Source organism: Barbus barbus (assembly GCF_936440315.1).
Source record: "Barbus barbus genome assembly, chromosome: 19".
In the NCBI taxonomy this organism is placed as follows: Eukaryota; Metazoa; Chordata; class Actinopteri; order Cypriniformes; family Cyprinidae; genus Barbus; species Barbus barbus.
Genome location: NC_136747.1, coordinates 27,044,208 through 27,100,109, shown reverse-complemented (window position 1 = coordinate 27,100,109; position 55,902 = coordinate 27,044,208). Strand labels below are relative to the sequence as shown.

General features: G+C 36.6%; 1 protein-coding gene across 1 annotated transcript; it reads right to left on the bottom strand.

The window, feature by feature from the left end:
• Positions 1 to 14,039: 14,039 nt before the first annotated feature.
• On the bottom strand, positions 14,040 to 23,904 carry LOC306885228 (leucine-rich repeat-containing protein 3B). Its single transcript, XM_079441629.1, has 2 exons — positions 23,704 to 23,904; positions 14,040 to 18,871 (listed from the first exon to the last, which is right to left on the bottom strand). Exon 2 carries the CDS (start codon positions 18,756 to 18,758, stop codon positions 17,973 to 17,975), a length of 786 nt encoding a protein of 261 aa, XP_079297755.1. The 5' UTR covers positions 18,759 to 18,871; positions 23,704 to 23,904; the 3' UTR covers positions 14,040 to 17,972.
• Between the last annotated feature and the right edge of the window lie 31,998 nt (positions 23,905 to 55,902).

Here is a 55,902-nt window from a genome sequence, read left to right as displayed (position 1 = left end):
AGGCTGAGTTCGTGACACAATGACTTTGCAGCCACCCAGAACACCTTAACAACCGCTTAACAACCACCCAAAATCCCTTAGTAACCACCTAACAAGCACTCAGTACACCTTAGCAACCACCCAGAACATCTCATCTACTATCTAACAACCACCCAAACACCATAGCAACCACCAAATCACCTTAGCAACACCTTAAGCTACTTAACAACTACCTCAGCAACCACCTAACAACCACTTAAAATACCTTAGCAACTACCCAAAACATGGTAGCATCTGCAATGTCAGGTAAACACGGCTCAAATAAAATGTATTTTTATTTTAATGTTATATTTTTTGTCTCCACACAAACACCTTAGCAACCTCAAAACCACCTTAGCAACTACCTTAGCAATTACCTAACAACCACCCAAAACACCTTAGTAACCACCTATCAACCACACAAACACATCTTAGTAACACCTCAGAAACTAAACACTTAAAATACCTCAATAACCACCTAACAAGTTAAAATACCTTAACAACCACCAAGAACCCCTTAGTAACCACCTAGCAACCAACTAGAATTTTTTTTCAACCACCCAAAACACCTTAGCAACCACCTTAAATGTCTCAGGTTTTGCCCAGGTAACCACAAGTCAAATAAAACGTTATTTTAAGTTTGTGTTATATACATTTATTTTATGTCTGGTCATTATTTTACATCATAGCATTGACTCTACAGTCTCAGACAGCATGATGATGCATGTAATGCATTTTGAGTCAGTTAGTCTAGCTGTAGTTATAGAGCTTTCTTCTCTTGTTCTTGTCAGAATCCAGGTATGCCACATTTTGCATACCCATGCAGAACGTGTGGAGATACAGGAGTTTTCACTGTTCACTCACACCTCGAGTTCTCAGAGCGAGAGACGCAGAGAAACAGGAGGAAATGAGGAGAGGATGGCAGAAAGCAGCACAAGCTGCCAAACGGCCTGTTTGCTTGCTATAAACAGACACATTCAGGCGTGCTGCTGAGTAAACATGAGCGCACCAAAGGCTTTTCCATCACAAAAACACTCGTGATGAGCGCTGAGAGGAATCACACACTGAAGAGATGAGAGGTCAAACACTATTCATCTGATTAACAACAACTGAGAAACTCAATCAAACAAAACCACAGACAGACAGTGCTGGGTAGATTACTTGCAGACTGTATGCTGTTCCATGATTACATGATGAACACTGTAGTCAGTATGTAATCAGGAAGAATCATTTTAGGTAATATTCTCTTTTGGATTACTTTTATATTACTTTTAACATCATTTGTTTACATATTAAATGGAATTATCTTTTCTTTTTTTTTTAAAGAGAAATAAAATATATGCAGAACATGCAAATGGGTTGTTAAATGATTAAAATGTTTTCTTTAAATCTCAGGGTTTGAAATTGAATATATAATTGGTGGTTAACTTGCGCAAGTATTCATCTCAGTCATTGTATAACTGACTAAGAAGTGCCTTTGTCCCAAATTCAGATGCATGGATTGCAAATTAATTTACATGGGATTTACTAAATAAAATATTAGATGAAAAACCAATTAAAATATGTTTATTTTGAAGTACTAAAAATTCTTAAACTATACCTGAAACTAAATAAATGAAATATAAATATTTAAAAAATAAAAATGTATAAATGAATAAAAATGGCAAAAACTCAACAAAATTATTAAAACCTAAACTAAAATAAAAAATGGATAAATTCAATTAAATTCAATTCAAGTTTATTTGTATAGTGCTTTTTACGATACAAATCGTTGCAATTTGCTCTCTGTATAAGCCACTATTTTTGTGTATTCTTAAAAAACAAACAAAAAACAAAACAGTAGAGAGTTGCATTGAAGAGATGCATTATTTTAATACCTTTATGACGGCTGGGTTTCATATGCTGCTGGTTTCATTTCTCCAGCTATTTGATGAGGAAATACAGAGGTTATTGAGTCATATTGTGCATTTGGGGAAAAGCACTTTTGCTCTAAACAGACAAAGCCTCTAGATTTAGGCATCAGCCCTTAAAATAGGTTCTCCTGTCTATGTGTGTGTGTGTGTGTGTGTGGTCTGAATGTGAAGTTACACACTTCAGCAACTCCATCAAAATGCTTCAAATGTTCCCTGAGATTGTACAGCCTGTCAAGCTCATCACGATCACTAATTGCATAGATCACTTCAAAATTTCAGACAGCATATTTTAGCATGCCGAGAGTTTGAAGTCCTGTGAGATTCGATGCCCGTGAGATTCGCAGATTCGTGCCGTGTTAAATCAAGAGTGTGTTGCTATGGACGACTCACACAACCTCTGTGTGGCATATTTAGCTGTTCCAGTGTTAAAAATACATTACAATAACACACTCGCAAACAGTCAAGTACAGGAGACTCACTCTCACAGCATTCACAATTCACATGTTATCTTACAAAACAATCTCAAGCATTACCACTTAAAATGTACTGGAACTGGGAAAGAAAAGCTAAATATTTTTCTAGAAAACAGATAAAGACAAAAATTACCAGTAGTTTTTCCTGAGTTTAACACAGTACATTTTTTTTGTTTTCAGACTAGTGGAGAGAAAACATGCAAAATACACTATAAATGTTTATTTTTATTGCACTCCATTTGCTTATATAGATTTCAATTACAATACATAACTTTAATCTTAAAATCTTTACTTATACACCAAATTTTAAAGTTTTATCCCTGTCTATATTCTGAAGGTTTTTGCAAAGGGGTTTGTTTATATATCATTTGCCTTATTTTATACAACATTTTATTACTTGTTTTTTTTTCTGATTTATGGAGTAATAAAAAAGTGAAATCCAAAATCCCCCTTGACTAGAATAAAGCCAGCAAAATTAAACTAAATTTTGAATCTGGCTTCATCCAATGTTCAGATTACTGTTCTGGATGCAAGTGTATATTTAATTAGACAATGCCTCATTTGTATTTAAACTTGCAATAAAAAAGTTTGCAATTCTTAATGTAATCAACCAGCTGGGGAAGTATGGCAATATTATCATTATTATTCAAATTAGTTATTAATTAACCCCTCCCCCCATTCGTACCTTAAGTCATTTAAGTACCAACTTTGTTTCTTCTATAATTCTTTAAAATAAATAAAAATTGTTGTCACAGTTGAGTACAGAAGCGTCAAATGAACAATAATTTGGTTTTGGGAGGATCTGATGAGAAATGTTTGAGCTTGTATCGAGATTTTGGCAAATCTGAGCACATCTTCTGAGATTTCTTATGAAACTCTGAAGACACGTGATTCAGGAGAAACATCTGAGAAGCTGAAGTCTTCAGGAAAAAATCTCTGTTTACTCAGTATTTAGTTTCTGGAGAAAGAGCTGTAATATGGGCGCTCTCGTGAATGATCTCTGACTCTTGTGAGAGCATTAAATCAGTCTGTTGTAATTGAGCGTTATCGAGGCTGCCGCTCGGAGGAAAACGTCCACTCGTTGGGCCTCGTTTTAACTGGGCAATTCCAGATGGAGGCGGAAGGTGGATGTAGGTGTGTAAAACTATTCCGATGTGTGAATTTAAACATCCTCCCACTGAAAGGTGAGGCGTACAGATCTTGCGTAACACAGCAGGAAGGACAAAACATGCCAGTTTCACTTTGTGTAAGTTTATCCACTGCTAGGAGATACTGTTAGCTAAAACCATATATCTTATCATATAAACATATATAAGCCTACATATTTTTTGAATTTTTAGGTTTTGATAATGAGAAACGTCATACAAAGACTTTAGTGAACAATAATGCAAATGAGTCTTTGAATCCGAGTTCTGAAATTAAACATGCAAACACTTCAATTAATAGCGATGAGCATGAATAATTGAATGAATAATTGAATCAGAGTATTGAATCAATAAATCAATTCACCACACTGAGACTTAAAGTAAACAATGTCAATAAATAATAAAATAATTGAAGGAATAACTGCATCAGAGTATTGAATCAATTAATCAATTCACCACACACAGACTTCAGTGAACAATAAAACAAAAATGATTGAATAAATAATTGAATCAGATTTTTGAATCAATTAATCAATTCACAACACAGTGACTTCAGTGAATAATAGTGCAAATGAGTATTTGAATCAGTGTTGTGAATCAATCAATTCACTACACTGAGACTTCAGTGAGCAATGATGTGAAAGAATAATTCAATAATTGAATCAGAGTTTTGAATCAATTAATCAGATGACAACACAGTGACTTCATTGAACAATGGTGCAAATGCATCTTTGAGTCAGAGCTTTGAATCTATGAATCGATTCACAAAACAGACTTCATTCAACAATAGTGTGAATGAGTCTTTGAATCAATGAATCAATTCACCACACAGAGGGTGCTTCTCAAATGGAAGGCTGGATCCTTCCTAGTTCAGTCCTTCAGAGTCTTGTAGGCTAGAGTCCTCATGGGCATATATGGGGGAAGTCGTGGCCTAATGGTTAGAGAGTTGGACTCGTGATCCAAAGGTTGCGGGTTCGAGTCTCCGGCCGGCAGGGATTGTAGGTGGGGGGAGTGAATGTCCAGCGCTCTCTCCACCCTCAATACCACGACTGAGGTCGTGGTATTGAGGGTGGAGAGAGCGCTCCACTTGAGCAAGGCACCGAACCCCCAACTGCTCCCCGGGCGCCGCAGCATAAATGGCTGCCCACTGCTCCGGGTGTATGTTCACGGTGTGTGTTCACTGCTGTGTGTGTGTGTGTGTGTGTGTGTGTGTGTGTGTGTTCACTGCTGTGTGTGTGTGTGTTCACTGCTGTGTGTGTGTGCACGTTGGATGGGTTAAATGCAGAGCACGAATTCCGAGTATGGGTCACCATGTATGAATATGAATGTCACTTCACATATAAACGCTACATATGTTTCTGCCCTCACCGTCATGGCACGAAAAAACACGAATAAAACTTGGTTTTGGAAAAATACTTTGTATTACATATATTTATATTATTGGCTTTCTATTAATGCAATACAATGAATCACAGCCGTCTATAATCTCCCTGTGGCTTAAGTTATCGTCAGTTTAGCGTTTAGTATGTAATTTACACCGAAACAAAAGATAACATCTATCCTTTCAAGTCTGGAAACATTATTTTTGTCTTAGATTTCATAAATTCAGACAAGCTCAGTACTGACTCGTTTTCCGGCAGTTTATTTTCATGAAATGGAATGGGTACAAAGGATTGTGGGTGATTGAAGGTCGCGGAGGATACATCCCATGCATCCTTCAAATTCAGATGAATGAAGAACCCGAAACGAAGGCTGTCTTCCAAGAGTCCTTCCGATTGAGATGGCCTTCAGCGATGTTTGATGACGTGGCAGCTGAGATATGCAGCCTTCGTAGGATGCAGCCTTCCGTTTGAGAAACACCCACAGACTTCCGTGAAAAATGATGTGACTGAGCCTTTGAATCACTGTTGTGAATATATGAATCAATGCACTACACAAAGACTTCAGTGAACAATGATGCAAAAGAATAATTCAATAATTGATTCAGAGTTTTGACTCAATCAATTTACAACAGCGACTTCAGTGAACAATGAATCTTTGAGACAGAGCTTTGAATCAATGAATCAATTCACAACACAGAGACTGAAGTCAAATCAAATCAAATCAAATCAAAATCAAATCAAATCACTTTTATTGTCACATCACCACAGCACGTGTGCCTTCGTGAGTGAAATTCTTGAGAGCGTGCTCCAGACACTGCAGAAACAATTTACATATAGACAATTTACATATAAACAATTTACATATAGACATTACCATACATACGTACAGACTTATACAGATGACAATGTGTAATATACACATACATATACTCAGTACACATAGTGTACTATTAGACAGACATACAGTTACCGATACACATTATACACAGTATGTAGTACACATTCTACGTTATATACACACAGTAATATGCGAAGATGCAGCAGATTATATATAAACCGGGTGTGCAATGTCATGGATGTGCATTGGATGGTATCCAGTGCTGGCAAAAAGATTGTTGTATTAGTGCAGTAGTGTACTGGTAGTCCAGTTTGAACTGTATTGGAATTAAAGTGCAGTGCGTGGTATATTGTAAAGTGGGAGTGTGCTGTAGGGTGTATTAGTTTTTACTGTTCATTAGCCTGATAGCCTGAGGAAAAAAGCTATCCCTCAGTCGGCTAGTGCGGGATCGGATGCTGCGGAGACGTCTTCCTGAGGGCAGCAGAGAGAGCAGTCTGTGGGACGGGTGGCTGGAGTCATTGATGATCCTCCGGGCTTTCTTTATACACCGCCTGGTGTAGATGTCCTGGAGGGAGGGAAGCTCACCTCCAACAATGTGACGGGCAGTTCGCACGACCCTTTGCAGAGCTTTGCGGTTGCCAGCAGTGCTGTTTCCAAACCAGGCGGTGATGCAGCCTGTCAGGATGCTCTCCACAGTGCAGGTGTAGAATGATCTGAGGATGCTGGGGCTCATTCCAAACTTCCTCAGCCGTCTCAGGAAGAAGAGGCGTTGGTGTGTCTTCTTCAGCACTGCATCTGTGTGAGCGGACCATGTGAGACCCTCAGTGATGTGAACACCGAGGAATTTGAAGCTGTTTACTCGCTCCACAGGTGTCATGTCGATGGTGATGGGTGTGTGTTCTCTGCTCTGTCTCCTGAAATCCACCACCAGCTCCTTGGTCTTGTCGATGTTGAGTGAGAGGTGGTTCTCTTGACACCACTTAGTCAGGGTTCTCACCTCCTCTCTGTAGGCCGTCTCATCGTTGTCAGTGATCAGGCCTATCACCGTTGTGTCGTCAGCAAACTTGACGATGACGTTGGAGCTGTGTGTTGCTGTACAGTCGTGTGTGTACAGGGAGTACAGGAGTGGGCTGAGGACGCAGCCCTGAGGAGCACCAGTGTTGAGGGTCAGCGGGGATGAAGTGTTGTTGCCCATTCTGACCACCTGACATCTGCCTGTCAGGAAGTCCAGGATCCAGCTGCACAGAGATCCGTTTAGTCCCAGAGTCTGGAGCTTCTCAACCAGTGTGGCAGGCACTATGGTATTGAATGCTGAGCTGTAGTCCACAAACAGCATTCTCACATAGGTGTTCTTATTTTCCAGGTGGGAGAGAGCAGTGTGCAGGGTGAAGGCAATAGCGTCGTCTGTGGAACGGTTTCTGCGATATGCGAATTGTAGGGGATCCAGTGAGTCAGGCAGCACAGAGCAGATGTAGTCTCTGATGAGTTTCTCAAAGCATTTGCTGAAGATGGGTGTCAGAGCAATGGGCCTCCAGTCATTCAAGCATGTGATTTTATTTTTCTTTGGTATGGGCACAATGGTGGATTTTTTGAAGCATGCGGGAACCACAGACAGAGAGAGGGAAAGGTTAAAAATGTCTGTGAAAACCCCGGCCAGTTGGAATGCGCATGCTCGGAGCACACGGCCTGGGATGCCATCGGGACCCACAGCCTTGCGGATGTTCACCCGTCGGAAGGATCGGGTTACATCTGCGACAGAAAAGGAAAGTGCGCTCGCCTCTTCTGCTACAGCCGCGGGAGCGCGCTCTGTGTGGGCGGTGTTGTGAGCCTCGAAACGAGCATAAAAGTGATTAAGTTCGTCCGGTACAGAGGCGGCAATGTTCACAGTAGCTGGTTTATTCCCTCTGAAATCTGTGATGTTATTGATACCCTGCCACATGCTTCTTGCGTTGTTGGTTTTGAATTGTTCTTCAACTTTGTTTTTATATTGTCGTTTGGCAGCTTTGATTGATTTCCTGAGATCATAACTGGCTTGTTTGTGATCGTCAGAGTTTCCGGATTTAAAGGCAGATGTCCGCGCTGACAAGGCTGCTCGAACATCGCTGTTAATCCACGGTTTTTGGTTGGGGTAGATGCGGATTGTTTTTGTCGGTACTACATCCTCTACACACTTCCTGATGAAACACGTTACAGTATCTGAGTACGCCTCTATGTCGTCATCAGACGCTGCCCGGAACATGTCCCAGTCCACGTGATCAAAACAGTCCTGTAGTATAGCGTCTGATTGGTCCGACCAGCATTGAATTGTCCTGAGGGCGGGTGCTTCTCGTTTCAGTTTCTGCCTATAAGCAGGCAGGAGCAGAACGGAAGAGTGGTCCGATTTGCCGAAAGGTGGGCGGGGGAGCGATTTGTAGGCGTCCCGGAATGGAGAGTAGCAGTGATCAAGTACACGATCACCACGCGTGTTGATGGTGATGTGTTGGAAGTATTTTGGAGCTATTGTTCTGAAGTTGGCTTTGTTGAAGTCCCCCGTAACAATAAACGCTGCATCTGGGTACGCGGTTTCCTGCTCACTTATATTCCCGTACAGTTCCTTGAGTGCCTGGTCTGTGTTGGCTTGAGGGGGAATGTAAACAGCTGTGATTATGATCGCTGTAAATTCCCTCGGTAGCCAGAATGGTCGACACAGAAGCATATGAAATTCCAGATCAGGGGAGCAGGAGGATTTAATAGAGTGTAGGTTCCGTTCATCACACCACGAGTTGTTGATAAATAAACAGACGCCCCCACCTCTGCTTTTCCCTGTGAGCTCTTTCGTTCTGTCCGAGCGGTGCACGGAGAACCCCGTAAGCTCGATGGCTGAGTCTGGAACCACTGCAGACATCCAGGTTTCTGTGAGGCAAATAATGCAGCAGTCCCTTGTTTCCCGTTGGTATGAGATGCGTGCCCGCAGTTCACAGAGTTTGTTGTCCAGTGACTGAACGTTAGCCAGCAAAATAGTTGGGAGAGGAGGTCGGAGGGGACGGCGTCTGAGTCTGACAAGGACGCCGGCTCTCTTCCCCCTTTTCCGGCGGCGTTTCCTCGGTCGCGATCGTGCGGCCCAGACAAAGGGCTCTGATGCGGTGTCTGTAAACAAGGCGCCGGCGTTCAGGAACTCAAAGTCCGGTTTGCGTTGCGCGACGAAGGAACCAATGTTCAAAAGCGTGTGTCTATCGTAGACAGTTATACTGACAACATCTAACACGTGAAACAACAAAATAACAAATAAAACATAAGAAAAACTGCAGAGTTTTCTTGGAGCTCGCAACACGGCTGCCATGCTCGGCGCCATCTTGGACCTACATCTTACATGTACAAGTGAACATTGATGTGAATTAATTTTTGAAACAATTCATTGAAATGGACAGTTCAAACTTAATAATGAAAATGAAAACATTGAACAAATAAAGATACGATTAAATCATCTCTCTCAAATTCATGTCTAATCATATGCTTTTGAGGAAATGTATCGGCCAAATAAAAATCATATTAATGTATATTCACAATGTTTCAAATCAGGCAAAATCATTGAGAATATATTGCGAATATTCAATATATCTTTCATCACTAAATGCTGAAAGGTTCTTGTAGACCATGTTAATTCTTTTCCTAAATTTAGCTCAGATTAAACTGCAGCCTGATGAAGAATGAGATCAGATATCTGTTCATAAAAGTCAGATTTTATCAGACTTTCTTTGTACATCATGATCCGTGTCTTCAGAAAGGTCATACAAAAGAGGAAGATTATGCTTTCATCAATGCAAAATCACACATTTCTCAAAGACCCTCCTTAACCATCACACTTTTGAGAAATAACAGTCTGTGCAACAGCTTTGATATATGTGCAAATGATAAAACACAATCATCTCCGAACAAACACTTCACACTTAAAGGAACGAACATCCTGTCACCATTTACCTCAAAAATGCATGAAAAATTAGTATTTTATGTCACACAGTGAACAAAAGCTGAGTTTTAAGTGACATGAAGGTGGAGTTTTCATCTCCAGGTTAATTATTCCTTTATGGAAGCTCTGAATTCCCATGCAGTGCAATTTGGAAATTGTAAAAAGACCACTAAAGTGTTTTTCACACTTTCTCACGGCCTCAGAGACTTAAATTGGAAAGAGTTTCCTCATTAGTGGAATATTCCGGATGCTCTGCATGAGAATGAGGCGTTTGGTTTACGCAAATGCTTCATTAGCATACACAGACTCTGACAGAAAACACAGACTTCATTTCACAAATGAAACAATCATTGCCAGAGCGAGACATTGTGCTTTCTGTGCCATTAGATTCATTGTTTAATAAGAGAGTAAATCCTCACCTCGCAGCGTGCTCGATATGAGCTTTTTAAATTGGATGCTATTGTTAATGTGTCACGAGACAGAAAAGCTCCAGCACTAATCCTTCCTTTTTATTCAAACTCCATTCATTTGCACCTCACATAAATGAAAAATCACAATCAAGATATTCTCAGAGAAAGAATATCGCAGATCCCAGGAATCTCACATTTGCCTCAAATAAACACAGAATCCGATCTGAGTGTGTTATAAGTCAGAGATGTCACATTTCTCATCAGAACTTGCTAGTAAATTTCACAAACAATACAAAGAAATGGCAAACAACATTGATTTAAAGGAGATGTTTTAAGTAGAAAAACTGAAATTGTATATTCTTGTAAAACATACTCCAGTAAAAAAATTTTTTCCCAGTGCACAAAGTCTCCTGATAGCAACCTGTGAGCAATAACATTATCATGTTCATCATGTGAGCACATTTCTTGTGCATCTTTTCATTACAAACACTGTGAGATGCATTATGGCCTATCCCAACCACATAGAAACTCAATTTCTCTAGAGTGCATGTATCGCATATGAACAACGGTTTTATTGCATGTAATCACAACAATCCGTGTCCCGAAACACATGATGGCGGTTACAGAAGGAATCAACAAAGCATGGTCTCAGCGATGGCTCAACTGTCTCTCGGCCTGTATTAATATTTATAGAACAGGCAAACGTACTTCCAGAATCCGCAGGGACTCCGTCTTTGGAGCGTTCAAAGACACGTCTGTGCTTCCAGACTCACATAAAAATAATGAAATGTGAACATGTCCGGGCTTGGGTGCAATACAAACGACATGCGACTCGCAGCACCGCCAAAGCAGATATTCACCTGACTCCAAGAGGATATTAAATATATCATAAAAAAATGCCCCGAACATACAGTATGGTACGCATAAGGATGGGTTATTTGAGGAAGCCATTACAAAAAGGAGGTTTGGATGAAAATGTATTCTCCCTCAGGCCATCCGAGATGTAGATGAGCTTGTTTCTTCATCAGATTTGGAGAAATGTAGCATTGCATCACTTGCTCAGCAATGGATGCTCTGCAGTGAATGGGTGCCTTCAGAATGAGAGTCCAAACAGCTGATAAAAACATCACAAGTAATCCACACCACTCCAGTCCATCAGTTAATATCTTGAGAAGTGAAAAGCTGTGTGTTTCTAAGAAACAAATCCATTATTAAGACATTTTTAACTTCAAACTGTTGCTTCCGGCTAAAATAAAATAGACTCCTCCATCCATAATAACAGTTGCTCTGGTGAAAAAGTTGTCTCATCTGAATCAGGAAAGAAACATGCAAAGATCAAGCACTGTTTAAAAGCCAAAACAGTTGTAAATATACATATGTGGGTGGATTCTGATGTGAGAGACTTTTTTTTTTTTACAGGAAGCGAATAATGGACTCATATTTTAGTAGGTTTAAAGTTAAAAACATCTTAATAGATTTGTTTCTTACAAACACGCAGCTTTTCACTTCTCAAGATGTTAATTGATGGACTGGACTGGAGTGGTGTGGATTATTGTGATGTTTTTATCAGCAGTTTGGACTCTCGTTCTGACGGCACCCATTCACATCCATTGGTGAGCAAGTGATGTAATGCTAAATTCCTCCAAATCTGATGATTAAACAAACTGAGGATGAGTAAATTCTCATCAAATTTAAATTAATTACAAAGAAACAGCAACATTGAATTAGAAAGACTGAAACCGTATTCTCTTGTAAAACACACTTACATAATCTTTCTTTTATTGGCTACTTTGAAAAAAATAACTATTTTTTACAGTGCATTTGGCTTGTACTTTCGTTTAGCAAAAGCTCTGATCAAAACAGTGAATGTCTCTAATAGCAAGGACACATTAAGACGCATTAACACTGGAATAATAATTGAGCTCAAAGCTTTGGGTACGAGGTTTGAATACTGGAATAAACTGCCTCAAAACTCCACACAAGACCTGGTAGATTTACCTGAGACTTTTTGTAAGGACTGTAATGCCTCAGGATTCGTCTGTCCCTGCAAGGACGTGTCAACCTGTCAATGCTTTCACAGCTAATTTAAAAAATTTCCCTGAATCGCTCAAGTTTTTGAGTGCTTTTATTTCTTAAATATTCGCCCTTGGGAGTTATGAATTTTGAGCTCATCTTAAATTAGATGCTGTTTGATTTAGCGTTTCATTTGAAGAAGGGAACACAAGTACTGAAACATCACAGCACCTCAAGACATTTTTCATCATTATTCTCATAATCCTCAAATATTTACAAGGTTGAAAATGCAATAACATTGAAGGTGATGAATATGCATCAATTGATTAAAAAATTTAAATATATCTATGGAAAACTGTGAAGATGTGACCTGTAATATGATCATGAATACTGGGTTTTCTCTCGCAATAAACCAAATGTGAGAACATTTCAAAACCGAGAACATGAAAACATTTTAATAGCAAGTATTATGTGCAAAACATTTGACAAAAACTATTGTGACACTGTGATTCGTACTTCCACACAACTTGCTTTTGATGCTTTGCTATCCAATACTAGTTTCAGACTTTGAGCATTTTAGTATCATTGAGGTATTATTACAGTTTTTATGCATGTTTTGAATAATTTTTTTTATAATTTTGCATTTTCATTTGAACTTCAGTTAAAATTTTTGCACTTTTGACGTATTTATTTTTTGTTTTATTAATTTTATTTTAGTTTATGTAATAGTTTGTCTGCATCGAGAGGAGCTAGATGAGGTGGCTCGGGCATCTGGCTAGGATGCCTCCTGGACGCCTCCCTGGGGAGGTGTTCCGGGCATGTCCCACCGGGAAGAGACCTCGGGGAAGACCCAGGACACGTTGGAGAGACTATGTCTCTCGGCTGGCCTGGGAACGCCTTGGGATCCCCCTGGAAGAGCTGGACGAAGTGGCCGGAGAGAGGGAAGTCTGGGTTGCCCCCGTGACCCGATTCCGGATAAGCGGGAGATAATGGATGGATGGATGCATAATAGTTTGTGAAATAAGGAAAGTTGAAGCTGAAGTTGCATATATATATATATATATATATATAATTTAAGTTAAAGTTTTTTTATTTTATTTCAAGTACTTAAAGTTCTTTATGGTTTTAGTGTTAGTTAACTATCTGTTATAAAGTTTTTTATAGCTTGCAAATTGATTACAAATCATTAAATCCACTTGAAATCTTTACAATTATCCCTTGAGCATAACACCCTCCGACAGATCCGAACGTGTTTGCCCCTCAGAAATGGGAATCATTTTAGAAGCTCACCATAAGGCTCAACTTGTCACAGCTTAAACCGCCTTAAAAATAGATCCAATTTGTGGTCCCATTTTAGACTCGGCGCGATGATAATAGGCGTCCACACTTCAGATGAAAAAGGACAACAGATGTCAGTGTCAGAGATTTGATGGTGCTTTTCACTGAACCCGTGACAAACCATGTTTCGTCTCCCTTCAAACGCTTTTGTTTTCATTTCAATCCTCTCAGATTTGGCCTCTTGTCAGAATTTGGCCCTTGTTTTATTCATGATCCTCTACTTTGCATCTTAGCGCCTGGGAATTGCCACTGGATGCAAATTTGACACCATGCATGCTTTTTTTCACCTAAACGAGAAATAAATATTAGCATGTGTTTTTTGTGGTTTTGATGATATTGTTGGCTCTGCATGTTGGTTAAATTTTAATGAATGTATAACTAATTATATGTTAATACTTCAGTGTGAAAAACACATGCATCTTACAGTCAATCTCTTAACATGCCTTAAAAAGAAGCATAATTTTGCTGTCTCAAGCTTCAGACATGCATTTAAAATACCCCCCATGAAGGCAGCTCGCTAGGTTTTGGAACAGAGACGAAAAAATAGTCTATGTATACCAGGAACAGTGTAAATTAATCTTTTATTTCATTTTCTCTACATCATGCGTTTACAATGAGATGTACCATTGGTCCTCCTCCAGCTTTGCGTCTTCAAGGTATGTCACTTTTTTAAGCAGAAGTCAGTTTGATGAATACCAAGCCAAATAAATTGTACACAAAATCAAGAAATTACTTAAAAAATAAAAAGTAACTAACAAAGGAAGAAACACATGCCGCAACTCTCCTCTACTTTTTTCCAATAAAAGCCCTTTCACATGATTCGCGTTTGGTTCCCCCGATGCATCAAAATCAATGCAGCGAAGCATTAAACTGCGTCCTGAGCAGGTGCAGTACGTTTTCAACAGCAAGTAGTTTTTCTGTCCTCAGTGAATGCAAAAATGCTGTGCAATGGGACACAATCACAAGCATTACAGATCATATTTGATGTTCATTTAATACAGAAAGCGAAAATGTCCAGAAATTTGCGTTTTGGTTTGGACAAAATCTCACATTTACACGTTAAAGATGGTTAACTTGGTTAGGACACAGCTGCGCCACATTGTGTGGTCAAACAATCTTGATTTTGACCTTTCTATACAACAACCAGCTATTTCCCAAAGATATGCATCCAATGTGAAAATCAAAACAAGATGGAAGATAAACTGATGTGCATATCTGGTTCTGGAACGTCAAATGCATATCATGACATTTAGAGAAAAAGTTAGATGCGTCTTTGTTTTGATTCGTGACACGAATCATGTGAAAAGGCCTTAAGAAAACAGGAAGAACAACATCTCGTAACAATGCCACTCTAAAAGACCTCCAGTAAGTTGCTAACTTCATTCGTTTTCCCATATCTTTGTGCAGTAAAGACATATCCCATTTGAGGCCGTGTAGACTCGAGTTAGGCGAGACCGAACAAAATGTTTCAAAGCAAAGTTATCGGTAGCTGGAAGAATGAGAGACTTATAAACGAGTATTTCAGGCACTTAGAAAATCTCTCCCCCGTGTCCTTGGCTACAGCGTGCTTCACTGTGGAGTCTGCATTGAGAAACAGCTTTTTTTCCCAGAACAATACAGCGTGTAGAACAACCGCAGTTAGACAAGGCAAAAGACTAGATAAGTACATTCAAACACGATTCTTTAAAGGGATTTCAGGTACCTTCCTATGCAAACGACAAGCTCTTTATCTACAGTGAAGTCGGGTTCTCCTAATGTTCTTCTAAAGTTCTCCTAACGTTTCTGATGAACCGATGCCACGATCAAACGTCATTATTATAACGGCACCAACCTTGGAATTTAATTACCGTTCAAAAAGATTTTTTTTTTTTTTTTAAAGCACTTCACTGGATACACAATGATGAAGTTAGAATAAAGAAACAATGCTCATTCCACACACAAAACAACTATAGTATTTCCAATTTGTGGATACGGTACTAATAAATATTCTGATGGCAATTTTATCCCCAATAATCAATGCTTTACATTTTACATTGGGTCCTCCGATCTTGAATATATGGTTGCCCACCATGTTTTTTTAGACACTACCATGATGGTACTGAAAACTACCACAGTATTTCCAATTTGTGCACATGGTACCATGGTACTGCCATGGTATTAAAACTGCTGTACCATAGTATTTACACCTTTTGGACATTTAAAGATACTAACATTCTCTGATAACATTCAATGCTTTTACATTTTACATTTGTCCCCCAATCTTGAATATATATGGTTGCATCCATAAAATTGCCATGTTTTTCTGGACACTAGTATGGTAAAACTACAATAGAATTTCCAATTTGTGGACATAATGTATTCTGATTGGCAGTATTTCGTCCAATGATCAGTTCTTTACATTTTACATTTGGTTCCCCAATCTTGAATAAAAATTATGTTTTTTGGACACTGCAGTATTTCCAATTTGTGCACATGGTACTAATTTATTATGATTAGCAGTTTCTTTTCCCCAGTGATCAATGCTTTACATTTAGTCCCCCAATCTTGAATATATATGGTTGCATCCATAGCACTACCATGTTTTTGGAAACTAGCATGGTATCAAAAACTACCAAAGTATTTCTAATTTGTGGACAGGGTACTAGTATTCTGGTATTTTTTCCCAATGATCAATGCTTTACATTTTGTCCACAATCTTGAATTATATATATGCATGCTAACATAGTATTAAAATTTATCATAGTATTTCCAATTTGTGGACATGGTACTAATATATTCAGATTGGCTATATTTTTCCCAATGATCAATGCTTTAAATTTAACCTTTGGTTCCCCAATCTTGAATATAAATGGTTGCATCCATTATAATAACATGTTTTTTGGACACAATCATGGACACTACTATAGTATTTCCAATTTATGGACATGGTACAAACATATTTTGAATGTCATTTCTTTCCCAATGACCAATGTTTTAAATTTTACATTTGATTCCCCAATTTTGAATAGAAGTACACGGCTGCATTCATAATAATACCATTTGTTTTGGACGCCACCACAGTACTAACAGCTTTTGGACATTGTAATCATGGAAATACCACAGTATCTTCGGATCAAGTGAATGCAACGATACATGAAAGCCATCTGAAACTTACTATATCATGGTACCACCACAATACGTTTTCATAAGGGCTCTGATTTCTTCCAGAACTTGTTCCCAGCATCCTGTTTTCCATTTCCTCTCTTCTCTTGCTGTCTTTCTATCCTCTAGCGCTCCCCAGGGCTTTGCTTTGCTGGACTCGGCAGTCAGCCGTAAGAATGAGGCCAGTAACAGAGTGACAGCTGTAATTTTCTGCTCGCGACCGGCCCGAATTACTGTACACACACAATAATATCACTGAGCACCAATGACCCTACTGCCACAGCGCAAGGGGAAGCTGAAGTTCCTTGTCCAGGATGTATATTTTATGTCCTGGATGTCTAATGTTAAGCGAGAGTTTTGTTTCAGGGATGCAGCCTTACGTTTACAAAAACACACTCTCCGTCTCGTAGATTACACATGACTAACACAGGGCTTGGGAGCCTCTTTTTACGCACGGTGAGTTACGACACCGACAATGAGCCTCACAAGTAACGTTACCGACAAAAGACTCGGATGGAGGTATCAACTACGTTCCTCGACTACGGTTCCGAGAATCACATGACAAGCACCACACCAGCACTGCTGTGCTCTACGACTCAACGATTCACGATTGAATGTGCACGAGTTTTAACGTGAAAACAAAACAAAAACTTAAATGCACAGGATCACAATAATAGTTTTAGAACGTTTGAAGAAATGTACCGTCGTTTCACTAATAAAGGGTACGGCACGCCTTTTAAAAGGTCGTAAAATGATTCGCGATTGTAGCGAATGTGCACATGCCTGGAGTATCATTTGTCTTACAAAACTTGGTAGCATCAAAACATCGTAGAGTTTTACAAATCATTGGAGTCTATCAACATTTGCACCTGAGATTTGATTTCTCAAAATACCTGTACTGGTCATTAGCGACGCTTAATGATTGACGATCTGTTCCGACTGACTAGTTAAAATAGAAAATTACTCGTGTCAATGTGCCTGAAGACAAGTTCTCGCTCTAAATGTGGGATTGGACCACGTTTAAAGGACAACTTTGCGATTGTTTTAATGCCACCTGGACGTCGCGTTTAAAAGACTCTCTCGCTCTCTCGTAAGGACAAAGGGTTGGAAGAGTATCACAAATTGTTCTAAATACATACTCAGAAACAGGAAAGCACATTGGAAAAAGAGAAGACGGGTGTAGTATGCTAGACAACATTTACGATTCGCTTCAGATTAATCAAAATCCTCATTTAAGGCCCGTTCATGCTAAGAACGATAACTATTACGATAACTTCCGCATTCTCTTATAGTTATCGTTATCATCCTTGATGTGAACGGCCTTTAGTCTCTGGCATTGTGCCATCTCCGTAACGTCACACGACCGTGCTGATGTCCTCCGGTTCATCCGGTTTCTTGGGCTTGCTGGGAAGTGATTTCAGGTACTCAAGGTGTCGTCTCGCGTCTTCCTGGTTCTGCCGTACATAGTACACAACGTAAGAGATAACCATCGCAAACCAGCCAAACATGGTCACCAACATAGCGTAGTCGGTGGTCCGCTTGGCCAGGTTGCACAAGTCCGCGTCCACGGCGAGGAACGGTTGGCCCTCCTGGTCCCTCAGCTCTGAACTACGGCACAGCACGCGCGTGGCGGCCTCATGGTTGTGCGCCATGCCGCCCAGCGCCTGCTGCAGGGCGCAGTCGCAATGCCAAGGGTTGTTGTCCACCATCACACGTGCCTTCAGCCGTGCGAACGCGTCCTTGTGCACGCTAGTGATCCGGTTGTGGGAAAGGTCCAGGATTTCCAGAGAGCCCTCCAAGCCGACAAACGCCCCCTCGCCGAGGGTTTCCACAGCATTATGGGAGAGATTGAGCCTCCGAAGCATCCTCAAGCCATGAAATATGCGATCGGGCACCAGGGATATGTGGTTTCGGTCCAGCTGCAGCAGCTGAGTGTCTGGCGGGACGTCGGGCGGGATCTCCTTCAAGCGTGACAGACTACAGGTGACGTTGAGGCCGTGCGGAGGGCTTTCGGAGCGCTGGCAGGTGCAACCCTTGGGACAGGTGCTGGCAGACGGAAAGCACAGGACCATGAGCACCAGGCTCTGCAGCAGCAGACACATGGGGATGGAGCGGGAAAGCCACAGGTCCAATGGCGTCATGCTGACAGACAGTCAACATACTCGACGCCCGGGCCGTTCACGGAAGCCCCATAGCGGGACCGCGTCGTCATCAAGAGCTGTGGATCTCGTCAACTCTCATCGTCTGTTTGAGCCTGCGGAGGGAGAAGACAGTGAATGCATACACTTAACAAGTCGGCGAGCTAATTTATGGGTGGGAATGACACCTCTCCTCCATCACCTCTCGAAGAGAATGTGCCACTGAACATAGGGAACATACAGACCTCAGAGAGGCTTGTCAGGAAAACTGACATCAGTGTAACAATAAGCGCTATGTGGCTTACTAAAGTCTAAGCAAAATCTACTATATTGTATAAAATCAGCATTATATCGGTCACCCTGTAAACATTGGGCATTGACAACCCATATTGTTCAATAACTAGTATTTACAGTAATTTTTTTTATTAAAACAGATTTCATGTACGATTTGACAAACGGCACATAAATGCAGACAGAATGAATACAGTGGGCCTATAACAGAACATACATAATTAGTTGTGCATTCAGTAATCATCACTAAAACCTTGTACTTTATAAAACTACATGCAAGCAAAAATCACAAATTCACACTGTTTTTAGATGCATTTAGTGTCAACTACAATACCCTTGTTGTTGTGTCTGATAGATATTCCTCTGATTGTACAAATAAATTACATCATTGGATAGTGTGTGTGTATATATATATATATATATATATATATATATATAGAGAGAGAGAGAGAGAGAGAGAGAGACATTTCCCTCCTTAGATAGCTTGAGTGTACTGTAGTTATCTAAGGGATAATTTACAGTCAATCAGGCATTATTGCACAATAAACCCCCTCAGATTAACACAAAACCCACCACTGATCACCCCGTCAGGGTTTATTCATTAAACAAAAATATTTTTATCACTCAATAGACCAATAAGCGAACAACTCCAATCCCAGACAGCTTGACTGCAGTTTAACTACTTTAAATTAAGCAACTAGTCAGGCAAACTAAACAGCATCATGAAGGCACTCATTGAGACATTACAGAAACATAATTAAGGTCACCTAACATAAACCGGTTGTATTTCAGGCGGGGAGGGAGAGCTATAATTAACATGACACCAATCACGGATTGATGTAAACAACTGAAAGGTGAGCGATGCACATTTCTGAGCCCGATACATTTAGTGCACGGAAATATCAGCAGACTGATTTAGCGGAGCAAAATATGCTGGTTTACAGAGGCACGCACATCTGGACCTTTTGTTTGCATCATGCATGGGAAGCAGTTTCTAATTTTAGAGCTGAAAGACAAATGCAGATGAATCAATAGTGATGTAAAAATAAGTATCCCAGCAGTCCAGACATGACATGCTCAGTGACTGTTCACTAGAGCTGAGTCAAGTGTGTGTGTGTGTTGCCCGAGGCTCTTGAGGGCCAGTGTGGACTGACTGAATGACTCTTAGGCCCCTGTCCGGCTGATGTAATGCGTGGATATGCCACATGGGATATATGATGGCAGATCTCATGCGTTATGGAGCAAACTATTACAACTGACAGGCCATCACAGAAAATTAGAGAGAAAAAACATATCACTCATAAACTGTCAACAACAAAATATTCTGTGAATTGAGATGAATTCTAGATGAATCCCAAATGCAATTAAATCCAGGAGGCAAATACAAATAGATGATATTATGACACGGCTCTCTGGAATGATTCTGATTGGTCAGCTGTGTCTTTCTGCTGTCAAATCAAATGCATTAGTGCTTGGCCACTTTTTCAGTTCTGGAAGGGTTTTTTCACTCATTTTTTTCCCCCACAGCGATCAAAAAAGGTCTTGGTTAAAGCATTATGAGCCATTAACCAAACCAACAGGCTCAGAGGTGAATCACATCCTTAAAAACTTTGATTTGAAGCAAAAAAATATCTGAAAATCAGACAAAAAGACAAGACTGTGTATTTAAAAACTTTAATGAGGAAAGAACTACAATCGCATTAACCCTATGGAAAATTAAGCATAGTTCATTATCGTAAGGGAAGCACTACAAAAACAATACTCCTTTAAAGAATTAAAGAAACAGTATATTGCAAAATATTCATGTGTATATAAATATGACTATTTTGAAAGCATAGCAAGACCAATTCAACAAAAGCACATACCATCAATTAACAACCTCTGAGCTCTGTGCATCTGTCTTTACAGGTTTAGGAGTTATCGTTAAAAAAATTAATTGCTCCATGCAGAAAATGAATGGAATTTTTACTTCCAGAACCCGACTATCGCACTATATTCCTGATTGATGACTGTTGCCCATGGCAACAAAGCATAAAAGACCACTCATCCAGGAAACTGATGTTTCAAATAAAGCTGTGCTCGTATTCGAAGTAGTATTCTAATATAATAATTTCCTCTCAAATCAATAACCCATGTCTATTTGTTATACATTTACCGGCCTCACGTCAGGGTCCTGATCACGCTGTCTGGGTTTATTCTGCCATTATGATTGTATATTATCCCTTACTTATGAACCATCTGGGCTCTCTATGATCATTTGTTGTTTAAACATAAAACTGCAGTTTCTTATGGAGAGAGATTTTTAGTTTGACATTGCTCCTCTGCATGGATGAATCTGATAGTCTGAGGTTTAGTCTGTGATCACTTTATAAGAAAGCTTGATCTTAAACCAAGCAGACCTTATTTTCTGTTTATTGATATGACAAAAATAAGTAAATAAATCTAGCAGCTGTATATTAAATGCCAGCTGTGGGATATCATGTAGGTGACAATGTTAAAGGGAATTCATAACGCGATTCACACTTTTTACTACTAAAACATGATTATACACAAATATTTCGTTTTAATCTATTAGTATTTTAATATAATCAGATTTTACATTTACTGACAAAAAATTATACAATTTAATAGAAATTAACAGTTACAGTAAAGGTGACTCGCATTTTAGTACTAAAATTAGATAAAAAATATATTGAAATGTGATTATTAAAATTATATATATTGTTAAATTACCAAAAAATATGTACGTAATTTATTATAAATATACAGTTATAGTAAAGGTAATCCATGTGGTTATTCAAATATTTTACTATTAAAACAATTATATTAAAATAACAAATATACTAAAATAGAATTTTATTAAACACTTTACATAATTTAATATAAATAAGGAAAATAATGTGCTGGTGATTCACACTTTTAAAATAGGTCTATATTATTAAAATATGATTAATCATATTTTAATGCATTTTTATTTTAACATATAGTAAAATTTTAATTGACATGCATTGTTAAACTACAAAAATGCATATTATTTTGTAATGTATTATAAATATAAATATAGTAGAGTATTATTAAATTATTAAATATAATTAAATGTAATTTAGAATTTTTTCACATTAAGTTACAGCTAACCAAATTACTGTAGAATTACTGTAGAAATAGTTCATTTTATTAAAGCAGAGGGGGTGTAAGCAGACTTAAATGATTGTTGAAGTCTGTCATTTTACCCAACAATGCCCCGTTGTTGTTGTTTTTAAAGAAACAAATGCATTGATAAATCATTCACCATAAGATCAATAACATGCATTTAGAAAATTTGTTGACTTTTGAGTTTGTGCCGACTTTAAACATTTAAAACATCTACACAAGATGCATTCTCAAGTATTAATATTGCATGTAATTTACTTCCGGGGAGCATCTATTTTGGATGTGTAGATATTTACTAGATACTGGTTAAGAATTACATAAATTACAGATGCTGTTGACATTATAAGAATGAGTGCATGAATGGAAGAGTGATAATGAGACAATGGATCAATGAGAGTTTTAATATTAAAACACATTGATCCAGATTAACAGGCAGAGCTTGGATCTAGGTTACAGCTCTAAGAAAGCCAAACAGATTGTAAAGCTTTTACCATCACTACCATTGCCATCATCATAACACATTAAAGTTCATAATGTGAAGATTATGTAGCCGGGGAAAGAAAATATAATAGGTTTCTTGTGCTCGCAATGATTCATTCATTCAATACAGCTTTGAATCAGTGCGAAAATAATGTTTGGCTGATATTTTATTCGACTTCCACATAAACAAGCAACGTCTGGTGGAGAAATCGTACCTATATTTCTTTTGATGCATTTTATGCATGCAACATATGCATTATACTTCTCATTGGATTTGAGAGAAGTATTAAATCAGGGAGATCTTGCAGCACAAAGAATCAAATTGCTCAGTTCAAACAGCAGATTTGAATCTGACTTTGAAGGCGTCTAGTGTCAAATATAATAACAATCCAATCAGATATGAGCAGCATCAGAGCTTTGATCCAATGCATTATCCCTGATTTAATCCTAGTGGCTCTGGCATGAAATCTGACCCCTCCGGTGTGATCAAAGGGAACATAGCCTTCTTCCAGTAATTTCACAAGCAGACAGCATCTCAAAGGCAGGTCGAAATCAAAAAGCTAAGTGCTGAAAATAACTTTTCTCGACTTGTAAAGCAGCGAAGAGCGATCTTGCAGATTACAGCTGAGGATCTCCACACCCTTGTGAACGTGAAGCATTGCATGCAATAAACATGATCATTAGTGCCATTATGAGAAGAATCAATAACTGCAAATAAGTTGCTCGTGCATGGCTGGCATAGATAAATCAGACATGCCAGCTGCACTGCAAATCCAAATGGCACAATAAAAGCCATCAATGACCTGTCAATTGCTATTCAAAAGGTGCACATCATTAGAAACGGTGCAATAATTCACTCACATGCAATCACCAGCTGGCGCGCGTGCAATAAGCTCATTTTATAGGCTACCATATAGTTCTCAGCATGCAAAATGCATATGTGACACAGACGAATTCATGTCAGTCTCTATCTATCATGTGTGTTTATTTGTGGCTGAGCAACAGGCGACATGCGTTTGTCTCTTACCTGCGACAGAAACACTCATCGATCGCCGCATCCGTGACTCTCACATCCTCGGGGATTCATTCAAACATATGATGTGACGCCCTCGCTCGTTATTTCACGTGAGCTCTCTCATATTTGGAGATTGTTGCCTGATGTTCGTGGCAAAAGCCACGGGAGTAACTGGGAGGGGTTCGATCGCGCCGTGGTAGTGGCGTCTGAATCGCGAGCGAATGGTCCTTTTGAACCGATTCCTCGGAGTGATTCAGTCGAGCCGATTCGCAGCGTTTATTCATCAGTCTTTGGGAGGAACAAAATAGTTTACGATGTTAAGAACTATTTATATTAGTATTATACATAACATAATTGCACCGATGCTTCTGAAACCGTAAGAGAATCCACATAATCACTGTTATCCATGTTTTGGATCATGCTAATGAAACACCTGTTTGCACGAGTTCAAGATCAATTTGTTGTTAATGTTTTATTCACTAAAATTAGCATACATATCATATTGCATATCTACGTAGAAAACGCCCCGCTAAGAAAAACAAACAAAAATAAAATAAAATTGACTTCTAGGAACTCTTTGTGATCAAAACAATCAGCTCACTGAAACGAGTCATCTGAACGAACCGATTCGCTAAATGAATTGTCCTTCCCAAGAGACCGGATTCTTTCGGTAGCGCGCGCGTAGTGTGTGCGCGTGTGTGCGTGTGTTTGTGTGACTCCAGCCCTTGTTTCTGTCATTTTCGGCTTTAAATAGTCGAAATTAGCCTTTCCACGAAAATATGAGACAGGAAATCCACCTGAAACACGTTTTGAGACTTGTCTAAGCGCTCAGGTACTCATAAAAAAGTAGGCTACTCTGGTAAAGTCATTGAATGTTAGAGATTTCTAAATTTATAAATATAATTATTATTATTGTCATTATTACTAATGTTTTGTTACTTTAACCTACCTAGAGGGTATCAAGTGATTAGCCTACACTCTTAAAAATAAAGATGCCAAAAGGGTGTTTTTGCAGTGAACCTTTCAGTGGACATTTAAAAAATCTAAAGAACCTTTTCTGCATTTTAAAGGTTCTATGGATGTTCAAGGTTCTTCATAGAACCACTGATGCCAATAAAGAACCTTTAGTTTTAAGAGTGTATTTACATGGTACTTAAGTGGGGTATAATATGACGATAGTTTAAGTCAGTTTCTGTGCAGACAAAACCATTAAAATGTTGACAAACAAAAATAAAATATATTGAACATTTTAGCCATTATTACACAGGACAAAAAATTTAGTTTGTTGAATACACGTTGATCACTGGGGCATGTTGTCACACTGAATCCTGATATTAAATAACCTATTTAGCACAACTTTACATTAAAATAAGCTGATACCATTATTGTACCATGTTACCTGCATGGGACTTTTTATAAAAGCTGTTTTTCAGTGCTTTTCAACATGCATTCTGCACATGACAGCAGTTTTCTATTACAATTTTGAGCTGAAAACAAGTAACTCAGCATAGGGGTTAAAATCTGAGCAACTAAATGACTGAAGCTTCAAACTCTCTCAACGACTGACACACGAGCCGTCACGAATGTGCCCTTGAAGAGGTTTTTAACCTCAGGATACTCCAGGTTGACCCTGCACTGCGTGTCGGCATCAGCTAAATGACACATTAGTGATATGAAACCACTCATGATCAATCATAATCGCTTCAGCTCCACGGTTCAGTAACTGTTTTGATAGTTTTACTGTAAATACCATCAAGCGGCGTGTTTAATGCACGAGGAGCTGTCTCAGTACTCATTCAATGTCAGCGTGCCGTGCAAACCCAACAATTAGTCCTTGACAAACACTGTCTGTCTGCAATAAAGGCAGCTCATCCGTTAGAGAAACTTGCATTGCACCAAATATCAATCATTGTAGCCAATTAGTCAACATAAAGGTGATCAAACGCCGTTATGACAGAAAAACATCCATCAGCACCAAATGAACTGAAGATGCAGTTACTGGTCGTTTAAACCAGCTGATCTTGCAAACCGAGGTCTTAAAAACACAATAAATCAAAAACGTCAGCACAAAAGATAAACTTTTTTATCGTTGCGAAAATAATTGTGTTTCATGCACCTTACACTTCATCAAAGCAAAAAGAGTGTTTTGCAGCACAGTAAATGGGTTTCGCTCCAACTACAGCTGCGTATTATGGCTCGATATGATTTTCAAGAACCAAATTGGCAGGTTGCCTGTGTAGCATGTAATTTAGAGTTTTCCCTCCATTCCGTGTGGCATCGATACATTGAATTTGATTGGCAAACAAACCAAAGCAAAACAAAAGAACGGCAGACAAACCCGAACTGCTCTTTCATTAATTTGCAAAGGGACTGATTGGGAACAAGACATTTACATTCCTGCTTTTGAAAGGTCATGCTTTGTAATGCTCATTTGCATACTAAGTGGCTAATTATTTTGCAGCCAATAAGCAGGTATGTGATGATGTGTGAAGAGGTGGCCGGTCATCAGTCTTTAACCGCATCCGGATACAATCACTGCTGAATCGAGGCCACACACATCAGACAGTCTGTGTGAGTAAATTAGCCTAATTAGACCTAATAACAACACATCGTGCATCTCCTGTACATAGACCCTGTGCAAACACATGCACATGTAATTTCTCTCTTTGGCTGTTTGGAATGACACTGCCTATTACTCACCTTTTTGCAGTATGCAATATGCATAGGATGCATTACATTTATGCATTTAGCAGATGCTTTTATCCAAAGCGACTTACAGTATATTACATGTATATTCAGGTTATAAATTTTTTATCCGTATGTGTGTACTTTTGGCAGCACACTGAAAATAATTTGATGTATAGGATTCACAAAGAACTATACAAAGAAATGCCAAATAACACATTGAATAAAATTTTAAATTTGGTCAGATATACTCCAATAATCTTTATTTTTTTAATGTCCAAGTTTATGCTGCACATGTTACTATGGCACTCGCTGAATTAAACATGCAACATAGTGAGGCGATGTAGCACACCACAGTACTTTTAGAAACGTTTAGTGTTGCATTCAGCAAACTATACTTCACAAACTATTTTTAAAAAGCTATGCAACATCACATTATCACTTTAAAGTGAATATGATGCTTGGATCAATGTGCCCATCCAACATCTCTGCTGAGTGTTTTAATGTCTACATTTCTGATTATTATATTGCTGTAGAGATGTGATACGTGCTTCTACTCCATCTGATGGTATGCACTCACCTCTGATAGATGCAATAAATAGCTTTTTCCCATTTTATCGCTCTGCATATTGCATGACCATTTCCACACAATGTTTTCAACCTCCCTAAAGGAACATTTTCCTCACGTAACGTGATTTAAATGTTTCAGATCTCCTCCGACCCGCTTTTGACCCCTGAATTATTCCGATCATTTACAATAATCCTCGGCGGCTCTGATCCGAACTTTAAACTCAGTAAAAGGTCACGCTGATCAATGCAGAACATGAGCGGTGTCACAGATCTGACCTCTCGGAAAACATCTACCGCTCGAACCGTCAATGAGGGAGATCGCATGATAAAACTGTTATTTATTCTGCCATCATCCATTGATGAAAAATGGAAGGCGGCGGCAGAGGATATGTGTGGAATGGAATAATGCTACTGCTTATGGCTGACTGCATATATAATATAATATAATAATTTCTGTTTTTCAATAGATTTTTTCTTACAGTGATGTTACACTATTAAAAAAACTGAATAATAAAATAAAAATAAACATTTCAAATAGTGTTATACAGTTTAAACTATACTAAGCAAGACTTCTGCCATATGATCTCACCATATTGCATGTTTAAACAAATCTCAGAAATAAGTAAACATGATCAAATATGATGGCATGCATTGAACAGAATCAGGGTTTACAATGATTATAATAATGCATATTCAATATGCTGTGTTTGTTTTGCTTGAAAATGAATGCAGGAAGAGCCCTGGTGAAGCATTCATTATTGATAGTGAATAATGCTATTTTGCATTTTTGTACTAAAATGTATTTATTTTTGTTTGGTCAAACAATCGATCACAAAAGACATGTTAAAATCTTTGATTGGTTTGTTTTTCATACTAGAAATGGAAGGTCAAGTTAAACGCACTGCATTGTGGAATATGCTTCACATCAATAAACTTGAACCGTAAAAAAAACAAGTGTTCAGAACATTCTCATTAATAATTCTTCCTTTGACTTTGGGCTCCTATAATTGTGTTCGATCTGGTTCACTGGACCCAATAATAATGTATTATTGACGATGACAGTCTTTATGCCAGCTCTTCTTAATGGAGCAGGAAAGTAAATGTCCACCATGGGTCCCAAAGCAACTTTACAAGACTTCAAATGCTCTCAGAATGAAGCATTATCAGTAATGGATGCTGCACCAGAGCTCTTCCTGCATTAACCTGCAAGCAAAATAAACACAGAAAACTCAATATGCATAATCATAATTTGTCATAAGCATTGTATCCCCAGGTCCTGTTCAAAGCATTCCATCAAAACATTATAATTTATCATGTAGGATGCTATATCAGAGAGAAGGCCTTGAAGTGCTTTCTAGCAAACAGAAGTATGTTCAACGAACATTTTGATAATCTTCCCATGAAGTTATGAAAAATTTATATAAATGTTCTCTGAACGTTCAAAACATTGAGAATTTGTTTTTAAACGTTGAATAACGTTTTTCTTGGTTATGTGGATGTTAATGAAACATTCCATTTTAGAATTTTGCAAATGTTATAGGAATGTTACTTTTGAATATTCTCAGAATGTTCTGAAACGAGCAACATTTAAAAATTGTTAGTTGAACATCTAACTAAACCATTTCATAGATAAAATATTCCATGTTTTGAGAACATGATTCAAGGCCAGATGACTTTAAATGAACACTCTATTAACGTTACTGGAATAATGATTGTTCATAACCTTCTGAAAAAAGTTTGTTTCTTCATCAGATTTGGAGAAATGTAACATTCCATCACTTGCTCAGCAATGGATGCTCTGCAGTGAATGGGTGCCGTCAGAATGAGAGTCCAAACAGCTGATAAAAACATCACACCACTCTAGTTCATCAGTTAATGTCTTGTAAAGCCAAAAGCTGTGTGTTTGTAAGAAAAAAATCCATCAAGACATTTCAAACATTGCTTCTTGTTAAATTATGAGTCCATAATTCATAGTAACACTTCCTCCAGTGAAAAAGCCAATCATCTGTTGTCCTCTCACATGAAAATCCACCAACATATTTGTTCTGGACTGTTTTGACTTGTGAACAGTGTTTGATCGGTGCAGATTTCTCTCCTGATTCAGACAAGATGACTTTTTCACAAGCAATATTATGGATTTAGGACTTGTTTGAAGTTATAAAGTTTCATATAAAGCTGCAGCTTTTCACTTCACAAGACATTAACTGATGGACTGGAGTGGTGTGGATTATTGTGATGTTTGTTGTGTTATTGTGACTCTCATTCTGACGGCACCCATTCACTGCAGAGGATCCATTGGTGACGCAATGCTACATTTCTCCAAATCTGATGAAGAAACAAACTGATCTACATCGTGAATGGCCCGAGGGTGAGGACATTTTTAGGAAATTTTCAGTTTCGTGTGAGCTACTGTAATCCTTTAGGGCATTGCTTGATGGTTGCTTACAGAGTCGAAGTCAAAAGAGTTGCTCCACAAGTCTCAAAAATCCCCAAGGATGAGCAGTCATAACAGTGCAAACACGGCTAAATATCCAAGAACGCTGAAATATCCATCTGCACACAGGATAACATTCCTTCCGCTCTCTCCAACCGTTCCCTGGAGACTGTTCCCTCTCACGCTTAAAAAGGATGTTGAACTAAACTAAGATGCTTCATTATAAAGCGCAAAAAATAGTCCTGCTTATGTGGCAATTAGAGCCGCTGGATAGCATAATTACCAATCTTTTTCACATTACGATTTAATCTCTCCCTCCTCTGAGCTCGGCGCCGGAGAACCACGCAACATTTAACACTCCTGTCAGACGCAGGAAGGAGCGGGAAGCTCCAGTCGCTCCTCACACTCATTGGCTGATTGGCCCCCCGCGACGTGGCTCTTAAAATGGAAATCACAGTACAAATAATTAATGCTTTGTCTCACCTAAACAACACGTGGCCAGACGTTTGTGACACCCGTCGAAGTTTAGACCACTGAGGGGATGTTAGAATAGTAGTATAGCATATACAACTGATCTTGACCATGAAGAATCAAGAAATGATGCTTACATTTGCAATTCCGGTTCATTCGTCACACTAAGAGATTGAAATCAAATGCATTGTGGGATAATGTGCCGTGTGGTCACTCATTATTCCATAAATTCAGAAAACTGCTGTTCTATGCACAATAGAATGTAGAAATACACTGTAAATAGTACATTTTACAAGAAAATACTATTTCAGTCTTGTTACTTCAAAAGTTTGTTCAATTTTATTTTTCATTTCTTTGTAATGTTTATTAAATTTACTTCAAAGTAGATCTTTTCTCAATTTTTTTTTAAGTTTAGTAAATGTGCTAGCAGAAACAAATCTGTAGAACAATTATGAGGACATTTTTTCAGTAAGTTTCCTTCAACTGTGCATAATTGAAAAAATGGTAAAACACCTGTGAAAAATAAATATGGTAATTTCCTCATATTATTAACACAGTATATTGGGCTGTATTACAGACGTTTCTTGGAGTGCTTGCTATTCCAATATATGTTTTAGATTTACATGTAGTAATTTAAAAATTTTGTAAATATAATCTTTCTTTAAATTAAATAATCTTTTTTTAAATTAATAAATATGTGCATGATAAAAATAATGCAATAATGCTTTTTTTTTTACATATTTTTCTTAGAGAATATGATTTTCCCAAATCAAATCCAATTTATGTTTTACGTTTGCACTTAGGATTTTAGCAGATAATTTTATCCAAATTGAATTACAAACGAAGCGCATCACAAACAATTTATCATCAACTTCAACTTTGTTGCCCAAAGTGCTTCACAAAAATAAAATAAAGTGGAGCAAAATAATCAAAATATACAATACCATTTATAGATTTAGTTTAATGCAGAAACGAACCGTAATAAACTAAAAAATAAAATAAAATTTAAAAAAAAAAATTCAATTAATATTTGTAGGTTTTCCTGAAATCTAAAATATTTTTTTCTGCATTTTCAAACTTGACAAGATTAATACCATTATTTTAGTATTGTTAGGATACTATAATTTTTTTTTTTCAGTTTAATTTAAATTTTAGTTAGTTTTAGTCATTTTTGTTGTGTTTTTGACATTTGTATTAGTTTTTTTTTTTAAATATGCCTATATAGTTTTTATTAATTTCTATTACATTTTTAGTTTGAGTTATTTGAGTACATCAAGTTAAACTAAATGAAAATGTTACCTTTTGTAAGTTTTGTATATTTTAAGTTAACATTTATTTTATTTCAAATAACGAAAATGTTTTTTTTTTTAATGGTTCTGGTTTTAGTTAACTAGTAACCTTATGAAAGCTTGTTTCTGCCACTGAATAAAAACAAAAAAGGTAATTGCGAACTTTTACCTCACAATTCTGACTTTTTTTCTCATAAACTCTTAATTGCAAGATATAAAGTCGCAATTGTGTGATATGAAGTCAGAACTGCAGAATATAAACTCACAACTCTAATGAAATAAAGTCAGAACTGTGACATAAGTCGATAATAGGTCCTTTCAGTGGCAGAAATGGGCTTCCATATAACCCTGATTAATACTGCATGCATGCACATTTTCATGTGACTGTGTGCTGATTATACTGTACATAATGTACTGCAAAAGCACTATGAACTGCATGAGGATCTGGACAGACCCAGCAGCTGAGGACTGATAAATTGTTCCCGGTTTATCTTTGAATTGTGCAGTTGAAGCCTCCATCCGTCATCCAGCTGTTCTGTTATTTGTTTGTGGGAGGAACACACAGCGTCAGTGTTTAGGGAAAGTGAATGGAGAGATAAACGGGACTGACAGTGCAGGAGGTGAAAAAGCCTTGGAGGATAAATGAGGCTGATGCATTATTTTCCAGGCCTGTTTGAATTCAATCAGCCGGGCAGAGCTGGACAGCTCAGTCACATGATGAAGCAGTTGGTCTGGATGATGTTACAGTTATTGATCACGAAGCTTCCCAGCATGACGAATCAATCCAGTCCAGCCCTGAGACTATATAAGCCTCACTACCTGCCATTATCTGTGCTATATTCTCTTAAAGGGATAGTTCATGCAGAAATGTAAAATCTGTCATCATTTACTCAACCTTCCTATATGGCAAATGGCAAATATATTTTAAGTCTGAATAATTTATATTTTCTAAAATACATGGTAAAAACATTTTGCATTTACCTAAACTTTACATTAAGTGTGGCCAAAAATATATTTCATAGATATAGAAACATAATTTACATATATAATACATACTTTTAAATATTATATTCATGAATATATTTTCAGTCTACATGCATTTATATGGTCTAAACTATATGGAAAAATTACATTTACCAAAAATCTACAGTGGTGTGAAAAAGTGTTTGCCCCCATGCTATTAAAGCATAACTGTGGTTTATCACACCTGAGTTCAGTTTCTCTAGCCACACCCAGGCCTGATTACTGCCACACCTGTTCACAATCAAGAAATCACTTAAATAGGACCTGCCTGACAAAGTGAAGTAGACCAAAAGATCCTCAAAAGCTACACATCATGTTGAGATCCAAAGAAATTCAGGAACAAATGAGAAAGAAAGTAATTGAGATCTATCAGTCTGGAAAAGGTTTTAAAGCCATTTCTAAAGCTTTGGGACTCCAGCGAACCACAGTGAGAGCCATTATCCACAAATGGAGAAAACATGGAACAGTGGTGAACCTTGCCAGGAGTGGACGGCCGACCAAAATTACCCCAAGAGCGCAGCGACGACTCATCCAAGAGGTCACAAAAGACCCCACAACAACATCTAAAGAGCTGCAGGCCTCACTTGCCTCAGTTAAGGTCAGTGTTCATGACTCCACCATAAGAAAGAGACGGGGCAAAAATGGCCTGCATGGCAGAGTTCCAAGACGAAAACCGCTGCTGAGCAAAAAGAACATAAAGGCTCGTCTCAGTTTTGCCAGAAAACATCTTGATGATCCCCAAGACTTTTGGGAAAATACTCTGTGGACAGACGAGACAAACGCTGAACTTTTTGGAAGGTGTGTGTCCCATTACATCTGGCGTAAAAGTAACAGCATTTCAGAAAAAGATCATCATACCAACAGTAAAATATGGAGGTGGTAGTGTGATGGTCCGGGGCTGTTTTGCTGCTTCAGAACCTGGAAGACTTGCTGTGATAAATGAACCATGAATTCAGCTGTCTACCAAAAAATCCTGAAGGACAATGTCCGGCCATCTGTTCATGACCTCAAGCTCAAGCGAACTTGGGTTCTGCAGCAGGACAATGATCCAAAACACACCAGCAAATCCACCTCTGAATGGCTGAAGAAAAACAAAATGAAGACTTTGGAGTGGCCTAGTCAAAGTCCTGACCTGAATCCTATTGAGATGCTGTGGCATGACCTTAAAAAGGCGGCTCATGCTCAAACCCTCCAATGTGGCTGAATTACAACAATTCTGCCAAGATGAGTGGGCCATTCCTCCACAGAGCTGTAACAGACTCATTGCAAGTTATCACAAACGCTTGATTGCAGTTGTTGCTGCTAAGGGTGGCCCAACCAGTTATTAGGTTTAGGGGGCAAGCACTTTTTCACACAGGGCCATGTGGGTTTGGATTTTGTTTTCCCTTCATAAGAAAAAACTTCATTCAAAAACTGCATGTTGTGTTTACTTGTGTTATCTTTGATTAATATTTAAAATTGTTTGATGATCTGAAACATTAAAGTGTGACAAACATGCAAAAAAATCTGAAAATCAGGGGCCAACACTTTTTCACACCACTGTATATACACAAAATATATTTTATAGATATAGATATAAATCTAATGTAGATCCCAGAACTGAAAAATACTCTAAATAAGTTTTAGTTACTTATAATTTAGTTACTTATAATTCCTCATCATTTTGGGTTAGAATATATTCACAGAATATATTTACAAAAATGTAAATTGTATTGTATTATGTAAAGTGTATTATCAAAGTCTGCCTTATATTCTGTCAGTGAACTGCTTGCATTTATTTACTGGACTGAACGCGTTTATTCTCTTTTCCCTTTTTTTATTCTGATCTGATATGTTTGACTCCCTGTGTGTCTCTTTGCACTTTTACAGGCATTAAGCGCACGCAGATCTCCAGTCCCTGTTAAACGCCGGTGGCTCCTGAGGGCCTTAAACCCAAGTCTGTCAGAAGCCGCTGCCAAAGACGGCAAATTCAATAAGAGACATCGGGGACGGAGACACAGCTGCAGCAGAAACCTCAGGGACGTCACCGTCAATATACAGACTATTGTTGCATCATAATAGCGGAGTGTCAATGAGAAACTTCCCATCATGCATCGGCCGAAGAGATAAGAGCACACTCCTGCCTGGAGTTCACAGGCTGTAACCTCATTATACAAGCGTCCGCAATGAACACCCTCTCTACAGATGCTGCCGAGACCAGAGGCCATTTCTGCTGCTTACACACCCTCCTCAGGTGAGACAGTTCATCTCAATGAAGACGTCTAAATCCAGGACAGTCCATCCATTCTCCTCCGCTTATCCTAAAACAAGATATGGGTTTGAAATATGATTTCTACAATAATAAAATAATAAAAATAAATATATATATATATATATATATATATTTATAATATTTATGTGTGTGTTTGTGTAATTCATATCCACAAAGCATGGGCAAAACATATATTGCTAATCAGATTGATAATATTTTTATCATCAAGTATATTCTTGAAAAGTTTTAGTTACTTATATTTCCTCGTATTGTATCCTCGTAGATTTTTATATGGCATAAATTATTATTTCTCATGTTGTTACGGATTTGAAGAAATTTTCAGAATTTTAATTATACAATAATTTTGACTTATTCCTTAAATAAAATGCTTTTTTTTTTAAATGCATGGAATTATATGATCAAAAATATTTGAACTAAATTTAAAATATTTACCTTAATTAAAATTTGAATTGCATATACAATTTATATGACCGAGTTTTAACAAACTAATACACGTAATGTAATGCATACGTGTCAGTCATACATAAGATTTCGGCATATTATTAATTTCTTTTTGAATTTTCTAAACACTTAAAAAAATTACTTTCTAATTTCTACATTTTTTAATTTTAATTTTCTTTAAATAATCATATTTTTTTGCATTTATTCAAATTGCGACATTTATTCATTTCAAACGTTTGAACATGGTTTAAATAAGGCTATAGCTGGAACAAGCAAAATTCAATTATTTAAAATGAAAACAAATCAAATGTATTAATGATAAACATGGTTATTGTGTATTAAAAACACATTTAGTCTATTAGTACTTTTACAGAACTCTGACCCGTTTTTATTTGTATACAACTGACAAATATGCATGACATGAAGTTTTGCTTATGTTAAAACTGTGGTGCTGATGAATCCGCTGGGCTTGACAGATGGTTCTCGACTGGTCTTGATAAAAGACTGATAAAGCTCACAGTCTCTGCAGGAAGAGCGTCATCTGTCACTGTTCCTCCGAGGAGCAGAAGAGGTCAAATATTACTGCTCTTTCAAAGCTCAGGAGATCCATCTCACTTATGTTAGCCAATAACACTCCAGATCCTCTAGTTTATGTACTTGCTAATGCTAGTCAGGGGCAAACGGAACGACAAACTTAATCTAGAAAGCATTTTATTGGAGAAAAATCTGGAAGCTGGTGAATCATCAAAACTTTTAGTCTGTTTTCCTAGAAAGACTTTACAAATGTAAATATTAAAAGTTCAAGATACCAACTTTTAGCTCTGTAGTATCATTTTGACCTCAAAGCTAACAGACATCAACTATAAGTTTAAAATAAAATAAAACAAACAAACAATAAAAAATAAAAGTCAGAGAAAAGTGAGGTTTCAAGCTTTTTTTGTTGTTGTAAAAATTGTTTCAAAAAGTTTTTCAACTTAAAATGATTTGTGACCCCGCTGACCCCCTTTAGTTTAGTCAACTTGAAATTTTAAGTTACTTAATGTTAATTTAAGGGACAACTGGAATATTTTAGTTGACTAAACTAAAAAAAAAAATTAAGGCGGGGTAACAAATTATTTTAACAAATAACTTTTTTTTTCTTTTTTACAGTGTAGCATATAAGTTCCAACAATTTAATAAAATAAATTACCTGAATAATATCCACGTCCTCTTAATCTAATTAACTTTTAGCACTAGCATAATTAATTAATTGTTGAATAATTACAAAACTAATACAATTAAAAAGGAATAATTATTTGTTAATAATTATTCAAATGATTAATTATTAAAATGTTAAATTAAATAAAAACTGAAAATACAAAAGTAATTAATAAAAAAATTAACATTACTTATTTTTAATAATTGTTTTATATATATATATATATATATATATATTTTTTTTTTTGTATTTTCTGTTTTCATTTTCATTTCATTTAAAATTTTAATAATTTTGTAAAGTAAACTTATAAAATATATATTTATATATTAATACATTTATAATACATTTAAATATTTTTAAAAATCATTTGTTTTTGGCCATTTTTGTGCGTTTTAAAATATATTTGAATTATTTTGTTTTTATTTTGTGTATTTTCTGTTTGCATTGTCATTTTATTAAGAATTTTAATAACTTTGTTGTTTGTTTTGTCACTTTTTTATTTTATTTCAGTTACAGTTTTAGTTATTTTAGTAAAAAAAAAAAAAATTTAAATAATTGAAAATAATAAATGTTGGTTTGGCAACTGACATACATATATATATATATATATATATATATATATGTGTATAATTTATTTCATTTAATGTTTATTTTGAAACCATTTTTTTTTATGGTTTTAGTTTTAGGTAACTATAATAACCCCGGCTCAATCATGTGAGCAATCAAACAAACAGATCAATGTCTTAAAATTGCACTGAGAAAATTAAATGAGATGCAGTGCTTCTTTCTACATTAAACGACAAACAAGACAGAAGTTTTTTCTCCAGAACATCACAGCTGTAAAGGAATCTAATTCATGTGATTCAGGAGAGCAGGGAGATCAGAACCGCATATAGAAACGTTCATGTGTGCTTCATTACAGTCGCTGACGTCCTTCCCCAGTTTTCACATTCATAAAACATATAAAAAATTCAGACTTCATGGGGCACGAGGATGGATGTGGCTTCTGCTTTCCAATGAAACGAGTATTTCTATTCTGTTCTGGCAGAAAGGTGATCCCCTGCCACATCTCCTTCTGTGGGCTTTCAATTACACAAACCTCAAATGTATTAAATATAACTCGCAAATGTGAAGAATAATAGCGTTAAATGAGACGAGGGAGACTTATCGAGAGCAAACATGCTGGTTTGGGATGTTTATGATCTCATTACAGCGAGGCAAGCCTCTGCTTTATTTGTGGCTAATAGATTTCCTCCTGCTCTTTGTGCCGGTGTTTGATTGTGCCCCGCGGTATCGTGCTCATCATCGCATTTGTTTGACTTGTGTGGATAGGGACATGATGATTATATTTCATGGAAATTACCAGTGCGTCTACAGGAGTCGTATGATGAAGTTACACATTTACATTTAATAATTCAATTGACATTTTTATCCAGCGTGACGTACAAATGAGGAAAAACACAAGCAATTTATCATAGAACAGCATTAATATTAGCATTTAGTGTTTCTGGGCATCTACAGAAAATGTGAGTGTTTGCCTGATGCTGGTGTACTCATGCCATTGATATGTGGTTGCTAGGGTGTTTTGAATGGTTGCTAGGTAAATATATATTTATGTAAATATATATTCTACATAAATGTATAAATATATGTTGTGAACAGCATGATTTAAGAAAATTATTTAAATTTTAAAATGCATAATGTTTAAACCGTCAAATGACAAAATATGTTGGAAAGTTATAACTATAATAAAAAAAAGAGGGGGGGGGCAAATATATATTTAAAATCTTAAAATACATTTTGATTGAATAGTACATGTCTATTTTAAAATAGATTATGGACAACATAAGTACATTTACAATAAAAATATATGTAATAATGGTCAAATATTAGGAATTACAAGTTACAACTTACTGAAGGAAATAAAATAAATATACATACATACACAAACCCGATTCCAAAAAAGTTGGGACACTGTACAAATTACGAAGAAAAAAGGAATGCAATAATTTACAAATCTCATAAACTTATATTTTATTCACAATAGAATATAGATAACATACCAAATGTTGAAAGTGAGACATTTTGAAATGTCATGCCAAATATTGGCTCATTTTGGATTTCATGAGAGCAACACATTCCAAAAAAGTTGGGACAGGTAGCAATAAGAGGCCGGAAAAGTTAAATGTACATATAAGGAACAGCTGGAGGACCAATTTGCAACTTATTAGGTCAATTGGCAACATGATTGGGTATAAAAAGAGCCTCTCAGAGTGGCAGGGTCTCTCAGAAGTCAAGATGGCAAGAGGATCACCAATTCCCCCAATGCTGCGGCGAAAAATAGTGGAGCAATATCAGAAAGGAGTTTCTCAGAGAAAAGTTGCTAAGAGTTTGAAGTTATCATCATCATCTACAGTGCATAATATCATCCAAAGATTCAGAGAATCTGGAACAATCTCTGTGCGTAAGGGTCAAGGCCGGAAAACCATACTGGATGCCCATGATCTTCGGGCCCTTAGACGGCACTGCATCACATACAGGAATGCTACTGTAATGGAAATCACAACATGGGCTCAGGAATACTTCCAGAAAACATTGTCGGTGAACACAATCCACCGTGCCATTCGCCGTTGCCGGCTAAAACTCTATAGGTCAAAAAAGAAGCCATATCTAAACATGATCCAGAAGCGCAGGCGTTTTCTCTGTGCCAAGGCTTATTTAAAATGGACTGTGGCAAAGTGGAAAACTGTTCTGTGGTCAGACGAATCAAAATTTGAAGTTCTTTTTGGAAAACTGGGACGCCATGTCATCCGGACTAAAGAGGACAAGGACAGCCCAAGTTGTTATCAGCGCTCAGTTCAGAAGCCTGCATCTCTGATGGTATGGGGTTGCATGAGTGCGTGTGGCATGGGCAGCTTACACATCTGGAAAGGCACCATCAATGCTGAAAGGTATATCCAAGTTCTAGAACAACATATGCTCCCATCCAGACGTTGTCTCTTTCAGGGAAGACCTTGCATTTTCCAACATGACAATGCCAGACCACATACTGCATAAATTACAACATCATGGCTGCATAGAAGGAGGATCCGGGTACTGAAATGGCCAGCCTGCAGTCCAGATCTTTCACCCATAGAAAACATTTGGCGCATCATGAGGAAGATGCGACAAAGAAGACCTAAGACAGTTGAGCAACTAGAAGCCTGTATTAGACAAGAATGGGACAACATTCCTATTCCTAAACTTGAGCAGCTTGTCTCCTCAGTCCCCAGACGTTTGCAGACTGTTATAAAAAGAGGGGGTGCCACACAGTGGTAAACATGGCCTTGTCCCAACTTTTTTGAGATGTGTTGATGCCATGAAATTTAAAATAAACTGATTTTTCCCTTAAAATGATACCTTTTCTCAGTTTAAACATTTGATATGTCATCTATGTTGAATTCTTAATAAAATATTGACATTTGAAACTTCCACATCATTGCATTCAGTTTTTATTCACAATTTGTACAGTGTCCCAACTTTTTTGGAATCGGCTTTGTGTGTGTATATATACACACACACATATCTGTATTTTTCTATATATGAACCATCTTATTTTTATATTTGAAAATTTGCAAACAGATTTGTAAATATATATAAATTTGTGGGTGAGGATAAAATACAATAGCTATAAACGCTTCACTGACTCCAAGATACTTCAAGAAACCTACCTGCACAGCTACAGTATTGTTAAAAGTTTAAGGCACTTGTGTAAAAATGCTGTAAAATGAGGATGCTGTCAAAAATAATGTCATAAATAGATTTTCTTTATCAATTAACTAATAACTAAATTAAATCAACATTTGGCATGACCATCCTTTGTGTTTAAAGCAGTTTTTGCCCTCGGTGCACTTGCTCATAGTTTTTCAGATAGCTTTGCTGGTAGGTTTCTTGAAGCGTCTTGGAGACATTCCCACAGTTCTTCTGGATTTAGTCTGTCTCTGTTTCTTCATGTCATTACAGACAAACTGGATGATGATCAGATAATGGCTAAATGAATGTTTGGAAATGTAAACTGATATTTCATATAAAACTATTTATGAAAACTATTGTTTTAACTGGTGAAAATACTAGTGATATAATTTTGGCCACCACTGTATATAGGCCCTATATACACACAAACACATGTTGGTTTTTGTGGTTTATGGGGACTCTCCATAGGCGTAATGGTTTTTATACTGAACAAACTGTGTGTGCTATTGCCCTACACCAACCCTACACCTAAACTTAGCCCTCACAGGAGACTTTGTGCATTTTTAGATTTTCAAAAAAAACACCATTTAGTATGTTTTTTAAGCCTTTTGAATTACGGGGACATAGGCAGTGTCCTCATAAACCACCTTCATATTGTAATACCTCTGTCATACCCATGTCATTATATGTCATGTCATTGTGTCCTCATAAACATGCACACACACACACACACACACACACACACACACACACACACACACATTCTCTCATGATGACAGACAGTGAATAACTTTCACCAGCATGTCCTCAGGACGAGACACTCCCTCTCAAGAGATAATAAGAGAAGAGGACGCTGTTAATCCTGCTCAGAGACTGCATACACGCACAGACACACGTTTGTTTTTGAAAAGTGGGGACATCCCATAGGTGTGATGGTTTTTATACTGTACAAACGGCATGTGTGCTATTGCCCTACACCTGAACTTAGCCCTCACAGGAGACTTTCCCAAAAAAAAAAAAAACTCACTCTGTATGATTTATAAGCGTCTTGAAAAGTGAGGACATGGGTCAATGTCCTGAAAAGCCACCTTCACCTTGTAATACCCGTGTCATTATACAAATTTATACTGCCCTCCAAAAGTTTGGAAACACCCCAACCTTCCTAAACCTTCCAACAAGACAATGACCCCAAGCACACTTCCAAGCTGTGCAAATCCTATTTGGAGAGGAAACAGTCAGCTGGCATCATGTCTGTCATGGAATGGCCTCCCCAATCACCCGACCTCAACCCAATTGAGCTACTACGGGAGGAACTGGACCATGATGTCTGTAAGAAGTGTCCAACCAGTGTGAATCATCTTTGGGCAATCCTTCAGGAGGCTTGGAGTAATATACAGTATCAAGTCAATGTTTGAATAAACTGACAGCTCGGATGCCCAGATTATGCAGAGCTGTAATAGCTGCTAATGGTGGATATTTGTACCCAAAAGTGAGGTAAACCTGACAAAATCTCCAAAAACCTCCCTTTGGGGACGTCCTCATTTGTTTAAAAATAAACAAAACAAAGTTTTTTAAAATTGTAAAAATGCAGAAAGTCTCCTGTGAGGGCTAAGTTCAGGTGTAGGGCAATACAGTTTGTACAGTATAAAAACCATTACGCCTATGGGATGTCCCCATTTAGATAGCTAAGTAAACGTGTGTGCATGTAAGGTTAAAATGTAATGGGTTAAAATATGATGGAAATAATTTGTTGTTGCTGTATGGGTCAGGTTCAGATCTGTAGAATGAGCATTCATTATCATGATGCTTGACTTAGCAAACAGCACTAATTAAAATCTCAAACAGATGACAGCAGGTACTGCATGGCCGGTTCAGATTAATGCAAATGCAGTGTGTCATTATTGCATCCATAGTGTAACTCATCTATACGCGAGAAGTTTCCAGAAGCTCCATTGGGACAAACTCATGAGTCCTGCTGGAAAAGCTCCTCCGGGCTCCATCAGATTCACACCTGCCAAACACAAAGCATTAGTCCACAGCAACAGCAAGACCAAAACAACCCTACAGGACCTAAACTATAATCTATATCAGCCCTCAGAGCTGCATTTCATTTTTTACAGTCATACAGCAACACAATCCATGAAGCTACTTACAGCAGCAGTTCTGTGCGGAAACCTTGAACGGCTGATATCATCTATCAACAGAACACTTTGACCGCACACTCAGTATCTGGACTAACCACAACATTTAACATTTAAATTTAAAACACTTTCAAATGAAAGGCTGTGGACTTTTATCTGCAGCAGAATGACGAATGTGGCCTTTTCGAAGAGATGTGCACATTCACCAGAAACAAACCCACGGCACAAATGCACATCCACAGGAAATTAATTCCAACGCTCAGTAGTTTGAACCTGACCTGCGCACCGAGGAGCAGAATAAACCCACACCGCCATCATGTCTGGCTGTTTGCTTTATAGGTACTTAAGCCTGAGAAACGGTCATTAATATTCTAGAGCGGGAAGAGGTCATCTCAGCACACTGTGGACTTCACAAAGGTCAAGATGGAAAAGGTGATTCATTCCCATGGTGAACATGTTCCTCCCAGTAAGATTCTTAGTGTTTCGGTGTGTAGAAAGAGATGAATCAGCAGATATAAGGATGAGTGTTTGACATGCAGGACACGAGAGAAGATCACGTCCTGCAGCAGGTTATACACCAATCCATCTAAAGCAGATTTAAACAGTGTTTTGCTAATTTATAATCATGCATTCCATTTCCATGGGCGCATATTAATTGAGAGACTAAATGAAATACTTGTACCTAAAATTAATGTTACACCATAGGTGTAACAGGGCGAACGAGACATGAGGCCTACGGATCCACGTGCAAGCTTATTAATAGACATGGTCAAAAACACAGACAGGGTCGAACAAATGGCAAACAGGTATATTGAGGGAAAGACAGAGAAGTACTCAAGTAAATGGGCGTGGTCTTCGATCGGCGAACAATATCCAGAGGGCTTGACAAGAGGGGTAATCCAGGTACACGAGCAATGGTCCAGGCAGGGGCAAACAGAGTCCAAATGGAAGCCAAAGGGTTAATCCAAGATACAAGGCAGAAGATCAGGAACCAGACAACACGAAAAGACTAGACTTAAACTAAAATAAGAAACGGAAACTAGGAATGGCTCCGTAAAGCAGTTAACACTCAGAATGATAAACGCAGAACAATACAGGAGACTGAACACAAAAACAAACACGGAAATGCTTGGTAAGTAGCTAACACTAGGAGAGTGCTAAATGCTAGACAATACTCGGCAACTAGATCAGGATCTGAGTGTCTTTTATGTAGTGTGTGTAATGGCTGTTAGGTGAGCATGTGATTGGTGACAGCTGTGTGATCAGTGCATTCAGCTGTGTATGTGCAATCAGTGCAATGGATGATGGGAAATGCTGTCCAGTGTGATGTGTGGTGTGAGAGTCAATATGATGGAGAGGCGACCTCTTGTGGCAGTCAGACGGAAGGCCACAAACCAGATTCATGACAATAGGAAAGGAAATAGTGAATAATATATAGTTAGATAGATAGAAATGATAGAACGATAGATAGAACAATAGAAAAAACGACAGACAGAAAGACAGATAGACAGACAGACAGACAGACAGAACGATAGATAGAACGATAGAGCGATAGATAGACAGACAGACAGAATGATAGATAGACAGACAGACAGACAGACAGACAGACAGATAGACAGACAGATAGATAGATAGATAGATAGATAGATAGATAGATAGATAGATAGATAGATAGATAGATAGATAGATAGATAGATAGAAAAAACGACAGACAGACAGACAGACAGACAGACAGACAGAACGATAGATAGAACGATAGAGCGATAGATAGACAGACAGACAGACAGACAGACAGACAGACAGACAGACAGACAGATAGATAGATAGATAGATAGATAGATAGATAGATAGATAGATAGATAGATAGATAGATAGATAGATAGATAGATAGATAGATAGATAGATAGATAGATAGAACAAACGACAGACAGACAGACAGAGCGATAGATAGAACGATAGAGCGATAGATAGATAGACAGACAGACAGACAGACAGACAGACAGACAGAGAGATAGAACGATAGACAGATAGACAGACAGACAGACAGACAGACAGATAGATAGATAGATAGATAGATAGATAGATAGATAGATAGATAGATAGATAGATAGATAGATAGATAGATAGATAGATAGAAAAAACGACAGACAGACAGACAGACAGACAGATAGATAGATAGATAGATAGATAGATAGATAGATAGATAGATAGATAGATAGATAGATAGATAGATAGATAGATAGATAGATAGATAGAAATAACGACAGACAGACAGAGCGATAGATAGAACGATAGAGCGATAGATAGATAGACAGACAGACAGACAGACAGACAGACAGACAGACAGACAGACAGACAGACAGACAGATAGATAGATAGATAGATAGATAGATAGATAGATAGATAGATAGATAGATAGATAGATAGATAGATAGAACAAACGACAGACAGACAGACAGACAGAGCGATAGATAGAACGATAGAGCGATAGATAGATAGACAGACAGACAGACAGACAGACAGACAGACAGAGAGATAGAACGATAGACAGATAGACAGACAGACAGACAGACAGACAGATAGATAGATAGATAGATAGATAGATAGATAGATAGATAGATAGATAGATAGATAGATAGATAGATAGATAGATAGATAGATAGAAAAAACGACAGACAGACAGACAGACAGACAGATAGATAGATAGATAGATAGATAGATAGATAGATAGATAGATAGATAGATAGATAGATAGATAGATAGATAGATAGATAGAAATAACGACAGACAGACAGAGCGATAGATAGAACGATAGAGCGATAGATAGATAGACAGACAGACAGACAGACAGACAGACAGACAGACAGACAGACAGACAGATAGATAGATAGATAGATAGATAGATAGATAGATAGATAGATAGATAGATAGATAGATAGATAGATAGATAGATAGATAGATAGATAGATAGATAGATAGATGTTTCTCGTCTCTCTCTCTTTCTCTTGAGTGAGATCCGGATGGGCTTCATTAGCATCAGGCTGTGGATTCTGTCTGATCTGGATTAATATGTCAGAGTAATTGGTTAATTTTAACAAACCTCCCAGTTTATAAAGGCTCTTTACGTCCCAGTGGTCAATAGCGCTCATCTGCAGCCGCTAACAAGACTCAGCATTAGCCACTTAGCAAAGGTCAAGGATGGGGAAGCACTAGTCAACCGATCGATCCATTAACCTGCTGCCGTGCTCTGTATGTGAGAGGCTAATGAAGGCCTGCTTTACCCCAGAGAAACAAACATCACATGAAGGCCACGTGGAGCCATTTATCTTCCTGTGCTTCTGCTAAAAACACACACTAGCACCTGTTAGGATGGAAACTGTACGTATTACGTAAACATCAGGACTACATGCTAACATTTAGGCCCCTTTAGTCTCATCTGCTCATCAAGGCTGCATTTATTTGATCCAAAATACAGTAAAAACAGTAATATTTTAAAGTATTATTACAATTCCTGTGATCAAATCTAAATTTTCAGCACCATTACTCCAGGCTTCAGTGTTACATGATCCTACAGAAATAATTTTAATATGCTGATCAAGAAACATTGCTCATTATTATCAATATTGAAAACATTTGTGCTGCACAATAGTTTTGTGGAAACCATGATAGATACGTTTTATTCTTCCGAATTCTTCGATGAATAGAAAGTTCAAAGGAGCAACATTTACTTGAAGGTGGTTTAAATGAATTGTTTACGATCTTCATGATCCACTGAACCCCAGTGGCCTCTACTTGTGATCGAATCACCCGAGACAGATGCTAACTCCAGGCGTAAACAGGGTGTGTAGCGAGTCCTGAGGGTAAAGGTCACTATAGTGGCTGTGATGGTGTTTCTGGTGTGTTAATGTAGGATGGTGGTGATGACCAGTATTTTTGTAATGAGCAGCAATTTTTATTTTTTTTTATATAGTTTTTATTTTCATTTTGGTTAAAGTATTAGTCATTTTCTTATATTTTGTTACATTTTTAATGTCTATATAATTTTAATAATTTTTTTTATTGTATATATATTATATTTTTTTTAGTATATCAATTTAAACAAAAATGAGGAATGTTGCTTTGCCATCCAAGTACAAAATGAATGAAGTTACGTTTTATTTTATTTCCATTAAAAATACTTTTGTTGCTTGAAATAATCTTTGGAAATAAAATAAAATAAAACTTTGTGATAAAAAATGTATTTTATGTAGTTGCCAACTTCTCATTTTCATTATGTTTAACTTAATGAAGTAAAATAATTCAAACTAACACTAAAATAAAAATGACTAAAAACTATACAGACATGAAAAAAGGAATAAAATGACAAACACTAAGTTTAGTTTAGTTTATTTATTTCTTATTTATTTCTATAGCACTATTCAAACAACAGAGAGTTGCACCAAAATGCTGTACAGGCATTAGTTAAAAAAAAAAAAAAATTATAAAAACAAAAATCACATCATAAAACAGCAACACAAAACCATGGATAAACAAACAAAAAAGAGCCTAATGTGGGAGCAGATCTAATATGGAGTGGTAGGTTGTTCCATAACTTAGGGGCATCTACTGCAAAGGCCCTATCACCCCTTCTCTTGTATTTCGTCCTCGGAAACTATTATTAGTAAAACTATTATATAAACAAATATTAAAATGGAAAACAGAACATATATAACATTCTCAAAAAATATTATGTTATAAATATTACTAAAAACTATAATAGTATCTCAATGATACTAAAATAATACTGCAGTTATTTTATTTAAAGTAGCCTAGCTGCTTTCAGGTTTATTAATTTTTTACTGCAATAACCCAGATTAATTCAGATCTTTTGTGTAGTGAAATCTTCTTTTGTGTAGCTTCACTTTGATCACAACCACTCAGAAATCAATATCCTGGCTACAAACTAGTCACATTTGTTACAGGAACGATGGCGTACATATAAAGGTTAAATAAATGAACATGGTAAATATTTAATGTGAACCAGCGCATCCAGAATGCATTCACACTCCTGACCAGCCTGTCAGGTCGCTAGCATATACTAGATGGGTCACAGAGAGGGAATTGACGATGGGAGAAGGTGTGTGTGTATGTGTGTGTGAGAGAGAGATTGTGAAACAGACAGAAAGTGCTAATTTTAGCGCGCGGTGATAAACCTTGCTACCCTGTGGGACAGGCTGATATCAAAGGGAATACATGCTGACTCGGTTGCCATGGTGAGCGTAATTCAGCTTGGATCTCTCCTAATTGGGAAGCTGGGATATATAGGGGGAAAATTCCATAGCCTGCATGTTTATAATGACTGTCTCTTCAGAGAATGCATTTGTGACTCGAGAGGATGGTTTGAGATGGCCTAAACTGGATCAGTGGTCAAGCAAGCGCATAGTTACAGAAACAACCATGTGTGCTGAACTCATATTTGATCGTTTTTCACCTCAAATCAGACAATGAAAACAGTTCGCTTGCAAAATAATGAGTTTAGCTAACTGATTACTTGAAGTACAGTCAGAAAACGATGAGAAACCTCATAAAGCTGCAGCATCATGTGTGCACTACTCCAGAGAGTAGTAAACTTAAGGTGAAAAAATGTCTAATTTTGGCCAGTCTCTAAGCCAACATTCCTTCCAACCCAGGATAGTTTATAGTAACGTATCATAACCGTTTTCCACGGTTTTTGATGTCTTTTGCCCCGATTGGAGCTGTGGCAGTTTTACAGCACGTTCAAAACAGCCAATAAATACATTTGCAGGAAATAGCAATAATAATAACTGGGTCACGTGGTGCTACTTTAGCCATGAAGAAGTAGTGAACCTGGACGAGTGCAGAGCGCTATTATTTATCATCAATTATCAAAACAGACACTGTTATTGGTTTCAAGGTATTAAAATACTAACAATTCATGTTAAATTAATGTAATACTGTTTGAATGTGCTTATAACAGGGTCTCAACAGGGTACGGGATTATTTTGCAGACAATTTTAAATGCCCACAAAAGTTCTGGCGCCACAACGCAGTAATTTAATTGCTGTATAAAGTATAATGAGTTTGTGAGAATGAAAATATTAAATACAATTAGAAAATGTTAAAAATATTTGTTCTCATATTTAATTGCATTTTTGTAATGCGTTCTGGTAATGGTTACAGTTTGCTATTTTTTCATAGTGTGATTTTTGGTGAATTGTATTAAAACCAGACCAAAAATCCTAATAATTAAAGTAAACATCATAATAATTATTATTTGTAATTATAGCATAGGGAACCCATAACAATTAAAAAAACAAAAAGACAAATATTGTCCCTGTGTTTTGTTGTTGTTGTTGTTTTTAAATCATAGATAACAAATGAGATTATTATATTTTGACCACTGATATAGGAAATAAAATGTCCATTTCTGGTTTCCATTTCAGAATTATGGCCACCTTAGGTTATTGTAATTAAAATTAAAATTTGCCAATATTGATGAATTCTGTGTATTTTATGATTAAAATAAATTCATTCAAATTAAATGTTATAATAATGAAATAAAGAAATACATAATCTCAGTATATAGAGAACTATGATATACTATATGCGGTTCATTTAAAGTGACATTTACACAATATACTCAAACCTCACTGAAAATCTGCTTTTGTCAATCAGGCATCGCAAAATGGCCTCGTATCGTCCGATTAACCATCCTAATCAATATCATAAATTTTGAAAGCATATAACCATCAGGTTTCAAAACACTGAATCACCAAACTGAGTGTTTCTCCAGACAGGACTGTGCTTTTCCTTTAAAAAACGGATGAAAAAATAAAACGTTCATCTATCAGATCCGTCTGACGAATTAAAATTACGAAAAAAAAAAGATGAATAATTGATTTGCTCATTACCAGGCTAAGACATCCGCAAAAGTTAATAAAGATTCCCCGTGTCTTAAAATGGCCCTGAGAAGCAGACTCTTCCCGGTGATCCATCATCGGCTCCGAAAACCCCAGCACGTCTTCCTCTCTCCCGGGTCAGGTGAGACTCAACACCACACATATCTGGCTTAAAACAAGCTCATGGGTGAAGCTTGAATGACAGCATTCTGTAAATGTGTTAGAAAAGAACAGAACAAAGATTTGCTACAGTGGAGACCCCATGGCCAAGCAGGCAGCACTGAAGAATAAAGATATAAAATGTAGATTTAACTATGACTCTGATGTGAACATCAAAGCATAACATTTAAATGTGCATGTTAGCATGAGATTTGTTTGCTGAATCACTTCCCAGTGCAAAAGATATTGTGATTTGTGAGCGCCGTGGCCCATGTGTCTGCTAGACTTTCATTAGAAGTTAATAATCTACAGCAGCAAAGTGAGTCATTTTCAAATCATCTGCTCCTGTTTCACCTCACACCACAATAACTCTCTTTATTGTTATACTTAATTTCCTTTATATATATATGTGTGTAGTTACAGTTGGAATACATCTTACAGTCTTAACAGTCTTTAACCAGTGTGATATATTTTTTGCTAAGTTTTATTTTTATTTTATTTATTATTTTGATATTTATATTTATTGAATTCTTAGTAGTTTTTAAACCAGTGTTATATAAAAGTGATAAAATGTTTGTTTTATGGTTAAGTTTTATTTGATCAATATATTAATTTTTATATAATGTATCAAAAACTTGTGTAAGTATTTGGATTCTTAATAGTCTTGTGTGTATATATATATATATAATACTTAATAGGACATGAATTGTACTATATAAAAAAGAAATAAAAGTGAAATCTGTTTTGTTTTTTCCTTTTCAAATCCAATATACAAAAACTACTAATTTTACTAACAAAAAAGTAAATTCCATTGTGAATGTCATTGCACATAAATATGTTTGTCAATCAGTATTATACTGTTAGAGCTATACCTTGTTTGAAAAGCTTCACAAGTTTATTTATGGCTATTTACTGTCAGTAATTCTAAATAAAGACTTCATAAGCTCTAATTAGCAGCTGCTCATAAAGCATAATTTCCTCTCTTTCAAGATGCAGTTTAGGCATAAAGTGAAGTGTTTAATGTTTGTCCCCGTGTCTCAGAGCTCATCACGGAGCCCTGACTTCAGGAAGCTCGTTTTATGAGGCTCTAATTAAGTTAAAGGATAGTTTACCATCTCTCATTGAGAATCATGCGGCTTCAGTAATAACAGTCCTGCAGATCTCAACAGGTGATCAATGCATTCATTTAACAGCTCACAAGCTTTTCATATGGATGCTGAGAAAGAGCAAATCAGCACATTAAAACAACACTTATGTTTATGATGATGTGGGTGAAGAAATAATGGGAGTGAGTCATGATCATACAGCATATATAAACTATCAGTAGCCTATGTTTCATTGTTAAAGGGACAGTCCAGCCAATAATGAATGCCATTAATAGTAAGATGTGGAACACAAAAGATGATATTTTGTAGAACACTGGGTTCAAACCCCACTGACTTTTATTGTGTGGGGGAAACAATACAGAGACATTTTCAAAATATCTCCTATTGTGTAGTAAATGACTGAATATACCGTTTTAGAGCACATAGTGACAATTAGCCAAACCAGCAGCAGTGTTTGCCAACAGAGGGCGCAGTTTCTCAAAATATCACATTCACTCTGATCAGTAAAGTGTTGTTTAAGATTAGTGCGGACAAACGATTAATCGAATCCAATATATATATTTTTTTTCATAATATATGCGTGTACTGTGTATATTTATTATGTATATATAAACACACACATGCATGTAGGCCTATACATTTTAGAAAAAATAGTTTATATATTAAACAATTTATATGAATATAAATATAAATGCATGCAAATATTTTCAAAATATATGCTGTATGTTTGTGTCTTATATATATATATATATATAAACACAGTACACACACATGTATGTAAACAAAAACTTTTATATTGGATGCGATTAATCTTTTGACAGCACTAATTTAGAACCATTGAGATTAGTTTTCATTAATAGCTTTTTTTATATTAGCTTATTTTTATATTTTCTGTTTTCATTTAAATGTTTTGTTAAAGTTTTAGTAAATATGGTGTGTTTTTGTCTTTTTTTCGTTAGTTATTTTATTATGTCTATACAGTTATTATTATTATTATTTTTAGTTGTAGTTATTTTAGTACAAGTTAGACTAAATAAAATGAGAAATGATGCCTTGGAAACTACCTGAAATCTTTTATATTTTAGTGATCTTTTTGCTTTCATGCATTTAGAAAAATATGTCAATTTTTATATGTTTTGAGTGTTATTTTTAGTTAACTGTAATATCCAGATCGATGTCATTTATAGAGAGCAAATGCATCTGTTTTGGGGCAATTTGGTGCAAATGTGCTTTGCATTGCTACACCGAAAAAAATGTGGTGTAGGATTTACTTAGATTTTTATTTTCTCTGAAATTTTTCGTAAGTTTCATGAATAAATCACAAATAAATGGCAATGAAACAGCATTCTAAATTCACATATTTACCAGAATGATATCAGAGCTGAAGATTTTGGAGATTTCTTGCTGAATTACAGGCCTAAAACAATGACTAAACAGCCATTTGTATATTAATATTAATGAACAGCTCACGCTGCCTGCGTGCCATCAGCTGAAAAAGACTGAGGTGAAACAAGCTGATGATTTGATTAAAATTGTATGTTTACACATAAAAATAGCAGTCCATTTTTAATATCTGTGCATGAAACTTCAGTGAAATCAGTGCAAAAGCAGGTGTCTCTCTGTCCAGCATATGGCGCTGTAGACCCCTAAATAGACTACGATCAATGTGAACTCTCATTAGAGTTTGTGCTTGCCTTGTACTATGCAGAAAATTATATGAACACAACAAAAGTCATCTCATCAGGAGAACTGTCTGTTTCATCATTACCCTTCATCATAACCCCCTTTCAGACACTTGAGTCCAAAATATCAATCATAATCCTCTTCGACTGTATCACAATTGTTTTTCTCAATTAACAGACAAAGTTCTGATGCCAACAGTAAGTTAAACTCCAAAAAGCCACTTAAGGGTGCTAGTATTTTTGACCACAACTGTTTATGGATGACATACTTCTTTTTGACGTTTATGAGAAATACGAGTGTGAGGAATCCCCAAAAAAGATGTCAGACTATTGTATGTGGTTTAAATTCTTTAAAGGTGCATTCAATACAGTGTTTTTCAGTTTGTCTACATTTGCAGGCATATGTACAGTATTTATATACAGTCCTCATAGAAAATAAAACTAATACAAAATCATGATCTTTTATACAGAAGCAAAAGAAACTATATACATATCTTGTTAATGACAAGGCATATAGTACACTGCAAGGAGTTTCTCTCCCGTCATACATTACATGCTCAAATAACATCCAGCTGCTTTCCAAACAGGAAAACAAGCCACGTTTGAACCCAGTGTCAACACACACTCCATGAAGACGTCGCTTCAACAACAACGGAAACCTAAGACTACCTGGTTTTCGGTATTTCTTTGTTTGCTCTATGACCTTCTGCTAAAGTGAAATGTGAATTGTAAATTAAAGATGATTATAAGGTGAATCTCATCAAACCTGTCAAGACCGCAAAACATTTCACCCCAAAATGAGAGGGGGGGAATTATTTTTTGCATTATATAAAAAGTAAACCCATTTGTCAAAAAAAGAAGAAAAAAATTCAAATTTTATTTAAAAACTAAAAATTCACTAAAAAAAATTACATTAAAAATGTTTAATATTTAAATTTAATTAAAAATTTATTTTACGTTATTTTATCCACTTCAGATAATATCAGTAACGAAGATTTCTGTGATTAGATTAAGATTCCACTTAATAATATAATATAAAAATGCATTTATCATTTTTATTATTTATTGAATATTTCTTTAGATAGGAAATATTCACCACAAATTCCAAAGAACAACTAAGAAATTATATTTTGCATGAAGAAAATTTATTTCTTTTTTCAGCATTCATTAATTAAATATTTATGCACAACTGTAATTTAAAAAAAAAAAAAAATAAATACATATATATACACATATATATATATATATATATAAATAAAAATTCAATTGGCTTATTTTTATTCCAAATATAATTCAGATTTTTTTTATTTTATTTTAGGGTGAAGTGTGACCTGGACATGTTCTTGAGAGATTCATCCTATAAAAGAGTGAGATGTAACACACACACACACACACACACACTTCCATGCACGAACATGCACACGGTGCTCATATGAGATCATGCAAAAGCAGACATGCTTACATACATGTCCCTGTCTCTCTCTCTCTCTCTCTCTCTCTCTCACACACACACACGCACACACACACACACACACACACACACACACACACACACCCACACACACCATCTCACTCATCTGCACAAGCTGTAAATATATCTTTCTCTGTACTTATAACTCTTTAAATATTTAAGGATAACGCATTCAAAAAAATAAATAACCACAGTTTAGGCTTATCTATTGCAAGATAGTGATTCATTTTTCTTTTAAAACTCTGTATGTGCAAGTTCGGTGCAACGTTGAATCTTCTTGCTTTAAAAAAAACAAAGCAAGTTACATTCAATGCTGGAAACTTCATCCCCTGACGCTCTCTGAAAGTCCCACATTCCTCAGTCTTTGCTTCGAGGTCAGCAAACGCATCCTGAAATATCCAAACACAACCAAGATTGCACTTCAAGTATTCAAATGAAAAGTCTAGTGTGTGTTTGTGTACCAAACCCCAGTGATTCACGTCGGTAATGCCAACACTGACCGAGGCAGGTGCAGCTATTGCAACGTTGTTTGATTTGTCAGAAGCTTGATGGTTTTCTCGTTCAAGTTTGGTTTTAACTTCAATAAACATTCCAGAAATAATATATATATATATATATATATATATATATATATATATATATATATATATATATATATATATCAGCTTATCTTAAGATTTTAATACTCTACGCAGGTTAAAGCCAGTACAAATGTGCCTCAATAAATGTCTTTTAACTAGCCTGGTAAACTCTCCAGCCGGCAAGACAGGAAGTAGAATAGCGTCCAGTCATGTCTGGTCAGAAACACAAGTCACCAGATCTCAAACAATGTCTCAAAAAATCCACTTAAGATCAGATGGAGTGAAAACTAAAACTCAATCATTCAATCACAGTCCGGCACAATCATCCTCAGTGTCAGGAAACCGTCGAGTGCAGCTGAGGCCCAGAAAAAAAGGGCCACGTTTGAGCCAAGATGGCGGAGATGAGTCCGTTCAGGCAGACGAGAGCACATCTCTCTCCACCGAAAACACGCAGCAACCAGGTCCTAATGTAAACAGTCCGCTAGTGCGAGTGTCAAGACCCCAATCCTTCTAGTTTAGAGGGAGAAAAAGTCTGAAGTTCTGCCAGAAAGTGCCGGGAGTTCGAGGCGTGGACCTCGGAAATCACAAATACAGTTACACAGCTGCAGAAAATCACCATTGCAACTTGGAAGTCTGTGAGTGTAAGAAAGGTTTGGTATCTGTGTGAACACTCGGATGCAGCATTGAGATTATTACTCGTTCTCAGCATTGGTTTCGCCCTTGCGTGGGCCGTCTTAGGAAACACGTGAACGAAGGGAAACAAGGAAAACTATGAGGACCTCAGCAGCGTCGCACCAAATGTATTAAAGCACTTCAGTACATCAATGAAAAGAGGCACTGACGCGCTAATGACCAAAGTCACGCTCTCCCGGGTGAATCTCATGAAGACGTTCAAGAAATATCTATCATTTATTACCTTATAATCAATAGAAAGATGCTTTGCGTGAAGAAAATCAAGTATGTTTTGGGCATTATTTGCATGACAATTAAACATTTCTCCACAACTGTAATGCAAAAAAGCTTATTAAAATATATACATATCTAACTAATAATATATTCGATATAATTTGTAATGACTAATTTGTAGAGATTATATGCAGACACTGCAATTTCAATTTATAGTTGATTAAATATATTTAAAATTTTAAACATTACGTACATTTTTTTTTTAAATGAAATATTTAAATGTAAAAACTAATAAGCTTTTCTTCTAATATCCTTCATTTTCTGCAAATACAAAGATTTTTCTTGACATATAAAATAATGACATTTGTCATTTTTCACCTCCATTGTTTTTTTTTTTTAAATTAAGGAAATAAGAAATTATATTTTTCATGAAGAAAATTAAGGAACCATTTCTTTTTTGGTGCATTTAATGACAATAATTGTCATTATTTCATGACAATTAAAAATGTATTCACAACTGTAATGCAATTTAAAAAATGTATACATATAACAAAATATCTACATAATAATATATATTATACAATTTGTAACGTACAATGTGAATGCATTTTATAATGGTAGTATTGTTTTACTGCTTTTAATTTATGCTAATTTAAATAAAAAAATCCTAGATCTTGTGACCAATGCATTTCCTATTGTTTATGATTATAGACTTTATTTATAGCTTTATTTATTTAAATTTCACTTTATAGCTGATTAAATATATTTACATTTTTAAAATTTAGATGTTTTATTAAATATTTAAATAAATTTAAAAAAATCACTTCAGAAATATGGAGTTTGTATCTAATATGAATACAATTTTTTTCATTGTCAGCAAGGACCGTCATGAAAATAATGTTGAAATTCAGTTCCAAAACAATTCATCATTTTCTGCAAATGCAAATAGAATTTCTTGTATTTTCTGTGAGATATGAAATATGACATTTATTTGTGAGATTCACCCTTTCATCTGCATAACACGACTAAAATAAAGCCTTCATAATGAAACTATTATTGCACTGGGCAACTTTTGGTAATCAATGTCCTCTGTTAAAAAAAAAAAGGAAAAGAAAGTTTTTGAGCTATGAACTTATAATAAAGATTCTCTA

Excerpts from the sequence above, each read along its gene's own strand:
- LOC306885228 (XM_079441629.1), bottom strand. The coding sequence starts at position 18,758 with ATGACGCCATTGGACCTGTGGCTTTCCCGCTCCATCCCCATGTGTCTG.